This window comes from Salmo salar, chromosome 14 (assembly GCF_965601325.2).
Source record: "Salmo salar chromosome 14, fSalSal1, whole genome shotgun sequence".
NCBI lineage: Eukaryota > Metazoa > Chordata > Actinopteri > Salmoniformes > Salmonidae > Salmo > Salmo salar.
Genome location: NC_138304.1, coordinates 4,744,070 through 4,814,670, shown reverse-complemented (window position 1 = coordinate 4,814,670; position 70,601 = coordinate 4,744,070). Strand labels below are relative to the sequence as shown.

The 70,601-nt window shown below is 42.1% G+C and overlaps 2 protein-coding genes and 1 long non-coding RNA gene across 5 annotated transcripts; 1 reads left to right on the top strand and 2 right to left on the bottom strand.

Moving 5' to 3' along the window:
* Positions 1-9,941: 9,941 nt before the first annotated feature.
* On the bottom strand, positions 9,942-30,508 carry LOC106568637 (mammalian ependymin-related protein 1). 2 transcript variants are annotated; one of them, XR_006758705.2, is made up of 6 exons: positions 27,735-30,508; positions 26,896-27,104; positions 24,589-24,763; positions 23,968-24,029; positions 23,641-23,786; positions 13,853-23,269 (listed from the first exon to the last, which is right to left on the bottom strand). It is a non-coding gene; the product is annotated as a mammalian ependymin-related protein 1 (long non-coding RNA). The 2 variants fall into 2 exon arrangements; XR_006758704.2 differs by lacking the exons at positions 13,853-23,269; positions 23,641-23,786; positions 23,968-24,029; positions 24,589-24,763 and adding an exon at positions 9,942-13,842 and having other exon boundaries at positions 27,735-28,201.
* A 3,168-nt stretch (positions 30,509-33,676) lies between these two features.
* On the top strand, positions 33,677-42,251 carry nol7 (nucleolar protein 7). The gene is made up of 8 exons (XM_014139115.3): positions 33,677-33,903; positions 36,146-36,206; positions 39,105-39,160; positions 39,256-39,281; positions 39,427-39,520; positions 39,969-40,090; positions 41,383-41,460; positions 41,688-42,251. Exons 1-8 carry the CDS (start codon positions 33,719-33,721, stop codon positions 41,759-41,761), a joined length of 696 nt encoding a protein of 231 aa, XP_013994590.2. The 5' UTR covers positions 33,677-33,718; the 3' UTR covers positions 41,762-42,251.
* Positions 42,252-46,197: 3,946 nt separating this feature from the next.
* ranbp9 (RAN binding protein 9) lies at positions 46,198-69,435 on the bottom strand. 2 transcript variants are annotated; one of them, XM_014139090.3, is made up of 14 exons: positions 68,849-69,435; positions 59,752-59,863; positions 59,184-59,236; positions 57,496-57,663; positions 56,980-57,002; positions 53,453-53,637; positions 53,105-53,217; positions 52,664-52,772; positions 52,216-52,370; positions 50,678-50,834; positions 49,934-50,091; positions 49,411-49,562; positions 48,157-48,268; positions 46,198-47,329 (listed from the first exon to the last, which is right to left on the bottom strand). In XM_014139090.3, the coding sequence occupies exons 1-14, from the start codon at positions 69,063-69,065 to the stop codon at positions 47,199-47,201; spliced, it is 1,845 nt and encodes a 614-aa protein (XP_013994565.1). In that variant the 5' UTR covers positions 69,066-69,435; the 3' UTR covers positions 46,198-47,198.
* Positions 69,436-70,601: the final 1,166 nt, after the last annotated feature.

Sequence of the window (70,601 nt, the reverse complement as noted above, 5' to 3'; positions counted from 1 at the left end):
ATGACAAGTGCCTGGATTAGGACCTGCGCCGCTTCCTGTGTGAGGCAGGGTCGTACTCTGCGAATGTTGTAGAGCATGAACCTACAGGATCGGGTCACCGCCTTGATGTTAGTGGAGAACGACAGGGTGTTGTCCAGGGTCACGCCAAGGTTCTTAGCACTCTGGGAGGAAGACACAATGGAGTTGTCAACCGTGATGGCGAGATCATGGAACGGGCAGTCCTTCCCTGGGAGGAAAAGCAGCTCCGTCTTGCCGAGGTTCAGCTTGAGGTGGTGATCCGTCATCCACACTGATACGTCTGCCAGACATGCAGAGATGCGATTCACCACCTGGTTATCAGAAGGGGGAAAGGAGAAGATTACTTGTGTGTCGTCTGCATAGCAATGATAGGAGAGACCATGTGAGGATATGACAGAGCCAAGTGACTTGGTGTATAGCGAGAATAGGAGAGGGCCTAGAACAGAGCCCTGGGGGACACCAGTGGTAAGAGCACGTGGTGCGGAGACAGATTCTCGCCACGCCACCTGGTAGGAGCGACCTGTCAGGTAGGATGCAATCCAAGCGTGGGCCGCGCCGGAGATGCCCAACTCGGAGAGGGTGGAGAGGAGGATCTGGTGGTTCACAGTATCAAAGGCAGCAGATAGGTCTAGAAGGATGAGAGCAGAGGAGAGAGAGTTAGCTTTAGCAGTGCGGAGAGCCTCCGTGACACAGAGAAGAGCAGTCTCAGTTGAGTGACCAGTCTTGAAACCTGACTGATTTGGATCAAGAAGGTCATTCTGAGGGAGATAGCAAGAGAGCTGGCCAAGGACGGCACGCTCAAGAGTTTTGGAGAGGAAAGAAAGAAGGGATACTGGTCTGTAGTTGTTGACATCGGAGGGATCGAGTGTAGGTTTTTTCAGAAGGGGTGCAACTCTCGCTCTCTTGAAGACGGAAGGGACGTAGCCAGCGGTCAAGTATGAGTTGATGAGCGAGGTGAGGTAAGGGAGAAGGTCTCCGAAAATGGTCTGGAGAAGAGAGGAGGGGATAGGGTCAAGCGGGCAGGTTGTTGGGCGGCCGGCCGTCACAAGACGTGAGATTTCATCTGGAGAGAGGGGAGAAAGAGGTCAAAGCACAGGGTAGGGCAGTGTGAGCAGGACCAGCGGTGTCATTTGACTTTCTTTTCAAAATGGTTGACGAAGTCATCCGCAAAGAGAGGGAGGAGGGGGGGGGGGGGAGGAGGATTCAGGAGGGAGGAGAAGGTGGAAAAGAGCTTCCTAGGGTTAGAGGCAGATGCTTGGAATTTAGAGTGGTAGAAAGTGGCTTTAGCAGCAGAAACAGAAGAGGAAAATGTAGAGAGGAGGGAGTGAAAGGATGCCAGGTCCGCAGGGAGGCGAGTTTTCCTCCATTTCCGCTCGGCTGCCCGGAGCCCTGTTCTGTGAGCTCGCAATGAGTCGTCGAGCTACGGAGCAGGAGGGGAGGACCGAGCCGGCCTGGAGGATAGGGGACATAGAGAGTCAAAGGATGCAGAAAGGGAGGAGAGGAGGGTTGAGGAGGCAGAATCAGGAGATAGGTTGGAGAAGGTTTGAGCAGAGGGAAGAGATGATAGGATGGAAGAGGAGAGAGTAGCGGGAGAGAGAGAGCGAAGGTTGCGACGGCGCAATACCATCCGAGTAGGGGCAGAGTGAGAAGTGTTGGAGGAGAGCGAGAGGGAAAAGGATACAAGGTAGTGGTCGGAGACTTGGAGGGGAGTTGCAATGAGATTAGTGGAAGAACAGCATCTAGTAAAGATGAGGTCAAGCGTATTGCCTGCCTTGTGAGTAGGGGGGGGAAGGTGAGAGGGTGAGGTCAAAAGAGGAGAGGAGTGGAAAGAAGGAGGCAGAGAGGAATGAGTCAAAGGTAGACGTGGGGAGGTTAAAGTCACCCAGAACTGTGAGAGGTGAGCCATCCTCAGGGAAGGAACTTATCAAGGCGTCAAGCTCATTGATGAACTCTCCAAGGGAACCTGGAGGGCGATAAATGATAAGGATGTTAAGCTTGAAAGGGCTGGTAACTGTGACAGCATGGAATTCAAAGGAGGTGATAGACAGATGGGTCAGGGGAGAAAGAGAGAAAGTCCACTTGGGAGAGATGAGGATTCCAGTGCCACCACCCCGCTGGCCAGATGCTCTCGGGGTATGCGAGAACACGTGGGCAGACGAGGAGAGAGCAGTAGGAGTAGCAGTGTTATGTGGTAATCCATGTTTCCGTCAGCGCCAAGAAGTCGAGGGACTGGAGGGTAGCATAGGCTGAGATGAACTCTGCCTTGTTGGCCGCAGACCGGCAGTTCCAGAGGCTGCCGGAGACCTGGAACTCCACGTGGGTCGTGCGCGCTGGGACCACCAGGTTAGAGTGGCAGCGGCCACGCGGTGTGAAGCGTTTGTATGGCCTGTGCAGAGGGGAGAGAACAGGGATAGACAGACACATAGTTGACAGGCTACAGAAGAGGCTACGCTAATGCAAAGGAGATTGGAATGACAAGTGGACTACACGTCTCGAATGTTCAGAAAGTTAAGCTTACGTTGCAAAAACCTTAGACTAAAATGACTAAAATGATAGTACTGCTGGCTGGTGAAGTAGGCTAGCTAGCAGTGGCTGCGTTGTTGACTTTGTTTGAAAGTGTAGCTGGCTAGGTAACCTCGATAGTTTCAGTACTACAACTTTATCATGGTACAAAGGCAACTATGTAGCTAGCTAACATAACACTAATCAAGACGTTCCTTTGTAATGTATTTCGTTTCTACAATGCTGCTCGTCGGTAATAGTTGGCTAGGTTTGGAAAGTGGCGTCGCGGGGGACGAAAATAGCTGGCTAGCTAACCTAATCCAGTCCCCACCTGTGACTGAAAACAGGGGGAGAGATGCCAATTGAAAAGCTCCCTCTTACAAACGTAGCTAGCTATCCAGGAATATGACATGAAATGCTGTGTAAAATAGCTAAAAGGCTATAAAGTAACATTACAGTAATCTATCAGTCACTAGTGGAAACATTTAGAACTGCAATTAAGTTACGTTACTTTTTTAATGTATTGTAATGACCTGGCTAGATCATAAATGAACAAATGTCCAGACCGAGGGATTGAGTTTACGAATTCCTGGTTTATTAACCCAACACAACACAGGCTACTGTTTGGCTGTAGCCCATGCAAAATAAACCAAGGGTAACAGTATTAAACAACCGTCACCATCTCTTGTTAAGACAAAATGTAAGAGAGAGAACAATGGCTAAGCATGGTCTTAAACTTGCGGTGCTCCACCGTGTTTTAAAAAAAGAGAGCTTATCGTCAATCCAAATACCCAAATCAAATCAAATGTATTGGTCACATACACATGGTTAGCAGGTGTTAATGCAAGTGTAGCGAAATGCTTGTGCTTCTTGTTCCGACCATGCAGTAATATCTAACAAGTAATATAACCTAACAATTTCACAACAACCAGCTTATACACACAAGTGTAAAGGAATGAATACGAATATGTACATAAAAATATATAAATGAGTGATGGCCGAACGGCATAGGCAAGATGCAGTAGATGGTATAGAGTACAGTATATACATATGAGATGAGTAATGTAGGGTATGAAAACATACAAAGTGGCATTGTTTAAAGTGGCTAGTGATACATTATATCAAGATGGCAAGATGCAGTAGATGGTATAGAGTACAGTATATACATATGAGATGAGTAATGTAGGGTAAGTAAACATTATATAAAGTGGCATTGTTTAAAGTGGCTAGTGATACATTTAATTACATCAAGATGGCAAGATGCAGTAGATGGTATAGCGTACAGTATATACATATGAGATGAGTAATGTAGAGTAAGTAAACATTATATATATATATATAAAGTGGCTAGTGATAAATTGATTACATCAATTTTTCCATTATTAAAGTGGCTGTTGTTGAGTCAGTATGTTGGCAGCAACCACTCAATGTTAGTGATGGCTGTTTAACAGTCTGATGGCCTTGAGATAGAAGCTGTTTTTCAGTCTCTCAGTCCCCGCTTTGATGCACCTGTACTGACCTCGCCTTCTGGATGATAGCGGGGTGAACAGGCAGTGGCTCGGGTGGTTGTTGTCCTTGATGATCTTTTTGGCCTTCCTGTGACATCGGGTGGTGTAGGTGTCCTGGAGGGCAGGTAGTTTGCACCCGGTGATGCGTTGTGCAGACCTCACTACCCTCTGGAGAGCCTTCCGGTTATGGGTGGAGCAGCTGCCGTACCAGGCGGTGATACAGCCCGACAGGATGCTCTCGATTGTGCATCTGTAAAAGTTTGTGTGTTTTTGGTGACAAGCCGAATTTCTTCAGCGTCCTGAGATTGAAGAGGCGCTGCTGCGCCTTCTTCACCACGCTGTCTGTGTGGGTGGACCATTTCAGTTTGTCCGTGATGTGTACGCCGAGGAACTTAAAACTCTCCACCACTGTCCCGTCAATGTAGATAGGGGGCTGCTCCCTCTGCTGTTTCCTGAAGTCCACGATCATTTCCTTTGTTTTGTTGACATTGAGTGTGAGGTTATTTTCCTGATACCACACTCCGAGGGCCCTCACCTCCTCCCTGTAGGCCGTCTCGTCGTTGTTGGTTATCAAGCCTACCACTGTAGTGTCGTCTGCAAACTTGATGATTGAGTTGGTGACGTGCATGGCCACGCAGTCGTGGGTGAACAGGGAGTACAGGAGAGGGCTGAGAACGCATCCTTGTGGGGACCCAGTGTTGAGGATCAGCGGGGAGGAGATGTTGTTACCTACCCTCACCACCTGGGGGCGGCCCGTCAGGAAGTCCAGGACTCAGTTGCACAGGGCGGGGTCGAGACCCAGGGTCTCGAGCTTAATGACGAGTTTGGAGGGTACCATGGTGTTAAATGCTGAGCTGTAATTGATGAACAGCATTCTTACATAGGTATTCCTCTTGTCCAGATGGGTTAGGGCAGTGTGCAGTGTGATGGCGATTGCGTCGTCTATGGACCTATTGGGTCGGTAAGCAAATTGGAGTGGGTCTAGGGTGACGGGTAGGGTGAAGGGGATATGGTCCTTGACTAGTCTCTCAAAGCACTTCATGATGACGGAAGTGAGTGCTACAGGGCGGTAGTCATTTAGCTCAGTTACCTTAGCTTTCTTGGGAACAGGAACAATGGTGGCCCTCTTGAAGCATGTGGGGACAGCAGACTGGGATAAGGATTGATTGAATATGTCTGTAAACACACCAGCCAGCTGGTCTGCGCATGCTCTGAGGACGCGGCCGGGAATGCCGTCTGGGCCTGCAGCCTTGCGAGGGTTAACACGTTTAAATGTTTTACTCACGTTGGCTACAGTGAAGGAGAGCCCGCAGGTTTTGGTAGTGGGCTGTGTCAGTGGCCCTGTATTGTCCTCAAAGTGAGCAAAAAAGTTGTTTAGTCTGTCTGGGAGCAAGGCATCGTGATCTGCGATGTGGCTGGTTTTTCTTTTGTAGTCAGTGATTGACTGTAGACCCTGCCACATACCTCTCGTGTCTGAGCCGTTGAATTGCGACTCCACTTTGTCTCTGTACTGATGCTTAGCTTGTTTGATTGCCTTGCGGAGGGAATAGCTACACTGTTTGTATTCGGTCATGTTTCCGGTCACCTTGCCCTGATTAGAAGCAGTGGTTCGCGCATTCAGTTTTGTGCGAATTCTGCCATCAATTCACGGTTTCTGGTTTAGGAATGTTTTAATAGACGCTGTGGGTACGACATCGCCAATGCACTTGTTAATAAACTCGCACACTGAATCAGCGTTTTTGTCAATGTTGTTGTTCGCCGCAATGCGGAACATATCCCAGTCCACGTGATCGAAGCAATCTTGGAGCGTTGGTCGGACCAGCGTTGAACAGACCTGAGCGCGGGAGCTTCCTGTTTTAGTTTCTGTCTATAGGCTGGAAGCAACAAAATGGAGTCGTGGTCAGCTTTTCCAAAGGGAGGGCGGGGGAGGGCTTTATATGCGTCGCGGAAGTTAGAATAACAGTGGTCTAGGGTTTTGTCAGCCCTGGAAGCACAATCGATATGCTGATAGAATTTGGGGAGCCTTGTTTTCAGATTAGCCTTGTTAAAATCCCCGGCTACAATAAATACAGCCTCAGGATATGTGATTTCCAGTTTACATAGAGTCCAATGAAGTTCTTTCAGGGCCATCGATGTGTCTGCTTGGGGGGGAATATACACGACTGTGATTATGGTCGAAGAGAATTCTCTTGGTAGATAATGCGGTCGACATTTGATTGTGAGGAATTCTAAGTCAGGTGAACAAAAGGACTTGAGTTCCTGTATGTTGTTATGATCACACCACGTCTCGTTAATCATAAGGCATACACCCCCGCCCTTCTTCTTACCAGAGAGATGCTTGTTTCTGTCGGTGCGAGATAGTGTGTCTCGCGTGAGCCATGTTTCCGTGAAACAAAGAAAGTTACAGTCTCGGATGTCTCTCTGGAATGCTACCCTTGCTCGGATTTCGTCTACCTTGTTGTCAAAAGACTGGACATTCGACGATAAACGCGAATCCGACCATCACCAGACTTAAAATCAGTCAGCTTTAGCCCAAGCTAAATTTCTGTCCTTAAGTTTCTCTGATAATTAATGAGTTGGTTCAGTTATCATCTGAGTTAGATTTAGCTAAATGTATATATTTTTCAGCATATCAGAAGCTGCCATCAACCAATCAGGATTAAGATCACACAAAATTAATAATTCCGATTTAGCATAGTAAGATAGCAAGTCAGACATTTGGCTAAGAGCACATGTTGAGGGCGATAAATTCCCACTCGCGTCAATTGGACATTATTACCAAGGCCCAGGTTTAGGACTAGACATTCAAATTGCTACAGAAACATTTAACCTGTTGGGGCTAGGGGGCAGTATTTTCACGGCCGGATAAAAAACGTACCCGATTTAAACTAGTTACTGCTCTTGCCCAGAAACGAGAATATGCATATAATTAGTAGATTTGGATAGAAAACACTCTAAAGTTTCTAAAACTGTTTGAATGGTGTCTGTGAGTATAACAGAACTCATATGGCAGGCCAAAACCTGAGAAGATTCCATACAGGAAGTGCCCTGTATGACAATTTGTTGTCCTTCTGTTGCATCACTATCGAAAATACAGCATCTGTGCTGTAACGTGACACTTTCTAAGGCTTCCATTGGCTCTCTAAAGCCGCCAGAAAGTGGAATGGGGTGTCTGCTGTCTCTGGGCAAAGTACAACAGCAGAGTTTGTGAGTGATCAGCCTGGGGACAGTGGGACTGAGATGCGCGTTCACGAGACTTCTCCATTTTTTTTCTTTCAGCCTTTGAATTAATACAATGTTGCCCGGTTGGAATATTATCGCTATTTTACGAGAAAAATAGCATAGAAATTGATTTTAAACAGCGTTTGACATGCTTCTAAGTACGGTAATGGAATATTTTGAAATGTTTTGTCACGAAATGCGCTCACGCGTTACGCTTCGGATAGTGACCTGAACGCACAAACAAAACGGAGGTATTTGGATATAACTATGGATTATTTGGAACCAAAACAACATTTGTTGTTGAAGTAGAAGTCCTGGGAGTGCATTCTGACGAAGAACAGCAAAGGTAGTCCGATTTTTCTAATAGTAATACTGAATTTAGGTTGCCCAAAAACTGTACTCAGAATTTTGCAAAATGTGCTTTCGCCGAAAAGCTATTTTAAAATCTGACATAGCGTTTGCATAAAGGAGTTCTGTATCTATAATTCTTAAAATAATTGTTATGTATTTTGTGAACGTTAATCGTGAGTAATTTAGTAAATTCACCGGAAGTTTGCGGTGGGTATGCTAGTTCTGAACATCACATGCTAATGTAAAAAGCTGGTTTTTGATATAAATATGAACTTGATTGAACAAAACATGCATGTATTGTATAACATAATGTCCTAGGAGTGTCATCTGATGAAGATCATCAAAGGTTAGTGCTGCATTTGCTGTGGTTTTGGTTTTTGTGACATATATGCTTGCTTTGAAAATGGCTGTGTGATTATTTTTGGCAGGGTACTCTCCTGACATAATCTAATGTTTTGCTTTTGCTGTAAAGCCTTTTTGAAATTGGACAATGTGGTTAGATTAACGAGAGTCTTGTCTTTAAAATCGTGTAAAATAGTCATATGTTTGAGAAATTGAAGTTATAGCATTTTTTAGGTATTTGTATTTCGCGCCACACGATTCCACTGGCTGTTGACTAGGGTGGGACGTTTGCCCATAGAAGTTAAAATGTCATTTGTAAATATGGCGACACCTCCACCTCTGCCAACTCTGTCAGATCTATAAACATTATAACCAGTCAGAGATACATCAGTTTTCAGCACAGTCTTATTTAGCCAGATATTACAAGATGTCCATGTTGGTTTAAGAGGACAGAATTATAATAAAATCAATTTTCGATATCAAACTTCTGGCATTTACATGAATTAGTCCAATGCTGTGGGATTTCAGATCAGACAGTCTCTAATACAAGCATACCATGCTCAGTTGGTAACCCCTTATTTGAAAACACCATAAGGCTAGCTTGAATTGGTATAGATACAAGATTGTCTAGAATTGTACAATTGGGCCTTTGCTTTGAGTGAGGATGTGGATTAAAACAAGAGTCAATGAGGGTTACCTGTTGCGGGCCTGCAGTATGATGAGAATGCTGATCATTTATGGTTGGGATTACCTGCCCAAAACTTGGGTTATGGAAAAGTCACTGTCTCAGTGCAACCTTGAAATGTGAGGACAGGGTCCAGTACAGTAGACTCATAGCCAGTCATGTAATGCCAGCAACCTACTGAATCTTTCGCTGCCACGACTCAGTGATGGCACTGGGCCTGAAATAATTGGACGCTTTTTGGAGTGTTTCAGAGTTCCAATCAGTTCAATAAAATCCTGTTTCAGCCATTCTGAGCTAGCCACCCTAATGTCATTAGATGCCACATGGACAGCGACATCCCCCGTGTTCTGGCAAGAAACAGTAGGAAGCAGCCCAGTAATGTCCTGTACCCGAGCCCCAGGAGAGCACAAGGTTTTTGCCTGAAAACTGAGATGTTTGTCACCATAGAACTGCCGATGATAACGGTTGGTGAGATGGCAGAGGAGGTCCGGCAGTTTTTGTGCCTCTTGCTGGAAGGAAAAACCCATTGTAGCTGACGAAGGAGCCGGTGCGTCAGACACCCTCGATGTCCGGTGAGAGGAGGAGTGTAGCAGTTCCAAGTCCGGGGCAGAGTAGCCTAGCGGTTAAGAGCGTTGGGCCAGTAACCGAAAGGTTGCTGGTTCGAATCCCTGAGCTGACTAGGTGATACATCTGTCTATGTGCTTGAACAAGGCACTTAACCCTCCTGTAAGATGCTCTGGGGAAAAAAGCAGCTGCTAAATTATTTAAATGTCTCTCAGCTACATGGGTGGGGTCTTTTCAATATGGGGCCTGGGCACACAAATGCTCCTGGAGAGAAGCATGTATTGATGGCAGTTCTAAAGTCTCCATCAGAGGCCCAGGCTTATGGCAAAGCTCTCATTTTTGGACTGTACGATTGTGCCCCCCCACGGCACTGTTAGTAGGAAAGTTATTAATTTTAACCACATAAATATACTCACATTCATTAAAAATGTAGTATTTGAAACACAAACATTAATTTCCCAACTGCTTTTTCTATAATCCTACAGGCTCTTTATCATTCTCTGTACCTTATATTCCAAAGCATCCACATTATGCATGCCCACCATGGTATTTGGCAGATGCTATTTGAGAACTCATCTGGTTTACAAATCAAACTCTAGTTATCTTATTGCAGAGCACATTGTACAACTGTTTTTAGAAAAGATTGTATTACAAGGTATGCTTTATGTGTAGGCTATGCCATATGTATTGGCTAATATGCAGCTGTCGCTTTTAAACCCTCATTCTAGCATACATGACACACACACATCTTTCTATCTACATGCTTTTATTTGGGTTTCTATGCAAAGTATATGTTTCTTTAAGCCTGCAGCTAGTTACTTGAAATGAGACATACTGTATAATCATGCCAAAACATGATTCAACAATTTAATTAACTGACAGAGAGATGGCTAATGAAAAACAAGTTGACATTTACAGTAGGCTAGTCTGTGACATTGGCTAGCTTTCAATAAATTGGCTAAATTGTCTTCATATCATCAAGACAATTCTTATTGCATGCTACATATTTCAAGTGCACTCAAAAACAGATATTTATCTTTTTTCAGTCTGGGAGCTCGCTAGCTATGTATGTTCCTCTTCATCAGACAGCAGCTCACGTTTTCACAAGAGGCTGTTTACATCATAGACAGAAGCATAGCCTTCATCACGAGGGGTATGTACGGGAGTTCTGATTGGTTTTAAGTTTAGTAGTTAAGCACATTTTCTTAGCGGCTGAGTGTTGGCATATATGTTTTATGAGAAAATGTGTAAGAATTGAAGGGGCCAACAAATTTGTGTCACAAGAATGTTTTACTGTCATATACAAAAAAATATGTTCCTCCCTTAAGGCTTCGGCCAACCACCTATCTGTCCTCCACCTCAACACACTTATGGACCCTTCCCAAATTAATTCGAAGGCAGCAGCTATTCTTCCTGGGGTCCAGCACAATTAAGGCAGTTATACAGTTTTAAAAACATTACAATACATTTCACAACACATTATGTGTGTGCCCTCAGTCCACTACTTTACTACCATATATCTACGACATAAAATGCACACGTGTACATGTGTGTATAGTGTGCGTATGTTATCATGTGTGAGTGTATCTATATGTCTGTGCCTGTGTGTGTCTTCACATATAAGGTGTATTTTATCTGGTTTTTTAAAATCTAATTTTACTGCTTGCATGAGTAACTTCATGTGGAATAGAGTTCCATGTAGCCATGGCTCTATGTAGTACTGTGCACCTCCCATAATTTGTTCTGGATTTGGGGACTGTGAAGAGACCAAATAATTATTATTTTTACTGTGAAATAGCATTGTATCTGGTCAAACACCATTTTTTTCAAAAAGTTTACTTTGGGTTGGTAACAGGCTGATTGGTTGGCTGTTTGAACCAGTAAAGGGTGCTTTAGTATTCTTAGGTAGCGGAATGACTTTTGCTTCCATCTAGGCCTCAGGGCACACACTTTCCTTTAGGCTTAGATTGAAGAGATGGCAAATAGGAGTGGCAATATCGTCCGCTATCACCCTAAGTAATTTTCCGTCCAAGTTGTCAGACGCAGGTGGCTTGTCATTGTTGATAGACAACAATTTTTTCACCTCTTCCACATTCAAGTTACGGAATTCAAAATTACATTGCTTGTCTTTCATAATTTAGTCAGTTATGCATGGATGTGTAGGTTCAGAATTTGATGTTGGCCTGTCATGCCTAAGTTTGCTATCCTTGTCAATGAACAAATCATTGAAGTAGTTGCCAATATCAGTGGGTTTTGTGATGAATGAGCCGTCTGATTCAATGAATGATGGAGCCAAGGTTGCCTTTTTGCCCCAAATTTCATTTAAGGTGCTCCAAATCTTTTCATTATCATTCTTTATATTATTTATCTTTGTTTCAAAGTACAGTTTCTTCTTATTTTGTTCAGTTTAGTCACATGATTTCTTAATGTACAGTATGTTTGCGAATAGGCTGTGCAGCCGGACTTATTGGCCATTCTTTTTTCCTCATCCCTCTCAACCATAATATTTTTCAGTTCCTCATCAAGCCACAGAGAACAGTTTTTACAGTCATTTTCTTAATGGGTGCATGCTTATTAGTAACTGGAACAAGCAAATTAATAAATATGTCAAATTCAGCATCTGGTTGCTCCTCATTACACACCAGAGGAGCAAATATTCTTTACATTTTCAACATAAGAATCACTACAAAACATCTGTTTACATGTTATAGGCTGATATTATTATGGTATTATATGCTTACACGTTTCATTAGTAGTTATATGTCAGGATTACTTCTGTCTGCAATCCCATGTAACATAAAACAAGTTATCTACCCACTTGGCATAGTTCTGGCTACAGTACAGTATCCAGGTCATGATGAGTAATCCCTTCATTGTTGTTATGGAACCCAAGATGGCTACCAGTTAGTCCTTCTAGTTACTCACCTAAAATGGCCTACCGGTGACGTCATAACATCCGGTCGCTTCCTCATACGAATCGTAGCCTCTACCAAGATGTCCATTGTTAGCCAAATCGCATGCTAACTACTAACCCTAATGCAAACTCATCCCTACTGTACATAATGCTGTACCTATAGCCTACTAGCCTAGTGTGCTAGCCTACACTGTATATACTGTGTGCTACTACCCACAGCCTGTGGCCTGCTAACCTAGCATGCTAGCTTTTCTTGTATATCTTATATATGCTAGCCACTAATTGTATACTATGCTAGCCCACCTGTATATACTGTCATGTGTACTACATTTGTTGGCTGCTACAAGCTTCTCTTTGTAAGCCATACTGTTAGCCTAGCTGCTAATACAATACATGCTAGTAGCTCTGTCCATAGTGTACTATTGTGTCCTACTGTGTACCACATTAGCCTATGCTAATACCTGACCATTATAGTACACGTGTCATTCTCATTGCTATTACATAGTCATTAGGCTGTAATGCCATTATGTAATACATGCTCTTCTCTTGTAGACAACCACTACAACACTTAAACTACAAATAGTCTCCTCTTCCCGTTTGCCATGTGTGTGTGTTTGGTAATAAAGTGTGCCTTGTCTCCCTGTCTCCTGCTGGTCATTCTACATCCTCTAACCGGGATGCCGGGACAGTTGGACCTACACCTAAACTGGCACAAGTTGGTAGCACTCTTTTTCAATGGCTTTTATAAACCATGTTCAAGACATGTTATTAGTCAAGATACTTCGTCAATGGAAATGGAAATTGTGCTGATTTGGTGCCGATATGGTGGTCTTCCAGGACCATGTTGGACCTGCTCCTGTAACTGCTACATCTAAATTGGCTCTACCATCACCATGTAGCTTAATGCTGAGAGAACAGGGGTGTATTTCAATAGTCCAAAGGGGCTTCTTCTCCTCAGCTCTTCTCCTTCATTTCTTGCATTGGTCTAAAAAGACAAGATGGGTGTAAATTAAGGAAAAGAGTCAAGGAGACCACAAATCAAAATTGGATATGTAGCTAAATCTGGTGCAACATTTGTTGTGCATGGTCCCTGACAAATGAATTAATAAAATTAGGCAAGGAGAGGAAGCCATTTTAGACAATGGACATTCCCGTTAGATGATGTAGTCCTCCGGGGTGACGTTCCCCTGAGTACAGATCTAGGATCAGCTTCTCCTCCCCCATTTATGGCTCCCGAGTGGCACAGCAGTCTAAAGCACTGCATCTCACTGCTAGAGGCTTCACTACACACCCTGGTTCAATCCCGGGCTGTATCACAACCGGCCGTGATCGGGAGTGCCATAGGTCGGTGCACAAATGGCCCAGCGGCATCCGGGTTAGAGGTGGGTTTGGCCGGGGTAGGCCATCATTGTAAAATAAGAATTAGTTCTGAACTGACTTGCCTAGTTAAATAAAGGTTCAATAAAAAAATGTAAAGTGGGGGAAATGTGAAAACTGAGAGCATGGGGTCAAAGAGCATGGGGTCAAAGGGGAAAGGTGAAGGCCTCAGCAATCGGAGCCCATCCTCTCTGGGCGGGCCGACTGGCAGCTGCTGGGCGGTGTGAAGACTTCCGGGTCGCTGATGCCCAGCTGGAGGTCAAAGAAGCGGGTAGAGGTAGTGATGCTGCTGTTCCTGGCGTAGGTCTCCTGGACAGGGTAGCAGTCCTTCACTGTGTAGACACCCACCCACGCCTCATCTGGTGTAGCAGGAAGGGGTAGGATTAGGATTTACTTTATTGTCCCCGAGGGGAAATTTGTACATTAAAATGTGCTGTTGTGTCTACATAGAATACCATAGGTTCAAAACATGAGCTTCCCCTCCCCATACACACACACACACACACACACACACACACACACACACACACACACACACACGTGAATCAGTCCATGGCAAGGCTGTGACTCGGTGGTCAGTTCTACATGATTTAAGAAGTCAAACAGTCACAAAGTGGCCTAGTTGGTCTTGCAGTACTGGCGCAGCATTTGACACATATCTACAGTGTCTGCATATGTTTGAATCTGGCCAACTGCCCTTTGACAACCTCCATGACTTTATTTTCAATAAAATCTGAAAATCCCTTAAAATGTATACTTGAAAAAACACTATGCACATGGATATTTTCCACAATAATGCACAATTGTGAGTTAGACATCACAACATACAAATAGGAAACTTTGCAAGGGTCTGTATTCTCAGAGTGGTGAAAACGATCCCATTTCACCAAGAGCCAATTTGCAGCAAGACAACTAGGAAATCGCCACCAGGGGTCAAGTGGACAAAATCTGTGTTGACCATTGTGACTCACATGATGCCGTTGACCTTTTGAAATAAGTTGCTTGTCATCTTCTGACAAGCACTTTGCACTGAACACCCTTAATAAAGGGGATTTTCACCCTGGGGGAATCTGGGCTTGTTTTCATCATGCCATTGTGTGTGTAGATATGGTTGTCCTTGTTCAGTAGAGCTATTGGATGTCTTTCAGTGATGTTCCTATGTTCAGCGGACTCATTGCTAAATATACAAGCTGACAAAATAACTTTCATTTATCTACTGAAACCCATATTGTGTGTTGCTAGCTAACACTGTGTTACAGTGGGGGGGAAATTAAATCATTTTTATGTTTGCTGACTTAGGTAGGTACCCAGCTAATCTAAACTCAGCAATAAAAGAAAGGTCCTCTCACTGTCAACTGCGTTTATTTTTCAGCAAACTTAACATGTCTAAATATTTGTATGAACATAACAAGATTCAACAACTGAGACATAAACTGAACAAGTTCCACAGACATGTGACTAACAGAAATGGAACAATGTGTCCCTGAACAAAGGGGGGGATCAAAAGTAACAATCAGTATCTGGTGTGGCCACCAGCTGCATTAAGAGCTACAGTGCATCTCCTCCTCATGGACTGCACCAGATTTGACAGTTCTTGCTGTGAGATGTTACCCACTCTTCCACCAAGGCACCTGCAAGTTCCCGGACATTTCAGGGGGGAATGGCCCTAGCCCTCACCCTCCGATCCAACAGGTCCCAGACGTGCTCAATGGGATTGAGATCTGGGCTCTTCGCTGGCGATGGCAGAACACTGACATTCCTGTCTTGCAGGAATCACCCACAGAACGAGCAGTATGGCTGGTGGCATTGTCATGCTGGAGGGTCATATCAGGATGAGCCTGCAGGAAGGGTACCACATGAGGGAGGAGGATGTCTTCCCTGTAACACACAGCATTGAGATTGCCTGCAATGACAACAAGCTCAGTCCTATGATGCTGTGACACACCACCCCAGACCATGACGGACCCTCCACCTCCAAATCGATCCTGCTCCAGAGTACAGGCCTCGGTGTAACGCTCATTCCTTCGTCGATAAACACAAATCCGACCATCACCCCATGTAAGACAAAACCGCGACTCGTCAGTGAAGAGCACTTTTTGCCAGTCCTGTCTGGTCCAGCAACGGTGGGGTTGTGCCCATAGGCGACGTCGTTGCCGGTGATGTCTGGTGAGGACCTGCCTTACAACAGGCCTACAAGCCCTCAGTCCAGCCTCTCTCAGTCTATTGCGGACAGTTTGAGCACTGATGGACAGATTGTGCATTCCTGGTGTAACTCAGGCAGTTGCTAGCTGAAGTATATGTTCATTAAAAGTAGTTAAACCTACGCCCCGGTTTGTCATTATACAAGGAACAAACATAACATTGTGTCAGATTGGTAGTCGCTATGACGAGACAGAGAAAATAAAGAAGTAACTCGGCAAATTTCTGCAACGAAAATTGAACATTCTACCACAAGTCAAGTGTCATGAGTAGTCGAAGATGCTAGCTTGCAAGAGCGAGGGCAACGAGCCGCAGCAGCGAGAGTGACAGCAGCGAGAGCGAGGCTGCATTGGAATCTGTTGACAAGCAACATACTGAAATAAGAGAAATTGACACCCTTCCTGTTCTCCGTCATGGATAGACTTAGTTCTCCTACTCCTATGCAGTTAACAGGCAATCTAGCTGACAATTGGAAACGCTTCAAGCAGAGATTCAATATCTACCTAGCAGCCAGTGGAGCAGGGGGAGATGACAAATTGAAAGCTTCCATTTTTCTGCATGTTATTGGAGAGGATGCATTGGACATTTACAATAACTTTCAGCAAGATGATGCAAACTTGACATGGACTCTGCTAATGGCTAAATTTGAGGTTGGTACTTTTGGTTGATACTTTGTACCAAGCCAGAACGTCACGCTTGAGAGATGCAAGTTTCTCTCATGATCAGAATCTGGGAGTCAGTTTTTACCAGTATTTGGTTGAGCTGAACACACTGAGCAAAACGTGTGAATTTGAAAATCTGAAAGACTCACTAGTGAAAGACAGGATAGTCTGTGGCATACTTGATAATGGACTCAAGGAGAGATTGCTGCATGAGCAAGATTTAACTTTGGATAAAGCAGTGAATATGTGTCGAGCAGCTGAAACCACCAGAGCACAAGCTAAAGAGCTGTGCAGGGATGAGACGTCAGTGCATGCAATAAAGAGAGGAGCACCACACACGCACACACACACACACACACACACACAACGCCTTACAAAACAAAAACAAGCAAAAGAGAGAAATCAAAACACTACATGTGGAAAATGTGGATTTATCCCACAAGCCAAAAAATTGCCCTCCATATGGAAAATCATGTAACAACTGTGGGAAAAATAATAATTTCTCAAAATGCTACAAAGCTGAGGTTACAAAGTAAAAGGTTCACACAGTCAAGGAGGAGATTGAAGAATTATTTGTTGATTCTGTGGAAATATGCAATGCAGTAAAAGCTGAATGGATTGTGCCATTGACTGTGAATGAAACTATAATACCATTCAAGCTTGATATTGGAGCACAGGTAAACCTGTTGTCGCTGGATGACTACAAAACACTGAAGGTGAAGAGCAAAATACACCCGGTGAAATTGAACGTTACTGGTTATACTGGGGAGAACGTACCAGTCAAATGAAGCTGCATAGTAACTTTACAGCACAAAGGAAAACAGTTCAGAGCACAGCTGCTGATCGTACAAAAAAGTGTACAGCCTATTCTAGGAATAAATTTCATGTGAAAAGCTCAATTTGTTGAAAAGAGTGTATGTAGTGACATCACAGACTGAAAATGACCAAGAATCATTACTGGTTGAGTATGAGGATGTGTTTGAGGGTCTTGGATGTTTACCAGGAGAACACAAAATATGTACTGATGACAAAATTACTCCAGTTGTGTATGCATGCAGAAAAGTTCCATACGCACTGAGGATAAAGCTCAAGGAGGAACTCGGACGCATGGAAAAGATGGACGTCATCACAAAAATGGATGAACCTACAGACTGGGTAAGCTCACTGGTTATTGTGGTGAAAAAGAAGGGCGATCTCAGGATGTCTGGACCCGAGAGATCTCAACAAAGCAATCAAGAGAGAGCATTTCAAGTTGCCAACCAGAGAAGAGATAATGTTGCAGTTTGCTGGAGCAAAGTGGTTCAGTAAGCTTGATGCCTCATCAGGATTCTGGCAAATGAAGCTAGACGATGCAAGCTCAAGGCTAAGCACATTCAACACACCTGAGGGCAGGTACAGATTTCTTTGTCTACCATATGGGATTCTCTCAGTGCCAAAGGTCTACCACAAGACAATCCACATGATCTTCGAGCACATTTCTGGAGTGGAGACCATGATGGATGACATCATCGTCTGTGGGTCCACAAAAGAAGAACACGACACGAGAGTGAGACAAGTGCTGGACCTGACACGGAAAGTCAACCTAAAACTAAACAAGGACAAATGCGAGTTTGGTGTGAAAACACTTACCTTCGTGGGAAACATACTTTCAGAGGATGGAGTAAAACCAGACCCGAGGAACACATCAGCCATCAACAACATGGAGCGCCCGAAAGACAAGGACGACATGAGACGCTTCATGGGCATGATCACCTACCTTGCAAAGTTCATACCTCAACTGTCAGCACAGTCCGCTCCACTCAGATGTCTTCTGGAACAGAAAAATTTATGGGAATGGTCCCATGAACAGGAAAACTGCTTCAAAAACCTAAAAAAGACAATCATAGAAGAGACAGTGCTCAGGTTCTATGATCCAGAGAAAACCCCAAGGATTTCTGCAGATGTGTCACAGTTTGGCCTGGGAGCAGTTCTTCTGCAACAGCATGACAACACATGGCAACCCGTCGCTTATGCGTCCAGAGCCTTGACTAGCGCAGAGACAAGGTATGCACAAATAGAGAAAGAACTACTGGTAAGCACATACGCTTGCTAAAGCTTTCACCAATACGTCTACGGACGAGACTTCAAAGTAGAAACCGACCACAGACCATTGGTGTCAATCATGTCTAAGCCACTGAATGATTGTCCAATGAGAATCCAGAGAATGTTGATCCGACTGCAAAAGTATGATGTGAAGATGATCTATACCCCGGGAAAGTTCATGTTCGCCACCGACACTCTTTCTCGAGCAGTCGACAAGAAAGAGCTTCGACAAAGAAAAACACTGAGATTCAGGCCTATGTTGACATGATCGTAGCATCACTTCCTGTGTCTTCTGAGAGAATGGAGCAGATCAAAAGAGAGACTGCAGCTGACCAAACAATGACAGAGTTGAAAGAAACACTGATAGGTTGGCCCGCACAGAAAAACAACTGTCCAAGGAGAATACATGATTACTGGATGTGCAGAGCAGAGCTCACCGTTGTGGATGACATAGTGTTCAAAGGCAACAAGCTTGTCATTCCCATGACACTACGCAAAGAAATGCTACAGAAAATACACGACGGCCACTTGGGTGAGGAAAAATGCAAACGACGAGCACGAGAAGTAATGTACTGGCCAAGATTGAACCAGGAAATCAGCCAGACCACTGCTTAATGTGAACTGTGTTTGACCTACAGGCCAAAGCAGCAAGCAGAGCCGCTAATGCCTCATCCAGTACCCAACAGACCCTACTACAAAGTTGGAGTTGACCTTTTTGACTGCAATGGCAAAAGTCACATTGTTGTTACCGACTACTACTCAAACTACCCTGAAGTAGCAACACTGCCAACTACCTCCAGCAAAGCTATAATCACCTACCTGAAATCAGTCTTTGCAAGACATTGGGTTGCGTCTGAACTGTACTCGGACAATGGCCCGCAGTTCTCAAGTTCCGAATTCCGATCATTTGCTAACAACTGGGGATTTCGACACAACACCTCCAGCCGCAACTACCCAAGGTCTAACGGCTTAGCAGAGAGTTCAGTCAAAATTGTCAAAGGTCTGATGAAAAAGGCACACAATGGAAAGAAGGATTTCCTTAAAAATCTGATGATCTACCACAGCGCACTGCTGCAGAACGGACTTTCACCTGCACAAATGTTGATGGGACGTCGCATCAGAACCAACCTACCCATCCATGAGGACTTGCTAACACCCACAAATGTTGATAGGACGTCGCATCAGTACCAACCTACCCATCCATGAGGACTTGCTAACACCCAGAGGTGCTCACAAAGTCAAACTCGCGAAGGAAAAACAGAAAGACAAACAAAAACAGCGACACGACGAAAGTGCAAGACACTTACCTGAACTGAAACCTGGAGATCATGTACGACTCCGAGACATCACTACAGGAACCTGGATGCAGCAAGGGTGTGTGCAGAGAGAAGTTGCACCGCGATCCTATGAGATCCAAACGGAGCATGGATCACAACTGAGACGAAACAGAGTGGATCTAAGGCTTCAGCCATTCACTCAAGGGACTCAGGAGGATACTGCTGAAGCGTCAAATGCATTTAGCAATGGACAATTCAGTCAGAACACCCTGACTGACAACACTGTCCAACTGTTTCAGGAAGCACTTCAGCAGAATGACCAAAAAGGACCGTCAGAGCCCCTGAAAGGCTTAATGAGAATTGCTAAAAAAAAATTAAAAGGGGCACCTGGACTGAATGTTTTGTTTATGTGAAAAGAAATAGAGCCACAATAGAGTATTGTTGGACAGACTATATTTAGTTGAAAAAAATAATACATCAGAATATGTTTATTGCCCCTTAAGTGATGAGAGCAATGTAAAAATAAAAATGTTTTTATAATATTTGGGGGAAAGAAATTGTGTGTTATGCACACTACTGAGCCTCATTTTTACTTGTTTTAAGGACATTACATCAAAGGTGGATCAGCCTGTAGTGTGGTTTTCCACTTTAATTTTGAGTGTGACTCCAAATCCAGACCTCCATGGGTTGATAAATTGGATTTCTATTGATTATTTGTGTGTGATTTTGTTGTCAGCACATTCAACTATGTAAAGAAAAAAGTATTTAATAAGATTATTTAATTCATTCAGATCTAGGATGTGTTATTTTAGTGTTCCCTTTATTATTTTGAGCAGTGTAGTTTTCTTTTAAAGGAAGGAAGATGTGTTGTTATGTGTTAATAACATTTAGGCTACATTACCCAGCAGGCCATGGGGGGGCAGGTGGTTTAAGAATGCCTTGCATGGCTAAACTAGGAGTTTTCTAGCTCAAGTATATGTTCATTAAAAGTAGTTAAACCTATGCCCCGGTTTGTCATTATACAAGGAACAAACATAACAGTGACCTTAATTGCCTGTTAGTGTCTTAACGACCGTTCCACAGGTGCATGTTAATTAATTGTTTATGGTTCACTGAACAAGCATGGGAAACAGTGTTTAAACCCTTTACAATGAAGATCTGTGAAGTTATTTGGATTTTTACGAATTATCTATGAAAGACAGGGTCTTGAAAAAGGGACGTTTCTTTTTTTGCTGGGTTTAGATGACAAAATTTGCTAAACAACTACAGGTAGCCATATCTATGACTATAAATAGAAGAGGCATTAAAGTCGGAGCTCTATTGTATCTCCATTGTAAAAGCTCTTCTCTTTTTAGTCGTAGATATGGCTACTAAACAGCAAGCTATAACATTACAACCAGCCACCTAAAGCTAGGTTTACCAGCAAACGTTAGTACATGACTGGAGTTTGCTAGCTAGTTAGCCTGGCACCTGCTAACTTGTTACTATGCACCAGGCCTCCCATTTGTAACTTTTTAGCAAACGTGTAACATCAGCAACTTTAAATAGTTTTACTAGCTAGCTATGTAACATAATTGATGAGGGTTGACATTGGTTATGATTATCACCGTGGATGCATTTCAAAATCACAAATTTATAGGCATGATGCAAGATAGGATTCCAAACAGATGTAAATAACAATTATTAGCTATCCAGCAACTAAGCTAGTTAGGTTTACTAGCTAGCTAACAGTGAGGAGAAACAATAATACATAATAATAATAAATATAATTTAACAGTTGTAAATCTCAAAAACTGATTTTCCTAAGCATGCCTGTTAGACATGACTGTAGCTTGATACTGTCAGCCTACCTACTTCGGTACAGTTGTTTGATCTGGTCACTGTGCAAAGGTTGAGGGTCACGCCATATTTATTTCTATTAGGCTAGATATTGTTCTAAATGTAATCTCTGTGCCTATGCACATGTATGCATGTTCAACTAGTCTACCCAAATGTTGTTATGCTGGCACAGTTCAACTGTCGTTCAAATTGTGCAATGTCTAATTTATAATATATTTTTTGTCTTACAGACCATACCGTGTGGTGCCTGGGATTCTTCTTGGAGTGGATTTTTGGAGAGAAACATAATTAATTTGCCTGCGTGTGTCATTGTAGCAGAACTGTATCCTGTAAAATATATCCCTCTTGATGGATTGGACATTATGTCAGATTTCAAGCAGAAGATGACTCAAGAGGAGCTGAATGGCAGTTTGATCATGACAACACTCCACCTACAAGTGTTCCCTGAACTTACTGTATGTTTCTTTGGAATGGCAATTCCATCATGACCACCTCTCCCATCATCTGCTGATCACCAGTTCTCTTAGCTACAGATTGTTCCACCAGATAATGTGATTTAACCAAAACATTTTGGTATCCCTTAGTGCGAGTTACAGAATAGGTACTGTTTGGTGTAGCACAGAATTTTCTACCAACCTTGCGGTCTTCGTTCTCAATTCGTGGAAACACAAGTCTCATAAAATATCCATGTCCATTCGCAGGGGGTCAGTTTGAATTCAGAAAATGCTCAGTTATTAAAGTAAATACTGATTTTGCTCCATCAAGTAATCCAACCATGTGTACGTCGCCATCTTGTCTATTTAAATTATTCTCTTATTGATCGAGACTGGTGTATGTCATCATGACATGCAGTACTTTAGGGTGGACACGCACCTGTCTCGATCAATTGTTATCTGCTATTATTTTATTACTATTTTATTTAGCAAATGTTTCTGGATTGTGGGTTATGGGCTTATAAGCATTTCACGATAAGGCCTACACTTGTTGTATTCGGCGCATGTGACAAATACAATTTGAAAAGTATTGATTTTAATAACGAAGCATTTTCTAACAGAACAGACATTTTGAGGCTTCTGTTCCCACAAATCGAGGACGAAAACAGCATTGCCAAGCTAAGGTTGGTCGAACATTTCCCAAGCTACACCAAACAGTACCCATCCTGTAAATCCCAGTAATGCACACCAAAAATCTTTGGTTAAATAACATCTGTTGTAACAATCTGTAGCTACAGTTCTCTGCACTTTACTACACCTGAGACACACTGAACTGTACTACACTGTATTTTGGGGGGTATGTTACCAAAAACATTCTTGTTGAATACCGAGTCCTCTTTTTTAGATGCCATTAAATATTGTACATTCCCCTGTATATTAGATTGACAAATAAACATTATTTGGATATATCTGAATGTCTAACATCTGTTTAATGCTATATAGCCCTGTACTGCTTATTTAAATATATTCTGTGAATCCATAAAGGCAGACAAATTTCAAGGATTGATAGAAAATATCTATTTTTATTTTATGGTCCTTTATCCAACTTCGGTACACTGGCAATAGTGTTTGGCATGGTGGGCTGTGGAAGTAGAGCGCTTGTTGCGAATGGTCTTGCCCCGTCTGTAGTGTACAGCCAGCTGGATAAGACTGCCCGAAGTGTGTAGGGCTTGTAGACCTTAACCACCAACTTTTTGGGCTTCTTGCAGAAGGTTTGCTGGTATTGCACATCTCCTGGAAAGAAATGGTTGTGGTGTTACCATTTTACACTTTTTGTGGAAGGGACGTAGAGCAATGCCTTTGTCGGTAAAGGTCTCAACCGATTGAAACGTTTAGAGAGACTAGTGTAGGGATAATGAGGGACATTGGGAGCTGCTTTTCAGAGGAACGATCAGTCAACAAAGTGAATGGGCTGGGGGCCTGAAGAAGGTGTGAAAAGTCTTAGGAGGGAAGTTCTTACACAGTATGTATTGATGAGAATGGGAGATTGAGGATCATTCTTGTAAATAATAGCAGGGGATTTTTGTAGACGTGTCTTTGTATTGTCTTTTGATTATCTGCAGAGAGAAGAATGTGGTGGTTATGTCATTATCTTAATTTTATACCTTTAAGTGTCCCTTGCTCATTTTTGTCCCACAATCTTGTTGTGCTTCACAACCGCAAGGTGTGTCCCCTCCCTCATGCTCGTGTACCCAAAATTCTGCCACTTTGGGGTATTTTTCAGCAGGGCCCGTGGAAGGATTCCAGATAACTTGAGTTGTACAAAAAGAAAAGAGGTAGACTAAATTTATTACATGGTCTGGAAGGTACTCTGTGGTCCTCAGGCTACATCTAACCACCTGTAACCCCATACAAACAATACCCAATTAATGTTTATGCCATGCTTACTGTAAATTAAGCTATCTGCTTGTAAATATTTTTTGACAACTTACCTTCACCTTGTGCAGAGCTAGGGTTTGGAAACACAGGATGGTGGAATCATATTATGTACCACCTACAACAAAACACAAAACAATACACAATTTAACCACCCCACTAATTTCATTGATCTCTATTAGACTGGCTAGCTTAGCACACCTAACATGGACAATATTGTGAGCTTGCTGTTAGCTAGTTAGCGTGACTAAATTGGCAGCAAGATTGCTCACAAGCTGAAAACCAACTAACCAACCATACACAATTTATACACATTCATCATTATTACCAACACACATACAGTGAGTTAGCTATATTGACAATTCTATTTTTAGTAATGGAGTTTTTTCCAGATGGGTGAAATTGTTGACTATCAGATTGAGTTACTCTTATTTGCTAACGTTAGCTAGTTTACGTTAGCTAACGTTAGTCAAAGATAGAATGAACAAACAAACATGTTTACTCTCCTGAAGGTAGCTACCAGTCTAGTAGTGACTACCATGGCATAGGCGAAATTGAATGACAGTGTGTATCCAAAAGATAGCTAGCTATATGATTTAGCTGATGGCTTTCAGTGTTCAATACAGGACTGTAACGTTAGCTAGCTAATTTACCTAGTCCAGTTAACGTTACGTTACCTCTAATCGAGAATCTTCTGTTTTATTGTGAAGGGAGAATACGATGGTTTCTTCTCAGCTGTCGTCTAAAATGGATTCCCCATCCGTTCAGCCTGAAAATCCCTCTGATAATCTTTGGTCACCGTAAGCATCATTCTTGATAGCCGCAAACCACTGGCAGCATCGGGATAAATCTCTGGCAGGTAGAATGGTGAAAGATATCAAATTTCCGCACTTGTTTGTAATTAGCACAGGCAGCCAGAACAGCATACGGCATGATGACAAACTTATTTTTTTTATTACCTAGAGAAGTTCTGAGATTATTGTGTGTTGGTCGATCAAAGTAAATAACGGCATGAAGCAAGTTTGTGGGCATGCCCCATCTACTTAACGGGGTGGTATCTGCATTCGCTATGAATGCTGGACTTTGCGGTTCACTATGAGCAGACGAATACACAGGAAGTCAAAACTTTCCGATTCTAGCAGTGAAATTAAAATGTACTTCTTCTAGCTTGTGGTTTGGAAAATGTAGATGTTTTTGACAAAAAAGTAATGTTGTTAATATAGTAATGACTATGTCGTGGCAGAGCCAAGGGGAAATTCCTCTTTAACGGACTACCCCAGAGGAAGTTGCCGCCACTATTGCATTGCAATTTCCTGTCCTAGAGAGGAAATACATGTTTAGGTTCAACCGAAGAATGATGAAGGCTACTTATACATATTCACAAATTGGGTATGAGAATTTTCACATCGAGTTGATAAACATTAACAAATAGGGAACTGAAAGCTGTCAGTGAAGCTAGCTTGAATGCTAACCTTATCTAGCTATCTATCTTGCTAACATTATCTAGCTAGCTAATGTTATCGGTTGTTGCTTTTTTTTTTACTACACCGAATTCAAAATATTAGCTAACTGGCTCTATGGCTGGTTCTGGAGCTGGATATGTCATAAGCATTGATTTAGGGAATACTTTGCCACACTGGCCTATTGTTATATCCAAAGTTTTTGCATCTTCTATAAATTGCAATGGAGCACATAGTGAAACAAAACTTTAATGATCAAAACCATTCATCTTGGGGCTATGGGGGAGCATATCACACATTTATAAAGTTGTTTATTTTTTTATTTTATTTTAAACAGACTAGCTAAGAAATAAGTGAACAGTTATAAATTATCCAATGGATTATGATAATGTTCTGGTTAAAAAAAATGGTGCAAAAACATACGTTTGCACCCCCTATTTTAAATTTGCTCCATTGCTCAGGTGGCCAAGTGAAACACAAGGCTGTTTGGTTCATCTGAGTCGATAAGAAGAATAACTTTACAGGTGTTTCTGATTAATAATAATCGGGGCGGCAGGTAGCCTAGTGGTTAGAGCGTTGGTCCAGTAACCGAAAGGTTTCTAGATCGAATCCCCGAGCTGACAAGGTAAAAAAAAATGGCCTTCTGCCCCTGAACACGGCAGTTAAACCACTGTTCCTAGGCCATCATTGTAAATAAGAATTTGTTCTTAACTGACTTGCCTAGTTAAATAAAGGTAAAATAAAAAATGCCATGCTGGTGGGTGGTAACATTCAAATAAAACCCAGCCCTGAAACGAAATGTAGGCGGAAAATGATTTGTATATCATAGGAAAAGACACCACATTCACACAGATTTGCAGTTTGGATTTGTCACTCAAGCCCAAATATATCATACTTTGACTTAAATTGTTGTCGTTGACTTAAATCGTTGTGCAACATTATGGGTAAGCTCTGGCCATTGTCTTTCATCTCGAAAAAGTTGATTTCTACTGGTGTGGGCATTTAACATTGCTCTGTATATGAACATTAGAAAATAAAAGTAAACAAGGAGGCATTTCCTGTTTCTTCTAACTAAGATGGCGTTTGCCAGCCCACTGGTGAGCTTGATGCTTCCAAACATTTATAAACCAACTTTTTGGTCTTCAATGGACCTTCATCAGGGACCTTCACTTCCTTCTAAGTATACAGTTTTTCTACAAGCACCTGGTAACACAATGGAGTGAGTGTAGGAACACCTCCCTAATCTTGAGTTGCACCCCCTTTTGCCCTCAGAACAGCCTCAATTCGACGGGACATGGACTCTACAAGGCGTCGAATGCGTTCTACAGGGATACTGGCCCATGTTGACTCCAATGCTTCCCACAGTTGTGTCAAGTTGGCTGGATGTCCTTTGGGTGGTGGACCATTTTTGATTCACACGGGAAACTGTTGAGTGTGAAAAATACAGCAACATTGCAGTTCTTGACGCACAAACCGGTGCGCCTGTAACCTACTACCATACCCTGTTTAAAGGCACGTACTTACTTTTGCGGGATGGTTTCCTATCTGACCACTCCTGCACCTCGATCATGTCTCCAGGTCCACCGATAAAGTACTGGTCCTCATAGGTGGAGTTCATAGGGATGTCAAAGGGGTCCCAGGCCTGGGTCAAGGGGATCTTAGAACACTGCTTCGTCTTCTGCTCGATCTGGAACAGCAGGCCACTGTTGTACAGGTAGATAAACTCAAAGTATCTGGAGAGTGAGTGCAAAACAAAGGAAATATTAAAATGTCAAGTTTGTAATAATAGGAGAAAATGCATGTGATTTGAATCAATCATACTGTAGCTAGGTAAATAGTAGCTATTCAACATAAGAACCGCAGGGTTGGTCCTTTAACATTAGGCCTATTATATTGCCTTTTGCATTACGGCATTATCATTGATAATAATCAAGTAAATAGATTATTGTTCAAGGTCTATCTATGCTGTGAGAAAAACACTTTTCCTCTTTTGGCTCTGGCTGTTGTCATTTGTTTTACTTTGGCCTATTAGGGGTACGGAGAGCTTATCCAAAAACAGGGCACTGGATCAGCTACTTTCACGAAGGTCAGCAACAATGCTGACTCATAGGTCTGAACATAAATCAGTTCTAGTTCATAAAGAACACATATGCTTATTATTTAAAATATGAATATAAAAACATTTATAGTCTTATTATCTTGGTAAAGGTTCAATATCACACAAAATGTATTTTGTGTGATATAGCGGCCATCATCGGTATATCATCAGTATCCACAATACCTAAGCTTTGTTTACTTGACCTCAGCAGTTGGACAAACGCTATTCATGAATAAAAACGAATGTTTCAAAGTAGCCTGCTTACTTCTGGCATGGTGTATGTTTTTTATTCTGTTGAAGAAGCCTTATTCGGTGGTTCTGTGCATCATACGACACCGAGGCCCGTGTATTTCGCCCAGTGTCGTAGTTGTATTCGACGGATCTGCCCTCCCATTGCAAGGGCGCAAGACAGGGCTGAGCCGGTCGTGCGAAAGCTGTCTCCGGGTAGCTCAAAGCAGGTGCCACCGCTCCCAAGCAAAATGCAAACACGAGATGTACAAAATTAGTCATCCTGGAGATATGGAATTCATTCAAGTGAAGGTAAAAAATCATGAACTGTTGATTCCATTTGATATGTGGCAGCAGGTTGATAACACCAGAGTCTTTGATACCCTTACACTCAAATAAAAAGCCCTTTTGTTTTTTCATAGCAGCTCACGCAGTCGCAAATCCGTCCTATGATAATAAACATGTTTGTATAAAAATGATACGTTTAAGGTAATATTATGTTATATTAATTATTGTAAACATATATAGCATGATATGCAGTCGTACCTTAGAATTTAACAAGCACAGGAACATTTTGAAATGTACATGTTTAAAATGGATATTTGCCACTTATATTTATTTCTTTACAATGTATTTATATAAATGATATAAACATAAATAATAGCCAACAAATAATAGCCCATACATAGTATGGAACGCCGTTTGGGTCTTTAAGATACACTTCAAATAAAACTATTTGACACGTCAAATAAGCTTGTTGACCAATCAGGACCTGAATATGACTCCACGTCAAACAATAATTTAACACGTTCATCAATTTTGTACGTAGTTAGTACACATTGATTACACTCTCACTCGTATTTCATGTCACAACGATTCACCGATACCGATGCTATGCTGCTGGTAAAGTTGTCTCGCGCACCTGCCCTTCACCAAGCTCTGGACAGTGCTGATCGTAGAAAATCTAGCTAGCTGATGGACGCAAACAATGTTCTTCCCCAAAAACACAGCAAAACGACAATCTGTTTCAATAGCTATAGTTAGCTAGCTAAGGGGGACAGATCAAGTAGCTGCTAGGTGTCATCATCTAAAATTACCCTGATTTATAAGATAGTTCTTATTTGATTAATGGTGGTCGGACCCATCTATGTGACGCTAGCCATAATAAGGATTAGCCACAATAGTGGACTTTGCGGTTAGCCTTCAAAATAAAATGTAATTGACAGTAATACAAATTAATACAAATAGTAGAATTATGCCATAATTGAATAGATCGTGCTAAATGAGGTTGGAATGTTGTTATATAAAAACAAAATACAATAATTTCTTAATTTGACAAAAATCTGTTGAAATCACACTGGATGTATTATACTTTAGAATTGCATTGGGGGCATACTTATTTCACGGTACAACCTTACCTATGGATTGTGGATCAATGACATGAGGTATCAGTCTACTCCGTGACACCCAGAGAACATTAGCGTCGTAGCTCTTATTGCGGGACTCTGAAACAACTGTGAATTGAGCGACATTTATTGTACCAGTCAACCTACTATCTGTATTGAACACTGTTCCAGAGGAAAAATAATACAACGTGGATGTTTTGGAGCCTGATAACTCTTGAGGACTTTAGGGAAAAAGTACTTGGGTACTGAGTAGACTGATACCCCATTTCATTGATCCCCAATCGTTAGGTAAGGCTGTACAGTGCAATATGAATGTCAAAACGCACCATAGTCTGACTGGGGAGGTGATTTCCCACAGTCAAAGTCCTGCAATATGAGCTACGACGCTAATATTTCCGTAAACTCTTCACAGTTGTCTTCTCTGGGTGTCACCGAGTAGACTGACACCCCATTTCATAGCTCCACATTCCAACACTCCAACCATGTTTAACATTATCAAGTCTAAATATTAGTCTAAATATGGCATGATTTCACCAGTTAGCCACAAATTCCACTATTGTGGCTAACCCTTATTGTGGCTAGCTTCACAACACATATCCCGGTACGGTCAAGCCATACATAGTATAATAGTTAGATAAAGCTAGCTGGATGCTTCTAACGTTAGTTTTGGGCAACAGGGTTAAGTAGCAGGCTAGCTAGTTATTTCAATAGCAGAACAACAAGTGGGTACCTAGCTAATACTTACTCACATGGTTCCTAAATCATTGCTAAGAATATTGAAAATGACTGCAGTTTCTACTGTTCATTGTTTTCAGGCTGGTTGCATTGGTGCTAGCTAGGTACCAAGCTAAAGCTAGCTAGTTACCCCTTAAGTTGCTGATAACATCTGTATCAAAGATATTTGCAAACATTTTTGATCCTGATCTAATATCAAATGCTTACACAGACTTTTTCACATTCGGTCGAACAAATAATGCCTTATTACCAACGCGGTATTGTACAGCTTTGACAGTAATCTTAATGGTTGCGCTTATAGAATTGTGTTATTTGACGTGTATCTTTTACGCGCAAAGACCCAAACGGCGTTCCGTACAATAGTGCGTAGGCTAAATTACATTATGTTTTTATTTATATCTTACTGTTATCTAGATCTGTTCATGTGCATGTTTTTTTTTATCATACTTGTCACGAGAGGGCGGGCTTGTAAAAGTTTTGGTTCCATCTAGTTTCGCCAGAGATAAAACAATAGCACAATTTCTAAACCATACTGTACTGTCTTTGACAATAGAGCTCGCCAGCTTGTAGCCCTAAAACCCGGACATTAGTTAGCCTACCTCTGGTTTGTTCAGCCATTGCTATAGGGAAAGAATAGGTTATTGGCACATATAGCGAAAATAAGGTCTGAGATTAACACAGGTTTAGGAGATATTATCCGTTTTGTTCTATGAGATAATATCAGTCAGTTAACATTACCTTTATGATTGATGAAGTCTTTGTGTGCTTTATTTAATTACATAAAATGCTTAATAATTCACAAAAAGTGACGTTAATCTTAATTAGCTATCTAATTGAACAAAACGTATAAAATCTCCTAAACTTGTGTTTACCACATACCTTATTTTGGGCATTTATCCAAAAACCCTACAAAAACTATATTTCCCAGTAGGCTTAGTTCAACGAACCATTGCGGAGTTGGTGCCTACAAAAAGACGCCATTACCTATTGCCAGAGAGGAAGAGAGGCCCAACTCGGCGGAAAATCTGTCTCCCTCCAATAGGTGGCGTTTTTTTTGTTGCTTCGCCCACTAAGCAATGAGTTTTTGTATGGAGGTAAATGAGAGTGTCTAATTTGGTCAACAAAAACATGTATGGCTTCTTTGCTACATGAGGTTTATTGATCAAAGAGAAGTTTCGTAATGCTTAAGTTGTTACTAGTGTACTGATATAAGTACGACACGTGACATCCCAGCAACTTTGAGAAAACACGCTATATCGGAATTGTCTCAAGATTGCTATGCATATTCATAGTAGCATTGCGTCTCTCTCCATGGAATACAGGTGGTTGACGTCAACAACCCTCATGAAATATTCAAAATAATATTACTATAATGTGATGTATCCACCAATCAAAAGACATGATAGGCGGGAGCTAGACAGCCCGCTCGGCCACTTTGTGGACAACGACTCATATTGTTAGGGTGAAGAGACATGTATCTCGTTTCAATGTCACATGCACAGTACAGTGAAATACCTTTCTTGCAAACTCAAAACCCAACAATGCAATAATCAATAACAGTGTATTACTAGAAAAAAAAGACACGAGAAATAAGAATAGGAAATATGAAATACACAATAAAGTAAGTAAGCATACAGGAAATATTAAAAAAGTCAGTTCCAATACAATATGTACATGTGCAGGGATATTGGAGTGATGGAAGTAGATATGTATAGTGGTAAGGGGACTAGGCAACAGGGTATAAGATAAACAGAGTAGCAGTAGCTTGCATCTTGTCAGTATATCCATAATCTTTGTTATTGATCTCTATGAGGGAGGGTTAGGTTATAATGTTGCATTTAAAACAACTGGGAACTCGGAAATATGCCGACTTCCGAGTGTTCATGGCAGTGGAGGCTCCTCAGAGGAGGAAGGGGAGGACCATCCTCCTCAGTGAATTTCATACAAATTTAAATTGTAAAACCTTTAAAAAAAGTTATACATTTGGGTTAAACTATACTAAATATAATCACGTCACCAAATATGTGATTAAAACACTATTTTGCAAAGGTCTACAGTAGCCTCAACAGCACCATGGTGTAGCCGGAGGACAGCTAGCTTCCGTCCTCCTCTGGGTACATTGACTTCAATACAAAACCTAGGAGGCTCATGGTTCTCACCCCCTTCCATAGACTTACACAGTAATTATGACAACTTCCGGGGGACGTCCTCCAGTCTTTCAGAGCTCTTGCAGCTTGAACTGACATGTTGTCCACCCAATCAAAAGATCAGAGAAAGAATCTAGTACTGAAAGCATAAGCTACAGCTAACTAGCACTGCAATGTATAAAATGTGGCGAGTAGTTGACTCAAAGAGAGAGAAAGACAAAAGTTGAACAGTTTTGAACAAATTAATTTCTTCCCAAATTAAGGAGAAGCAAGAGAGAAATAGAGAGAGAGATTGTCATTCTTTTTCAGTTTCACTTACTTAGCTAGCAAATGCAGCTAGCTAGTTTAGCCTGCTGAAACACCCTGCTTAAACAGAGGGATGCTATGTTAGCTAGCTGGCTATGACGTTCCAACACAACACTGGAACTCTTCCAAGTCAAGGTAAACTTTTGGTATTACTAATTTATTGCCACTGGGGCCCGCCGGTGTAACTGCTTACTGACTGTACACTAACATTTCTGCATGATTGTAGTGGGTTTACTAACATGTTAGTTCTATTAGCTATGCTGACTATAATGTTACTTTAGCTAATATGGTGACTAATAGGGTAACAACGATGTAGGCTGTGTGCAGCGGTTTGACTTGAAAAGGTTTTTTCACCTGGTCACATACAGTTGATGTGTTGGGCATTGAAGTCCACAAGCGAAGGGAAGAGGTGAGAGGAGGAGAGCCATAGATGCGAGAAGGAATACAGCGTGGCTGCAATGAAAGTGAACTGTGTTTACGCGTGATCAGGGGTGTATTCATTCTGCCGAAAAACATTTCTTAAACGGAAGCAAACGGAACAAAAACGGGGATAAACTTACCTGAATTTGTCCAATAGAAACTGTTGTTTGCAACTGTTGAACTAATGATTACATCCTATATCAACTAGATGCAGGCAAGAGTGTGCAAGGCGTTATTGAATGTCACTATCTGTCCATGTGTCACTCTCTGTCACCTCAAATTTGTCTCTCGACCTGTGTGCACCTACGTTGTAAACTTTCATTCATAGTATAGGTTGTTGCAACCTCATGATGGGTAGCATTGGGGAAAGTAGTGGTATGTGTTAATTGTAGGGGTGCCCATGGGGCTGGGGATCAGAAATGTCAGGTGTGAGAGAGGCAGGTTGAGGTTTCCAGGGTTAGAGTAGTGCAGAAGTTGTCATATGCTGAGGCAGTGAAGAAAGTAGAGGAAGATGGGTTAAGGGGGAGGGATCCTGAGAGGAGGGGTGTGAGTAGTAGAGCTGTACCATTACAGAGTGATAAACCAACAAGTGATATATGTTTCAGTAAGATTGGATTTTTAGCATTTATAGCAATGGCTATCAACTGTACTACAGGGATTGAGGTTTTGGTGGCAGCTCCAGAGAGGTATTTGGGTGTGCGAGACTTGACATCAGAAGAGTTACAGGGTGTGTTAAGTGGTGGTGTCTCATCCTTTCAGGTTTTTGGCCTGAAACTAAATAGTTTTAAATAGTGGAGTAGGGTGGTGTTTTTGTTTATTATGTGAGATTTTGTGGGGTGAGTGTTGTGTTAGATGGCAGGGTATTTGTTTATTTATTATTTTTTTCAAGCAAAGTAGAATGGAGTTGTACTCCAGTCTAGTAGGTGGCGGTAATGCAAAAAATGTTGGTTGAAGAAGAAGTTAAACCTCATCGAAGAAGAAGTGGACTGATGACGTATTGACCTAAAATGGCGAAAAAACTGCTTAGGAAATCTCCTTCGTCCTCAAATAAATTCAATAGTGCAAACATGACGGATGATTTTCAATTACATCTGGACTCAAGCGACGACGATGCTCCAGAAGAGGTGACCTTCGAAGAGTCAAAGGCTTCTGCTCTACGGAGCATGAAAAATGCGTTAGAGACATCCAAAAGGTACAGCCTAGCTACCTGCTAATGCTAACTATCTCCTCATGGTACAGTAGTATTTTGTTAAGTTAGAGTAACAATGATGAGATCACTTTTTTAAAAAAATCGAAAACCATATGTTTTAGGCTTATTTCTAGTAAAACACATCAATTCTGGTCTTCATTTTTACTGTATATTGCAACGGTGATATTTTGGTCTTTCAGTAGTAAATCTAGATAATTTTGCCCACCTAGCGGTTCAACTCTACTCTTGATATCGTGATGTGGAGAGGTTGCCTCTAAATTAGGTTTCCCAATTTGGCCCCCATGTTTTCTGAGCAAAAAACATTGTTACATTTTTATTGTTGGGCATAAAATACTTCCAAATGTAAATCACTTGGAGTTGATTTCCTGCTGTTTTTACAATCGGTTCCCAAGTATTCCCACGCGTAAGAGACGTGATCGTATACAAATAATAATAATAATAGATTGGATTTATATTGCACTTTAATACCAACTGAGGTACTGAAAGCGCTTTACATAGTAGGGGGAAACTCACCGCATCCACCATCAATGAGCTGCACCCATCTCAGTGATGCACGGCAACCTTTTTTGTGCCAGAACTCAACACACATCAGCTGTCAGGAGGAGAGGTGAGGAGTTGTGCCAATTAGGAATGAGGGGGGTGATGAGGTGGCCAGGGTGGGAATTGAGCCATGACACCGGTGCGAACACCCCTAGTCTCACAATAAGCGCCATGGAATTTTAAATGACCAGAGTCAGGACACCCATTTTTACCTCACACCCGATAGACGGCACCCTACGCAGGACAATGTACCCAAATGTAATCAAGGTTTGAAATGATTGTTTGTCAAATATTATCTGTTTAGGCTTTTTGCGGTCAATTTGTAGTCTAACGATGTATTTTATTATGTTCTGGCACCCTGACCATCCACTCAAGAAAGAAAATTGTCTCGATGATCCCTGCTCTAAGTCATACTCATATCAGGGGAGGTGATAGGTATGAAATACACTTCCATCTATATGTGCTGAGTAGTACCACCTCATGGCTTGCTATAAAAGCAGGTGACCGCGTGCCTTATTTGGTAATGGTCTTGGTAAATGAGGTGTGCAAATATATTCTGCATGATGCTTCCTTGACTAGACCACTGACCTTACACAATTCAAAAGGCATTAAGGCACATTTCTGCCTATGACCAAATTCAATGTTTTTGCTTATCGTTTCATACTATGGAGGTTGAGGATTATATGTTTGTTTTCATATTTGTAGCTACATCCATCATAACAAGAAATTGATGTCAATGGTGGTCATGTCATAACGGTTTGGAAAAATATGATTGATTGGTCTGCTCAAACAGTTGGTTCATAGTTCAATGGTTGTGAGTTCTAATCCCACATGGGGAAGATCTTTTTACTATATCCCGTGCCCACACACTTCTAATTCTGAAAAGTAATCCAATACCTGTGAGAGGGGTCACCCTGGTAGTAGTAGGTTTTTACACAGTACCCAAGACCAATATGAGTTAATTTGACCATTGGAAAAAGAGCTAGTGCGTAAACACTGCAGTCTGGGTTGGATTGAATTGAGCCCTTCATTTAAGCTATGATTGCATTTTCTTCCCAACACGATACTGCGATAAATGTGAGTCCACATTTCAAAGATTTATTGCACCCCATGGGGGATTCGAATTTACACCACAAGTGGCAGTAGATGTCTAGGAACTCGGCACCTTACCACTGTGAGCTAACTGTCCAGAGCCATATTTCCTCACAATGCACATAATTGTATTATCAGAGCATGCTAGTGGACTTCCGGTAAGTATGCTTTAGTGAGAATGTATTGAGATATTTATGAGCAATTCCCCCCAACTTCTCACCTGAATTCATTTTTGGAAAATGTTAATGGGTTTGGGCAAAGGCTGAAATTGGGGTTGAGAGTTACCCTTCAATGGGCGGCAGGGTAGGCTAGTGGTTAGAGCGTTGGACTAGTAACCGAAAGGTTGCAAGATCGAATCCCCGAGCTGACAATGTACAAATCTGCTGTTCTGCCCCTGAACATGGCAGTGTTACTATTGCAACAACACATCATCAGTAGGGTAAAACTAACCTGTCTCACGACGTTCTAAACCCACCTCATTGTTCCGAGGCCGTCATTGAAAATAAGAATTTGTTCTTAACTGACTTGCCTAGTTAAATAAAGGTAAAATAAAAAATGCCTAGCCTGAGGTAACACATTCATTTGTTCACAGGGGAAAAGAGTTGCTCAAAGAAAAGCGAAGGAAGAGACAGGAGCTGTTTCAAGAACAGAAGGTAGGACTGTCTCAATGTTCTTAGCACAGTAACGTTGACGTTATGTCTGTCGCAATTTAATAACGGAAACCTTATCAAGGTTTCCGTTATGAAAATGTGGCCGCGGTCCGGCAGCATTTTAATTTACCGGACCCATATGCATTGGGTGTGTAACCTGATTAGGGAGTCCACCCACGGTGTTCAGAATGACAGAAATCACATGAGAAGGGGAGATGGTAATTCACCTCAACAGAACATGCAAGTGGAAGATGCGATGACGCGTGTCCTCACCGCACACTTTGAAGATGGAGAACTGTCCGAATGTACTTTTCCTCGGCCAACAAGACGAGTAACGAACAGCAGAATCACTAGCCTCTGCATAGTCGGCTCGTGTGTTTAGAGTTTGGGGAAGCACATTTCCACCAGCAAAATGGCACCTTTTCTAAAAGCATTCCATGGATCATTGGATTTGCAGACTTCTGTAATGCGATGAGCAGATTATATAGGCATCATTTAGGCTAATATAACTCAATCACTGTGCAAAAACAAAAAAAGTAAATGCATGGCTGAGCACGTATAGCGTAGAGGCCTGTGCTATAGGCTATATCAGAAGTTTTTCTCTGCACGGGAAAACACACATTTCATGCAATTCTACTACACTTTATATGACCGGAGACATTGGCAGAATCATTTTTAATACGACACGGTAGCCTACTCTGCTGACACTGGCTAACAGATCAATAGAAACGGTGTTGTCTATATAATATGCCTATGAGAAGGGGAGACGCATCAAATATGGAAAATGATTGTCCAAAAACAAAGGTAAGTGTCACTGACCTAACAATAATGAGTGAATGTGCTCACTCACCGTATTATACCGATTCTAGTCTTTACATTGTCTTCTCTTTACAGCAATAGCCATTTGCTTTCCAAACTATATTTTCCCACGATTATGTTTTGAAATATGGTGATATGCCTGGCTGGGCCTCTACTTTTTACTGACAGTCACAACTCAATCATCTATGTGGTATTAACCCAAATTGCACACGCTGCCTTTCCTTCTGACTGCAGGCAATGTAATTTAAAACAATCCATAACTTTATTTAAAAAAAATTAAGGCTAGGTGAAGCTAATGATTCTCTGTGGTCAAATTATGCTTTAGTAGCCTATTTTGATGTAATATATTTCTGTATAGGCTAATTAGGCTTTAGAATTGTGCCACTTACTTAAGAAAAGCTTCCCCTAGTCTTAGGCTCATAGGCGACATGTCCATATGGCAATCTACTATCCCCCATAGTAGAAAAGTTGACCTATTCTATTGGTCAGCTTGTTGAGAAAGAAATAGCCCAAACAGACTCTGGGACAGTTGTTGGACAATAGATCCCAAATTCATATAACCAGTAGGTCTAGTCTACATTTTCTTTTAAAAACAATGTTAAAAAGCAATGAATCAGAAATGGTGGCGACGCAGTGCATGATGCGTCACTACAGACCCAGGTTCAATCCCGGACTGTGTCGCAGCCGGCCTCAACCGGGAAACCCATGAGGCGGGGCACAATTGGCCCAGCATCGTTAGGGTTGTCCCATCGCGCACTAGCGACTCCTGTTGCAGGCTGGGCGCATGGTCGCCAGTTGTACGGTGTTTCCTCCAACACGTTGGTGTGGCTGGCTTCCGGGTTAAGCGAGCAGTGTGTCAAGAAGCAATGCGGCTTGGCAGGGTCATTGTTTCGGAGGACGCATGGCTCTCGACCTTCGCCTCTCCCGAGTCCGTACTGGAGTTGCAGCGATGGGACAAGAGTGTAACTGCCAATTGGAGAGAAAAAGGGTCAAAAAAAGAAATGAATCTGATGCAACATGCTTGCATTTTTTGACCTATTATTTCTTAACGTTAGCACAGCAATGCACACAAGACAGTAGTCTACGCGCCAATGTGCATTTGTCTACCGGACAATGAAAAGTTCAAAACCAATAGAACGTATGCGAAATAGACTACTTGTTTCAGTGGCACATGGCGGTCTTTATAAAGTAATTGCCTCCACGGATATGGTCGGATATTGCCTAGGCTACATTAAAGCAAGGTAAAGCATGCCACATACTGTATGTAGTAAAACGTTCAGGTTTCAAACAAGTAGACATGTTTTCAAAATGCATACTGCCTCCAGCTAATTGCAAAGTGTTGTGTGATGCATTAATGAAGCCGCCTGCCTTACGTTGCTTATGCATTTGAATGGGAAGTGTGCTTTAGTTACCAGTTGAGAAATAAAAATAGTATATTTTTAAATTGTGGCCAAAACTTATTGGGCTTAAAATAGCTGTCTGCCAGAAATAAACAAGATGCATAACAAATATACACACGTGCCAATTTAATTCCACTAAATTATACAAATTAACCTATAGAACGATGAGTATGACCGGTCAAATGTATTTACATCAACTGGTATTTCCATAAATGAATAGGCTAAAAAGCAGAATTTCGCAATGTTTTTTTTCTTCTCCTGGACAATTTTATTTAAAAATCGGCTTTTCTATTTTGTTACAGCCAAAAGCAGGCTATTATCCTGGTGCTTATATATGTCCTATTTCACACGTGTGAACTGGACATTTGGTTTTTTTGCATATCCCAACTCCCCCTGAGACCAGCCATTATCCACGGCAACCCTGGGGCAATTAGGGTTAAGTGCCTTGCTCAAGGACACAGATTTAACCTTGTTGGCTCTGGGATTCGAACAAGCGACCTTTCGGGTACTGGCCCAACGCTCTAACCGCTGGCACAATGTGTGTCGGAAGTAAGAGCAAATAAGTTAATTTGCATTAAGGCAGTGTTTTGAGATGTTCTATTTCTCTCAACTTTCAGTTGCCAAAGGCTCAAAGGGTTATAATTTTGATGAGGGAATTTCTCTTCCATGTTGTTCTGTACAGAAAAGAAGACTTCTCCCTGCACATATTCTAGAAGAAATTGACACAGCGCCATCAAAGTAAGTGCACATAAGCCTATATCCCAATATGCAACAATGATGATATACCTTTATATTGGCATATGAAACTAACTGTTCCTAACCCGTCTCTTTAGAAAACAGAAGCTACCTGGAGATCAAGGTAGATATGTTCATCACCTCAGATTATTTAAGTAGCCGTCTCGTTTCTTCCTTATTGAAATTATCATTTACCTTTCAACAAATTGCTAAATGGCTATTGCTTCAGTTTCTAAAACTAAATTGGCTTATTTTAACCTTAATCCCAGTTGACAGCAACAATGAAGAGGCAAGCTGTTCATGGGAGGAGGGGAGCGAAGGATCGAAAGAGACGAAGAAAGGATTCAAGGGAAATATCCGCAGGTAAAACTGAATTCTGGTACCATAGGCTGCATTTACACAGGCAGCCCAATTTTGATCTTTTGACAATAATTGGTCAAAATATCATATTTGGGCTGGCTGTGTAAATGCAGCCATAAAGGCATGTCTAACATGCTACACTGGATGTAACTTTTGCCCTGCGTGAGATGAGCCCATTTATTTAATTGAAACCTGGACATAAGCGTGGCTCCGTAAGGGGCTTGTGGTGGTTCTATTAAGAATGACACGTGGCTCACGCTCGATAAAGTGGCTCACACTCTGCAAAAGTTACTAATCCAGTGTAGAAGCGAAGAACCTACTGTTTTTCCACAACGCCCCAGTGTAGCTCCCCTGTAAAGGTTCGACTAGGCAAGCATCCTTTAGAAAAAAATCCATTCTAATGCTTCTCTACTAGGAACGGTCCATTAATGACACACGCCTCTTGTTTCAGTCTGAAGGGGAACTACAGCGTAATGAGGATGGCGGACCAATCTTCAACCAACTCCCAACAGCAGACAGCCATGGATTTCATACAGGCCAGACTGTATGGCCCGGGAAGTCGGAGGACGACAAGTATGAATACTCAGTTTCCGTTTGGAAAATGTGGCGCTGGACATTTGACCCAGAGCATTTTTTAATTTAACGGACATTTGAGAAATTTTACGGACCCATATGCATTGGGTGCGTAACCTGATTAGAGGGCCCACCCAGAGTACTCACAATGACAGATTATATTTCGATGTTGGGTATTCATCTCAACAGCTGATGCAAAAGATCAGAATGTTTAGCTTAAAAAATGGAATAACAATTCATGATAAGTTCTATAGGCAAATGCAATTAGCGGGAAAACCGTTGTCAAAAGCGCACCGCACATGCGACAGATGAAAAATATCTGAAATTTAGAGAGGGGAGATCTGGTTGACGAAAGAGTTGATTTGTGGGCCTCCCGAGTGGCGCAGTGGTCTAAGGCACTGCATCGCAGCGCTAGCTGTGCCTCTAGAGATCCTGGTTCGAGTCTAGGCTCTGTCGCAGCCGGCCGAGACCCATGGGGAAAATAATTCCAGTAATGTATGCACAAAAAGCTCTCGTGTGCAAATTTGTTTCATCCCTGTTAGTGAGCATTTCTCCTTTGCCAAGATAATCCATCCACCCGATTATCAAGAAGCACATCTGTGTGCTGGGGAGTATTTCTCTGTAATAAAGCCCTTTTGTGGGGGAAAAAAACTCATTCTGATTGGCCTGGCTCCCCAGTGGGTGGGCCTATGCCCTCCAAGGCCCACCCATGGCTGCACCCCTGCCCAGTCATGTGAAATCCATACACTGGGACCTAATGAATTCATTTCAATTGACTGATTTCCTTATATGAACTGTAACTCAGTAAAATCTTTGAAATTGTTGCGTTTATATTTTTGTAATGTTAATACCTATCACATTACACATTTAGTAATGACAGAATGCATTTGAAACGTCACACAGTAAAGCTTGACGTAATACAATTATTTTATTGATAGGAGTGGGGGAAAAGTGCTGGTGCACTTATAAAAGCCTATTTCACACCATAGCCTGCTGAATTTGCAATCGTTTTTTTCCCCATTTTGATTTCGGCACAAATGAAAATGTGGCACTGACTCGCCTATGGATTAAGGTTTCAGCATTGTCACAATGAAGAGTTCGGCATTCGACTAACCACCTGGTCTATCACGCGCAGTTACAAGCCTGCCACGGTTAGCGGCAGGCAGACGAGCAATATCCACTTTTGTAGTGAATGAAGCCTGAGCTGGCTAGCTTTAGAAAATCGTGAGTAGATCTAGCTTCCTTTGTAGTATACTCCTGTTCTAATATCAGCATTTGTCTCTCTGCTGCAGACAATGAACTTCTCTCCCTTCAAAATAAGAGAGGCCCAAATAAAAGTGCGGCCATGCAGTTTGTGAATAAGAAATGGGGTGAGTTTCCTACATCCTTCAACAAGCTGTGGTTGGCTCAGTTATTCCACAGTCAATACACAATTTCTACATAGCTGCCACGACTTAAAATGCATCAGTAGTAATGTGATTTATGGAATTGCATCTGGCTCTCTTTGGGTCACACTGCAACCTAGTTTACTAAATGGTTTTGTATAAAGTATGTTATCCGGGAAGGATTACTTACCCATGATGTCATATCCTTACAGGCACAGAGAAGAAAGCAAAGGCGGAGAAGTTGAAGAAGCAATGGATTCACAAACAGAAGGTTCCCTCAAGCTGAGCAAATGGGGAAATATGGGGTGGACACCAATCGGGTAATCGCCCTTTCACTCTGCCCTGATCTGAAAGCGCTGGATAGGTTGAATAATTATGGTTATAGATCAAACTAGCCTTCTGATTTGGGTCAAAGTGCTTTCACCTATCCAGGCCATTGAGGAGCTGGATCAAGCATCTCAGAGTAGGAGTGCTGATCATGTAAATTTGTCATTGTGATGTAAAAGGAAAACCGAACCTGAATCAGAACTCCTACTCTGATACAATTGATAAATATGACCGCCAATTTCAGTTAAGTAGACCAGCTTTAAAAAACATTAAAAAGTTGCACCTTATGTGGAATGATCTCAAAAACTCCTTGAAGTTGGAGCCTCTAGGGCAATTCATGCGGATGTTAGAGGGCCTTTTTACTGAAGAATGCAATTTTTCCCATATAATTGCTTTGCATTTCATGTAGTGTAATTGGTGTGTGACACTGAATAAAAATGTAAACACAGCATGTAAAGTGTTGGTCACATGTTTCATGAGCTGAAATAAAATATCCCAGAAATTCAAAGAGCTTCTCATTGTGTGCACATCCCTGTTAGTGAGCATATGACAGGTGTGGCATATCAAGAAGCTGATTAAACAGCAATGGGCTGTCCCAGACTAAAAAAATAAATTCTTGGTCGATCAAGAGTCCTGTTCTGTCAATGTTTAAATGTGTTGTTCCAGTCACACCCTATGTGTTTGAATAAAATAAACTACATATGCACTGAGCTGGGCTGATGCTTTAAGCACACTGTTTGATTAAATAAGACAAATGACGATGTGACCGGCGCATGCTGTCTCGCTATCTTCTCTACTGCAGCAAAAAGGCAACACAGCAAGTGTTTATTGCGCTGTCCATGCTGAAGCTACAATTTCAGCCATTTAGTTTTGTTTGACTGAAAAGTTCTGTTAACAAAAAACGTCCCTATTCCCTCAACTCTTGCTCACTTTACGTGAAACATGACAGCGTCGCATGCAACCAATAGGGCCTGACCTATCATAATCATATCAATAAATTGATTATTACTCAAATCTGCAAAATGGATGCAGAGGATGTGAAAATCGAAATGGGTGAATATTTACTGGTTGCTCAGGAGGGAAGTCAGATCTGTGGAAGACATTTGACTTAGTTGTGGAAACTACTGGATGTCCAGAAAAAGGAGGGTATAGGAGTAAGCGTTGCGTGGGTATTGTGTTCCAAACAGTTGCTGTTAGATTACAATATCTAAGATGTTTTTTTACAGCAAACTAAACAGTTGCATGCATTCATGAATTGTGGTTTGTTTAGGTTAATGTTAATTGTTTAATTTTAAAACAAAAAATGGTTGATTGCATTTCAAAGCGTGAATGTCTCGTATGCTGTGTGTTGCCATGAACGATCGATACAGCCGATATATTGAAATAGAAGCCTAAGTAAGTTACGGTATTAAGACTAAACAGGACACGCTCTTAGGCCTACAGCTCCATGGTGGTTATACAAGACTACAAATGATGACATTACTTTATAATATCAAGAAAAATGGGCTGTTACATTACAATATTGTTTTTCTGCCTGTTTGGAAAAGTGTAAAACACTACGTAATACCAGTCTGTTCTAAGGGGGAAAAATTGTACCGCCTTTTACAGCATAGCAAAGATTAAAAAACAGCCGAATCTGTGAAATCGCTTTATCCGACATTTTGCCATTGCATGAGGCTTGGTGCTCACGGAATCAGTAGGCTATTACACTCAAACAGGCAACAGAAGCTAGATCTGTCTTATGTCAGATATATGGATGATAAATGTGCCTGGCTTTAAGTTAGGATATTGATTATAGACTTCAACCTAATTAAGTTGGTTTCCTCTCTCTCCTCAATCTGTTTAGCCAGATTGGCTAAGGCAAGGGATGGTTCCTCATCTCTGCTGCTGCTCCCTCCACTGCGTTGTTCTCAATCTAGATATGCTGGTTAATTTTGCTATTACGCACATAGCAACATGGGGAAAGGCGGCAATTCTACAGCGAACTGAAGATGGTCCGCGGTTCTGAAACAGTGACCGTATCCAATGCGGGAGAAAGCGCATGTTTTAAAATGTGTTGCACCATTATTTTTACATAATATCACCATATCAATTCTCTGGCAATATCTGAAATTGTAATGTTTAGTTCTCTACCATAAGCCACCTGTCATTTTAGAGAATTTGTCTGAACAACCAACTGGCATCACAACCGCAAACCACGCCTGTAGGATCGTCTGAGACCAGCCACCCGGACAACTGATGAAACAGGAGTATTTGGTCTGTAATAAAGCCCTTTGTGGGGGAAAACTCATTCTGATTGGCTGGGCCTGCGCCGCTTCCCAGTCATGTGCAATCCATAGATTAGGGCCTAATTGACTGATTTCCTTATATGAACTGTTGCATGTTGTGTTTCTTTTTGTTCAGTATGGATATGTATAGTGCAATTGTTTGATGTTCACGCAGCGCTCCTCTGCAAAAGAGACTTGTGGTCCCAGTATGACTCCCTGGCAAAAAATAAATAAAAAAAGGCCAGGGAGAAATTTCAGATTTAATCAAAAGGATGTCATCTGTAACGGCAGCCTGCATTGGAAATTTGTCTTCAGCGGCAACCAGGCGAATCTGAATCAACTGAGACCAGACTGAAGCATGTGATGAAACTGCAGCCCAAGTGGATGTGTCAAAGCTGAGTCCCAGATATGGTTGTGCCATCTTGCCAACTACTATGCCATTGGTTCTGCACCAAATGGCACCCTAGTCCCCATTTAGTGCACTACTTTGACCTGGGCCCAGAGGGCTCTGGTCAAAAGTAGTGCACTATATAGGGGGGGGGGGGGGGGGGGGGGGGAGTACCACTTGGGACAGACTTAACTATGTAAGATTGATCTTCTGAAGATAATTGGGCCAAAGTTCCAAATGCAAAATGATTTCTAAACTGAAAGATAAAAGGTAAACCAAACTGTTTCAAAGTTAAAAAGGAAAGAATGATGTGATGGTCAGACACTGAGGGACGGTTTCCGAGACTGATTATAAATACCCAATGCGTTAGCATTTACTGTTAGCCATAATACATACAGCCTGAGAATGTTCAGTGGATTAGATTCCCCATATCCATGTAATATTATTCATTGTGATCTGAAAAGCGAAAACCGATCCTAAATCACAACTCCTACTGTGAGATGCTCCATATGGCCCCTGGTTGTGGTTTCTCTGCGGCTGCAAGCACTAAAACACAGTTGCAATGTTGCCTTCCTAGTTATGTTTTTTTATTTATTTTATTTTTTATTGTAAACGTGGTAACCACAGTGCAGTTGACAATACCATTTTATTTTCCATTTTGCTGTTGAGAGTACTAAAGGAGATCCAGTAAACAAAAACTAGGAAAGAGTAAAGGCTGGGATTCAAAGGCGCGTTGTAGACAAGCTCATTGCAAGGGAACAATTTGCCTGTTACAAGGCAATGTCCCAGACGCTGCAGATGTTGGCTCAAGTGCTATGCAGTTGCCTTTGATTCCCGGCCCAAGTCTTTCTGTTGGGTTGATGTTGTTGACAAGTGTTCTGACAAAAGCAGCCTATAAGGGCTTTTCACACCTGAAAATGTGCATGTTCGATATGCAGATTTTGCAGAGTATAGGAACATTATAGTAAATTGGGAAGGTTAAAACCATTCTCCAGGTATTATGAAGATCTCTGCAGAATCTTGACGCCATCTCAAACATGCCATTATCCCAACATTTGCTTCCCTGGGATGTGGTTAGCTAAGAAAAGGCTAATATGGGGGGGGGGGGCAAAGGTTAACCTTACACAAGCCTGTTCTGGACCAAGTTAGCCATCACAAGCTGAGCTATGGTAAGCCCTGGGCTAACATCAAGCTGCTATGGTTAGCCCCAAACCAGGACAATAACTATTCTGGGAGGCTAACATTCATCAAGAGAGCTTAGGCGCTAGCTCGCTACCGGTTCAACACAAGGCTAATCCGCTAAACGTTTTGAGGGATTTAAAAGTCTGAAAAGCCCTTCATTACAGACACACGTTCATTTAGAACTTATTAACTGAGACAATCTCAGCAGTCAAATCAAGAAAGGGCTTTTGGCTCATGAGTTCTTCGTGGCTAAAGGATATGCGATGCCATGAATGAATACATTAGGAAATAAAATATCAGACCTGCTGTGCAGTCGGGGGGGGGGGGGGAAGAGGGAAAAAAAAACAGGATCGGGTACTGGGGTAGCCATGGAAAGGGTTAATTAAAAACTTCAACCACAGTATAACAAAATTTCAGAGACTAACACCACAAAGGATTCTAACACTCAGTGTGAAGCTTTGAGGGTAGATATGTTTTCCTTTCTTTTGGTAGCTAAATATTTAATTATTGATATTTTATTAAAAGAAAATGTTAACATGTACACACGCTGACACTTGCCACTAGTAAGGAGTGGTGGGATTGGGACCTTTATTATTTGGTGGAATTCACTCTTGCCGGCGCGCAACAAATATACTGTGTATGCAAGTAAGAATATAATCAGCTAGAATAATAAATCACCATGCCTTGTAAACCTGGAAGTGTTAACAGAGCCTACCCACCCTCCCCCACCTACTGCCCCTCCCCAAAATAAACAAGATTTTTTTTTTTTTTAAAGAAAGACAAAAGTTAGGACTGTAGATTCTCTCACTGGCTTCTTCAGTCTTCAATCCACACGTGTCACCAGTCACTGATGCCATGGGGTTTGGGTGTGTCTTTTGCGCCACCAAGGAGTTGGTTTCTCGAGGTGGGATCGGCTAGCATACTCCAAACCCAGGTGCAAATGCACTAGAATGGGTCGGAATACTCACGTCTTCTGTGGGCCTGGCTTGCCTGGTTGGTATAGTTGGTCAGGGGTTTAAACGGACCACGTTTTGTGTTGGCAAATGGAGTGTCAACATATGTTGACTGAGTTGGTGTTATGCGGTCACTGGAAAGCCGTTCCTTGTTCTTCAGACCAGGGTGCTCCACCTTCGCACAGTAGTTTGGGCATATGAAAATCCTGCATGGTTTGCCACAGTCACACAGATCAGAGGGGTGAATTTACTAGCTGGCTAGTCTTTGCAATTTCCCCCTTCTCCCCATCAACCAAAATTACATGGGCAGACTTTCGTGACTGCATCAGGGTTCCTGTGAGACTTGGGCGACGTCCCGATTCTCCACCCTATCCCAAAGAGTGCACTCGTACACTCCCCCTCATGGATTTCAAAGGAATGGACTGCTGTGAGGAATATGGTGAAAACTCCTTCCAGGCATTCTTGCACCAATCCAATGCTTTTAAAATGCATGAGTGAACACTTCAGGAGGAGGTTGGAGAATCTGAAAGTAGCCTTGGCTAGCCCGGGGAGTGGAGGGATACAGATTGAGTTTGTGTGAAGGTGGGGGACCTGTGTGTGGGGGGGCTAGTGCAGGTAATCGTCCACAGCAGCGAAGGCGCAGGAGCCACTTCCAGAGTGTGCCATGATGGACAGGCACTGGGCGGCCTGTCCCACAGCCTGGGCCAGAGGGGGCTGCTTGGGCAGGTTATGAGTCTCTGTTGGGGGGGTAGAAAACAGCTATGTAAGGACTACATATCACTCCCATAGGCAATGCATAACACTCACAAAAAATAAATAAAATGGTAGCTAAGGACACTGCTGATTGAGTAACTGTAAGGGCCTTTGTGGGCACATCTTACTAAAATCAATAAAAGACTGATTCAACACCAATTTTTGAGATTCATACATTTCTATCATCATTGAGCAATGCATTACACATCATATCCATGACATGGGCCTAGTAACTAAGGACACTAAATAAGTCAAGTCAGTTCCACATAGCACACCCATAGGCAACGCATAACACTTCCACATACACAAAACAGTAGCCATGGACACCGCCAAATGACTAACTTGTTTACCATGGCTCAAATAAAAAAATGATAACTTTCCATTTATGACCACGTTGGTAATTAACCACTCCCTAATTCCTTAACATTTTCAAAGGAAAACGATAACGCCCCGGTCAACGCAAACCTATACAGAATTAGCATTAATCTAATCAAAATGCTACATTTACGGGGCCAGTTTCCCAGAGAGATTAAGCCAAGTTCTAGACTAAAAAGCATGTTCAATGGAGATTATCCATCGAAAGTGTGTCTTAGTCCAAGACTAGTCTTTTAAAAATCGGTGTCTGGGGAAAAAAATAAATAAAAATATATATAAATAAAAAATAAAATAAATAAAAATAAAAATAAAAATATAAATAAAATAAAAAATTCACCCAAGAGTGTATGCCCCAATGATGTACAACACTTGACTGCTGGCCCAGGAATTGGTTGAGGAGAGGCTCTGAAGTGACAACCAGAGGTGGTGTACCTACCTAGAATTGCACTGTTGAGTGTGGAACACACCGGTTCCCTCTGGATAGAGTCCAGCTGGTAGCCCACTGGGCTAGTCCACGGGTCTGAGTAGGCCAGCAGACTGAATGCATCCTACAGAGGGAGATGGGAAGAGATAAGGGACATACAAATAGAGGAAGAAGACAGCCAAGAAGAACAAGAATTTGGAAGAATGTAAAAATCAGTGCAGGGAAAGGCAGGGTTGGAGAAACAGCTGTTAATGGAGAGATGAAGCAGTGAGTCAAGGTACAGTAACCTCAAATTGTACACTAAGTTAAAAGTTGACAACAGATCATACACTGAACAAAAATGTAAATGCAACATGTAAAGTATTGGTCCTGTGTTTCATGAGCTAAAATTTTTTAAAATAAATAACATTTAAATAAAATATAATAATTGGTCCATATGCACACAAAGCTTATTTTGCTCAAATTTGTTTACACCCCTGTTCATGAGCATTTGTCTTTTGCCAAGATAAGCCATCCACTTGACAGACATATCAAGAAGCTAATTAAACCGCATGATCATTACACAGGTGCAATAAAAGGCCACTAAAATGTGTAGTTTTGTCACAGTTGTCTCAAGTTGAGGGAGTGTGCAATTGGCATGCCGACTGCAGGGAATGTCCACCAAAGCTGTTACCAGATAGAGAAATTAATATTAAACTATCATAAACTGCCTCCAACGTTGAGAATTTGCTGCAAGTCTAACCGGCCTCACACCACGTGTACCCACGCCAGCCCAGGACCTCCACATATGGCTTCTTCACCTGCGGGAGCATCTGAGGGTGGGGGGTGATGAGGAGTATTTGTCTGGAATAAAAGCCCTTTTGTGGGGAGTAACTCATTCTGATTGGCTGTAAAACCTTGGATGCAGCCATGGGTGGGCATAGCCCCACCCACTGGAGAGCCAGGCCCACCCATGGCTGCACCCTGCCCAGTCATGAAAGCCATCGATTAGGGCCTAATGAATTCATTTCAATTGAGTGACTTCCTTATAGGAACTATAATTTAGTAAAATCTATGAAATTGTTCAGTGTGGTAGTGTACTGCTAGAGAAATACTGTTTTGAGATATTGGAGGTAGTTATAGGCTAAGTGCAGTGCTACATTGTTAGACGTAATGTAGTGTGACGTACAGGCAAAACATTCACAGCAAAATTTACATCCAAGGTTTTACAGCCATCACATTGAGCCATTTATCTGAAGTTGTTTGAACATAATTGATGGAGAGTACCTTGAGCATCTTCTTGTTGGCCGAGTTCTTGCCGCATTCCCGGCGTAGGTGCTCGCTCATGCTCTGGAGCTCCCGGCCAAAGTGGATCATCCTCTCGATGGCTGCCTGGCTTCCCCCGCACAGCTGCCTCTTGGACTGGGCTGACTCCACCTCTGTGGACACAGAACCAATCAAACGTGCACGTCACACGAGGACATAGCATTCAGCCACTCAGAGGGTTGGTTTGAAAGACGCAGACACAAGAGTCAATCATGTCAGTTGTACAGCCTCTTTTTTTTTTTTTTTTTTTTAATACATCGGAATATAACAAAAGTGCAGTCTGGGAATCTATGCAATGATCATTTCAATTTTTGCTACATACCCATTGAATCTTGAATAATAAGTTATGCCTCATGAGTTTAGCACAACTGTCTTAACGTAAACCCCAAAAGATGATTTTCTCCATTGTTTACATTCGTTTGTAAACAATGTATAGCTTCAAAATGTTAAAACTATCATGTGGATGTCACGGCCTGTCACTCACCCATGTCTGCGTCACAGTCCTCTGTCTGGGCTCCGTGTTTGGAGGTGCCATTGAAGAAGCCATTGGAGGAGGACTCGGTCACTCCGTTGGTGAAGTGGTCAACCTCCATGTCCACATCAGTACTGGGGGGGTAAAACAGTAGGTGTGTTTGAGTGGATCTGTTTCAGAAAAGCGAGGCACAGTGACAGAATTTCTAATCTTTAAAAATATATTTGAAAGATTTTCTAATCTATTTTATTTGACAGACAAAACAATAGACGACTTAACATTCATACATTAATGACATCACACTTCCTCAGAACCACATTTCCAAGTCTCTGCTTCATAAGACTTTAGTTTGTCTTTAGCTCCGCCAAAAAATAATTTATATTTCAATAAAGCATTTAATTCTTCCATTCTTGTAACATTGGAGTATCATTTGAATTCTAGTACTTATAATATTGATAACAAATTAGTTATTAGGACTGCAAGCCGATTTGTAAATCCAGTTTTCCGCAGTCCCACTGCAATGTAGTCGATCTTAAACCTTGGTTTTTTGGTTGTGTGATACGTCGTGTCAATACCTTGTTTTGCAGGTAGAAGTTAAGCAGGCTGTGCAAGACTGTTGGTATTTACTGGTTTTTATTTTATCTAGTGTTGGATGCATGTTGAGGCGTTTACAAGCTACCTAGTATTGAGTAGGGTGTTCAGTTCATAGTCTTATGCTCATGTTCAGTACATTATAGCCTTGTGCATGTTCAGTACCTGGCGTTGGGCTGCTGCAGGCTGTGGCTGCCATTGAGGGAGCTGAGCTCAGCAGCGGGGGCAAGGAGGGCTGGGCCCAGGGGGCAGGGCTTGTGACTGTGGGGGGAGGGGTGGGCCTTACTGGACATCACCCCATTACAACAGCCGCCGTCAAATCCTGGGAAGCAACCAGGACAGTCAGATGAAAAACACCATACAAGACACAAAAAGGTGAATGGCAAGCTAAATAAAGTGCACCTTAAAGTATTTGACTAAATTAATTTGATCCAGGACTGGGTCATGGATAAGGTTTAGAAACATTTTGCAACAAAACAAGAAATGTAATCCTTTTGGACAAGTCCCTCCCTGTTTGTTAGTGTTCTTCCGTTTGGTACCTATTGAACACGCCCCAGGGTCATGGTTATAATGGCACACTGTAGCAAAACGTTGTGCAAAGAAAAATGTAAAACTGGACAATTTGAAAAGGTACCTTCCTGTTTCGGCCTGTTAAGTGCCTAATGAACGCAGCCAGATGTATGAATATACACTGAACAAAAACGTAAGATGCAACATGTAAAGTGTTCTTCCCATGTTTCATAAGCTGAATGTCCACCAGCGCTGTAGCCAGAATTTAATGTTCATTTCTCTCCCATAAACTGCCTCCAATGTTGTTTTGGGGAATTTGGCTGTATGTCCAACCGGCCTCAACCACACCAGCCCAGGACCTCCACATCCGGCTTCTTCACCTGTGGGATCGCCTGAGACCAGCTGATGAAACTCGGTTGCACAACCAAAGAATTTCTGCATAAGCCGTCCCAGGGAAGCTCATCTGCACGCTCGTCCTCACCAGGGTCTTGACCTGACTGCAGTTCGGCGTCGTAACCGACTTCAGTGAGTAAATGCTCACCTTCGATGGCCACTGGCACACTGGAGAAGTGTGCTCTTCATGGAGGATGAATCCCAGTTTCAACTGTACTGGGCAGATGACGACACCGTATGGGAGAGTGGTTTGCTGATGTTAACGTTGTGGAGAGTGCCTCATGGTGGCTGAGGGGTTATGGTGTGGGCAGGCATAAACACTACAGACAATGAACACCATTGAATTTTATCGATGACAGTTTGAACGCACAGCGATACCAGGACGAGGCACATTGTCACGCTAGTCATCCACCTCCATCACCTCATGATAATACATGGCCCCATATTGCAAGGATCTGTACACAAGTCGTAGAAGCTGAAGATGTCCCAGTTCATCCATGGCCTAAATACTCAAAATGTCACCAATTGAGCATGTTTGGGATGCTCTGGATCGAAGTGTACAACAGCGTGTTCCAGTTCCCACCAATATCCAGAAAGTTCGCACAGCCATTGAAGAGTGAGACAACATTCCACAGGCCACAATCAACAGCCTGATCAACTATGTGAAGGAGATGTCACGCAGCATGAGGCCAATGGTTATCACACCAGTTAAAGGCTTTTTTTTTTTTTTAAAGGTATCTGTGACTAACCAATGCATAGCTGTCATGGGAAATCCACAGATTGTTCAGTGTATCATATACCTGTGAGGTAGGCCTGGGAGCCACTGGCTTTGTGTCTGGGGCTGCTGAAGGGGCGGGGCGAGCCCGCGTAGCCGTCCTGGGACTTGGGGCTGCGGCCTCCCAGGCAGCGCACCTCGCTGTCTGTCCCATTCACCATCTCGATGAACTGTCTCACCCTGAGAGACAGTGGGAGGGTTACAAAGATTAGGCCTATCCAATACAACTGTCAAACCAGCAACCACCACATTAAAAATACAGCATCAATCAAGTACAGAAATACCAACAGACAACCAATTACACAAGGCTGCACATCAATGTACAGTCTTGCCATTAAAGGGTAAGTTCAGGAATTTATAACCACTTCCAGGGTGAGGAACCATCTAACAACAAGATGTAATATCCTGAGCTTCCCCTTACGAGGTACAGTTCCTAAATGTGGCAAAATTGCCCATCCCTCGCCGTTACTCACTTCAGCATAAATAAGAGGTTGGGGTTACTCTCCAGTAGGCTGGGGTACAGCTGTTGGGTGGTCTCAATGGCCTCTCCCATTCTGCCTGACAACACCAGCTTCTGGATCTCTGCAAGCACATCCCATTTAAGTTCATTCACATATTGGGAGGAGACAGTGTGGCATGGCATTTCCCCATTCATCTCCAAGGCTATGAGAGCATCAACATTTTAAAGTGTCATGGACAATCATTTATTCTATGCCAATTCCATTTTGGCCCCTAGCCTCTAGGCAGACGTGTCCCTAAGAAATATTCTAATGGCTCCACCTATGCCAACTACCCATCTAGTCCTTTTACATTTCGTGAATGTAGCATATAATTCTAATATACTCAAAGCAAATACACAAGTCAATGACAGGACACACCCTAAACCCATCTTTCACACAAGCATGACGACTCACTCTGTCGGTTTTTAATGGAGGCCAGTTCCTCATGCACAGCCTGGTCTGTGGATTTGGCAAAGGCTTCGGCTGTGGCACAGTAACTATGGTGGACCAGGTAGGATGCCACCATTCTGTGGAGACAAAGAGGTGGGAAAAACATAACAGCTCAGAGAGAAAATACAGATAACAAATAATGATATGCTGCCTTCAAATGCTGTTGGGAATTTGGAAATACGAGGTTCAGACTCGGAAATAACCACTTAAAAACAAGTTGGAAAATTTGAGATTTAAAGAAGGTGGCAATAATACAAGTCAAACCAGTTGCAAAGGCAGATGATGTGTACAGCTACAAGGGAAGGTACTTACTTCTGGATCATGGACTGCCACTCTCCCTCCCTGTCCCCTATGGGGAACCTGTCGATCTGGGCCTGGATCTTAGTCCGCCACTCGCGCATGTAGTCCTCGATGTCGAACACAAATGGGTGCTGGCCAAAGTTGGCATCCACCACCTCCCCAGGGGTCTGCAGCCCCACTGTGGGGTACAGGTTGGGCTGGGGACACAGAAATATACTAAGATGATTTGTTAAATCACAAACAAATTCTCTTAAAATGTTGGATGTATGGTTCAAACATATCTTATTTTGTATTTATTTTCATCAAACCACTCGAGGGGAAAAGTTCCATATAGCCTCAACCACAAACTGGAGAGTGAGTGTATATAATATCATTTCACAAACAAGATAGGTTAAGGAGCCGAGTTGATACCAGGTGTGCATTCACTAGGAACCAAACTAAACTGGGAGGGACCTACCTGAATTTGTCCGCTTAAAAAACATTTTTTTGTTCTCCGTTGCAAAACATTTCACTACAATGTGCAATAATGAACACACTCCAGGACAGGTTGGTTTATAAGGAGCAGATAAACAAAAACATGGCAACATGGTTCAGGATCCTCATCTAACGGACTGATATATATATATATACATATACACACACACACACACATTGTACCTTAGTTTAGCTGGCAGAGTTGGAGTCAAAAGAGCTTTACATTGTCAGCTGTGTTTGAGCATTCAACAAACTCTTCAGACCAGGTAGCCTATTGCCCTTTCCAAAGCCAAGACAATGTACTGAGAGCAGAACTTGCCATCCATCAAGAAAGACTCAACCATTACTTGCATGGGGGGGGGGGGGGTGCAACTCAATATTAGGACTGTGTTCCTAATGTTATGTAGACTCAGTGTATATGGCAAGGTAAACGATCCCAGAATTTACAAAGAGGGAAAGACATAGGACTACCCGTACCAAACTTTAAGATGGGACAAAATGTGCCTGGAAATACAATTTTAAAAACTTCTCCATGGCTGAGTAGTGACAAATATGGTGTCTCATATTGGCCTGGAAGAGGTGGGGTTCACTGATATGACCCTTAAACGCTTTGGTGCTACTATTGCTCACAATTTCTATTTGCCGCAAAACTTAAAAAGCTAGCGATTTAAATTAAATAAAAAATATGGTCCACTTAACTAATTGAATATGAACCCCCACCCATTATTAACTGGAGCAGAATATGGAAAAATATGACCTCGACATGCCATAATCCGAACCACCAATTTATTAATTTTAGGTTTGTTCAGACTGTTTAACACCAAGGAATCATTTTACGATTAAATTTGCCCCCGGCGGAGGGGGCTTATGTACGCATTTATTTGATTGTTTTTGTACCTGTAACCCCCCTCTGAAAAATGACAACTGAATAAAAGGTTGGTCACAAAAAAAAAGCAGTAGAGGAAATTAAGTGGAAGTCATGGAATGTGAATTTTATATTGGCATATTCAATAAATAAAACAATCCCCATGACCACTTGGGTTGCATTCTCATTCGGCATACTCTGGTAGTTCCCGCCCCATTTCATGCCTGATGAACATAACCCTGGAGTTAGCAGCAGAGGGATTTCTCAAAGCCCGTTTCATGGTCTAACAGAGAAAGGTCAGCTCCAGTGGAGTTGACGCACATCACCGTAGAGCCCAGAGAAACATGAATGCTGGCTTGTGGCCAACAGCTTCTGCTCAATGGATTATTGTTTTGGCTAAAGCAGTCGTATTTTATCCCCAAACAAGTGGTCATTCTGCTGGTAGGGGGACAGCGCAGCCAGCACTCTTCCCCCCCACCTCAGTGCAGCAAAAAAAAAAATGCAGACATGTAAATTGCACATTTTTTGGGAACTTTAAAAATGGCATAGATTCCTCAGTCTTCACATTTTTTTTTTTTAATAGCAGATCCCCCAGGCAGCAAAAAACCATTCAAAATATGCATTGTTTACATTAAAGCTACAATCTGGGATTTGGGAAGCTGTACAATGTTCATTTAAAAATATTGATATTTACCCATTGATTCTTTAAGAATTTAATGTATAAAAGTCCAAATGAAATTAGCACAACTGTCTATCATAAGCCAAAATATCACGTTTTATTACTCCATCCATGTTTACTTTCTTGTTGGTTGTAAACAATGCTTATCTTCAAATAGGGTTCAAACTGGTAGGCCCAAGCAACAACCAGACAGCATATAGGGAGGAGGTCAGAGACCTGGCCGTGTGGTGCCAGGACAACCTCTCCCTCAACGTGATCAAGACTAAGATGATGTGGACTAGAGGAAAAGGAGAACCGAGCGTGTCCCCATTCTCATCAACGGGGCTCTAGTGGAGCATGTTGAGAGCTTCAAGTTCCTTGGAGTCCACATCACCAACAAACTAACATGGTCCAAACACACCAAGACAGTTGTGAAGAGGCCACGACAAAACCCAAGCTTCCAAACAGCTTCTACCCCCAAGCCATAAGACTACTGAACATCTAATCAAATGGGAACCAGACTACTTGCGGTGGTTAGAGCCAGTTTGCACTGTTCTGTGAAGGGAGTAGTACACAGCGTTGTACCAGATCTTCAGATTCTTGGCAATTTCTCGCATGGAATAAGCATTCATTTCTCAGAACAAGAACAGACTGACGAGTTTCAGAAGAAAGGTCTTCGTTTCTGGCCATTTTGAGCCAGTAATCGAACCCACAAATGCTGATGCTCCAGATACCTCAACTAGTCTAAAGGTGGTCAGTTGTAGTGCTTCTTTAATTAGCACAGTTTTCAGCTGTGCAAACAATTGCAAAAGGATTTTCTAATGAATTAGCCTTTTAAAATGATAAACTTGGATTGGAACGTGCCATTGGAACACAGGAGTGATGGTTTCTTATAAAAGTAGATATTCAATTTGTTTTCAAAAGCCGCCGTTTCCTGCTACAATAGTCATTTACAACATTGTCTACACTGTATTCTTGATCAATTTGATGTTATTTTAATGGACAGCATTTTTTTTATAGCTTGCGCAGGGAGTCTTGTGGTTGATGGGCCTAGAGTGGAATGCTACCTTGTAGTGTGTTCGTACGGTATAATAAACTTTGCTACACTGGAACCTTGTCGTTGTGTCATTTCGAGTAAACAGTGTATATGCATGCCTTCAATTACCTCAACTAACCAGTACCCCCTGCATATAGCCTCGCTATTGTCATTTTACTGCTGCCCTTTAATTACCTGTTACTTATTTTTGTAGGTATTTTTCTTAAAACTGCATTGTTGGTTAAGGGCTTGTAAGTGAGCATTTCACTGTAAGGTCTACACCTGTTGTATTCAGCGCATGTGACAAATAAAATGTGATACCATCTCTTGGAAGGTTAGTCCATGCAGCTAGAGTATGATCAATGAATGAGGGGGATTACATTGCCCTAACCCCATCCCTCAGCTCAGCTGTGGACCAAAACAAGTGGCAGGGGTGTCGTTTAGGTTTTTTAAATCCCAGAATGTAGCTTTTAAAAGACTAAAATGGCCAGTGGAATAATACTTACCGGTAGATCTGTAAAGGCTATTCCTAGAGTACAGGAGAGAAGATAAAAACATCAACATACACTTCTTCATCTCTGACTGAAGATCCTATGTTGGGTACAGGAATGCATGATGCAGCATATCAATTCAAACCATGATGTTCAATTGGACAAAATGTTGTCTCTAAAATATATTAAAGGGTGGGATGAAATGTGATATGCAAAGAAGAGTATAGAAATGTGCCTTTACGAGTCAAATTATTCAGACCAGGATGAGACGGAACAATATTGTGTGTCATGTGTTTGTTTACATGTGGCGTGTTGTTTGATAGTGATATGTTGTAAATAAAAGGGTGGGGCAGGCATTATGTGTTAGTTCAGAGTGTGTACATTTTCCGGTTCCAAACGCCACCAGAACTAGCCTAAGAGACCTTGGTCCAATTTAGGAAATCCCCCCCAATAACTCCACAAAAAGTTCAACTGAATGACACGGCATTAATTCAATTCATTTTTATGTTCTAGAGCAGGTATGTGCCATACCTAAGCTGTGGCCATTCTTTGTGTAGAAACAAGTGTTGTTGATGAGGTTAACGCAGCAGCCAATCACGTCGCCTGTAGTGAACGTGGGGCCGTAGGGCTGCCCCGTGCCGGAGGAGCAGAACGAGTGGCCGTCATCTCCGTGGTAACCATACGAGTGTTTGTCCCAACCTGAGAAAAACCACAGACATTGTCGTCACTCTGAAAGATGCCTCGACGTACATTTTTGATCAGTGTATATTGTTACCACAACATAGGATGTGTTGGCCCCATGTTTCATGAGCTGAGAAAACAAAGAAACATCCCCAAAATGTTCCATATCCACAAAAAGCATATTTCTCACCTGTGCTGGGAACAATAAAACACTACTTTAAAATGGGCATTTTTGTCAAAACATAACACCTCCAACGTCGTTTTAGAGAATTTGGCAGTATGTCCAACTGGCCTCAACCACAGACTACATATAACCACGCAGGGGGAGGAGGGGTTGCTGAGGAGTATTTCTGTCTGTAATAAAGCTCTTTTGTAGCAAAAAACATTCTAATTGGATGGGCCTATGCCCTCCCAGGCCCAGTTATGTCAAATCCATAGATTAGGGCCTAGTGAATTTATTTTTTAATAATTTACTGACTTCCTTATATGAACAGTAACTCAGTAAAGTCTCAAATTGTTGTGTTTATACATTTTCAGTATTAAGTACCACTTCTCTATAAGTTAGTACTTTATTAAACCCCAAAGAGGAAATGTGTTTGCATTAGCCGACACACACACACACTAGAAGCAACACTTCACCAATGCATCTTAAAAACTAAAAACGTTCAGATTAAAAAGCCTCACAGCAGAAGATGAGGATCCGTTTTACACCTGGGTAAAATATAGGCCTATCGATCTGCCATGGCATTGGTTAGATTAGAAGCTCACATTTATTTTAGTATAGGTTTTTAAAAGCTATGACCTAACAACAATTATGTGCATTGGTGTATTATGCTAATTAGGTATCTGTTATAAAAGTCAAAATAATTTAAGAATGTTCTCATTTGAAATCTCATGCCTGTATTAGGTTTCCTAAGAATTAGCTACATTACATTTGACACTGTTATGTGGGTCACAAAGCTACTAGCAGTTTTATTTAGCAAGTTAGCAACTAGCCATTACTTAGCCATGATCCGGCACTGCTCTGTCTGCTGTTTTATACGACTGTGCTGCATTGCTATGCCGTGGCTCTTTGCTGGGCCCGCCCTGTTACAGGATGCAGCTCAAATGGCACCCTATGTACTGCACAACTTTTGACCAGAGCATGTGGGGCACTATATAGGAAATGGTCTTCCATTTGGGATGCAGGCCAGTGTCAGAGAGAGACACCCTGCACTGCCAGATAACACCCCCCCCCCCCCCCCCCCAGCATGTGACCCTGTCCCAATGGTGTCATGTCAGGCCAGAGAATAAGCAGCCTGTCTGGCTTCTAAGGGCACACCCACATGAGTTTCAGACAATACATACTCAAAGAAAATAGACAATCCACTGAAACACACACACACAAGAGTATGTTCATCACCAGCACGTCTTCCAGACAACATTCACATAATGCCCCATCACAGACAATTCACAAACCAAACAGTCTTCCAACACACCCGAAGACCAAGGCAGAGTCAACATTGACACACAAGCTATAGCTTTCAGAGTCGCCTTACCAGGGAGTCTGTTCATGTTGACACCTTGAGCCGAGAGACCGATACCCATGTACCTGATAAACAGAAAGATAGCAGGGTCAAAATGTGTGATGATCCAGGCATGTTAACAGTTATAAAGTATTGGTTCCGCTGGCTACGGATATCTAAACCGCCTCAAGGGAATTTCATGAATCATACCAACATGACACCCTCACATAAAGGTCAATTCCTAACTGTCCAGAGATGTGATCAGCAATGGAAACCAGGGGTGTGTTCATTAGTGCACACCATAGCAAAAGTTGGATCGCAAATGAAAAAGTGTGTTTCTTAGACAAATTCAAGTTAGTCCCTTCTTGTTTTTGTTCCGTTTGGTTCCTAGTGAATACACCCTAGGACAGAGTTGATTAGTTGGGGGAGGGGGGGGGGGGGTGGATCTAATCTCAGAATCGTTAACTATTACAGGAAACTGATGAGATGACCTCGATTGAACAAAATGTTAACTGTAGACTATGATTAGTGAAGTCAAAAGGGGTTTGCGTGGGTAGAGCCCAATGTGTGCGTGGTGCCCAATTCTGTGCATCCATCTTACCCATCTCGGCCTTTACTGATGATTTTCACCTCAAAGTAGTAGACCCCGCAGGCTGCTGGGATGGGATGAGTGGCTCGTACGGATGCTGCATCTTTAGGGGTCTTTCCATGACCTGTGGGTGGATGGAAGCGATGCCATGAATGAAACAAGACACCCTGTAATCAATTCAACCCCTAGCTCTTACCCGTAGGCACCGCTTTAGATCTGAAACAATTGTATAGGCATAAGTAGTATGGCAGAAATTTCCTCTGGCCAATCAGACGGCAGCAATTAGAACTACCATATTGCTTGAACCTATTAGATCTACTAGAAAGCCGAGAGGTGTGAGCGGAGAAATTGGAATTCAGCATTAGGTGAACAGAAAAGCCTTTTCCCTAGTGCTGAGCGATTAGTTCCTTTTGAGGTCGATTATGTATTTTTAAATCACTTCAAGTCCTCCTTGAAACTGAGGCAAACTGATACAAATAGTGGAATAATGCCATATAGAGCATGCTAAACAAGGTTGGAATGTTATATAAATTCAATAAAGGCAGTAAGTAGTTAATTTGACAAACGTAAAAGAGCTGTTAAAAAAATAAATAAATCGCACTATGGATATTATAACTTTAGAATTACATTGTGGGCTGTAAAGCCTTACCTATGGATCTTGGGACCATGAAATGGGGAAAAAAATGTTAAAAAAAATAAATAATAATAAAAACAAATTACAAAAAAAATAAATAAATCAGTCCTAGCAGCAACAACATTGGGATATCCCCCCTCCCCAATAGGTAAGGCTGTACATGGCAATATGAATGTTCAGTACGTACAATAGGCTGAATAGAGGTGATTTTCCCACAAGAGCATTGAAGCTAATATTTGTGTGAACTCTTCAGAATTGCAATCTGTGAGTTTCACAGAGTAGGCTGATCGCACATTTCATGGTCCCAAGATCCATAGGTAATGCAGTACATTGCAATACGAATGTCAACATGGGGCTGGGCGAAATACCGTATTTTACTATACTGAACAAAAATAAGACGCAACATGTCAAGTGTTGGTTCCATGGTTCATGAGCTGAAATAAAAAGATCACTGAAATGTTCTGTACGCACAAAAAGCGTATTTCAAAAAGACCACGTGTAACCACACCAGCCCAGAACCCCCACATCTGGCTTTTTCACATGCAAACTGTCAGAAACTGTCTCAGTGAAGCGAATCTGCATGCTCGTCGTCCTCAGGGTCTTGACCGGACTGCAGTTTGGCATCATAACAGACTTCAGTGGGCAAATGCTCACCTTCAATGGCCACTGGCACACTGGAGAAGTTTGGGCCAACGGTTTGCTGACGTCAACGTTGTGAACAGAGTGCCCCATGGTGGCAGTGGGGTTAATGGTATGGGCAGGCATAAGCGACAGACAAGGAACACTATTGCATTTTATCTATGACAATTTTAAACGCGCAGAGATTCCAGTTCACACCAATATCCAGCAACATTGAAGAGTGGGATAACATTCCACAATCAACAGCCTGATCATCTCTATGTGAAGGAGATATGCAGCACAACACGAGGCAAATGGTGGTCACACTAGATACCGACTGGTTTTCTGATCCACACCCCTACGTTTTTTTTTTTAAGGCATCTGTGACCAACACACGCATATCTGTATTACCAGTCATGTGAAATCCATAGATTAGGGCCTAATGAATTTATTTCAATTGACTGATTTCCTTACATGAACTGTAATGCAGTAGAATCTTTGAAATTATTGCATGTATCATTAATAGTTTTGTTCAGTGTATACACACAGCTGCACGGACAGGTTTGGGTTTTTACTTCTACAAAAAAGGTAAGTCAATGTTTATTTTGTTAAATGTCCATTTTTATAGATAACCTAGTTTGCTAGTCGTCTCACTCCCTCTCCTTCCATAAATTCCCATGCGCTTCCCACACCAAGCCCTGCCCAGTCACTCGAGCTCTGTCTGCATGGTCAGATGCAACAAGATGTTGGTGACAACGATCCGAAATTTCCACTTTGCTTCTTAATACGAGTCCACAACCTAATATAAGTCTCCAACCCGGTTCCTGGAGAGCTACCGTCCTGTAGGTTCACTCTAACCCTAATCTACACCGATTCTAATAATTAGCTGCTTAATAAGCTGAATCAGGTTAGTTACAACTGGGGTTGTAGTGAAAACATTAATATTTGTGGAAACTTCAGTTGTGTTCTGTGGGTGACACGGAGTAGGCTGATACCCCATTTCATGGACCCAAGATGGGTAATCGCGTGCCTGGCTACCCAGACTCCGCGCTCCAGTCAAATGCAAACACATTCGGGCCGTCTGATTGTTCCAGAAGCCGATGGGTTGAGCCAGAGAGTACACACATGGGTAAAAAAAGAAAAAAAAGAATTATCATTGGCTTTGATACTCTGATTATAGACGATCCCATCGCTGATTACTTTTTGTACAACGCCCCTCGTGCCCTTTGTCACCACAAACGACTTCAATGATGGCAGTCTTAGACTCAAGTATCTAGCAAAAGACAGCGCAGTAGAAGAATTTAGTGTGAGTCGCCAAGGCACTTTACCCTAATTGCTTCTGTAAGTCGCTCTGGATCATTATTTAACTAGGCAAGTCAGTTAAGATCAAATTCTAATTTACAATGACGGCCTACCCCCGCCAAACCCTAACGATGCTGTACGCCGCCCTATGGGACTCCCAATCATGGCCGGTTGTGATACAGCCTGGAATCAAACCAGGATCTGTAATGACGCCTCTAGCACTGAGATGCAGTGCCTTAGAGCGCTGCGCCACTTGGGAGCCCCGCTAAATGTCTGCCAAAAAACCAAAACAAGTCAGTATCAATGGCAATACACACGAACGGGGATACCTAGTCAGTTGCACAACTGAAATCTTATTCCACATTTAACCCAACACCTCTGAGGCCTTTGTTATTGGTTTTATACATTTGCGCAATCTCCACCAATCTCAAAAAGGGGGTCATTGTTAGCGATTTTCAGCAGGGCCCTATAAAAATAAAAAAGTTACTTTGATAAATTCCATTAAAAAAAAATAAAAAAAAAATAAAAAAAATGGGGGTTATTCTAATCCACAACAATGCTTAGCCCACATTAGGAGACCACTATTGAGGTGTAGGAGAATATTATTATTATTATTTATATTTTTTTTGTGGGGAGGGAATTGGTGACCTTTAATTCAATTGTGAACCAAGCAAGAGGCCGTTGTGTAGCGGTGTTTCTATACTGTACAGTGTAGCCTACATGTGACGGCAGAGTTGATTAACACCACACCCGACTGATACTGTGCAACTCATGACATTCTGCCAGCTCGACCTACTTCGCATTCAACAACATTCCGTTGGGAAGGTTGTTTTGGGAAAGCCGTTAGAAGTGTTCATTCAAAACAGCACAAGATGACTGAATTACGCTTTGGAAAGATTTCAGACCAAAAAGTACATTTCTGGTTTAAATATTCATTGTTAACTTAGAATTTACTGGTAGATACACTACATGACCAAATGTATGTTGACACCTGCTTATCGAACATATCATTCCAAATCATGAGCATTAATATTGGGTTGGTCCCCCTTTGCTGCTATAATAGCCTCCACTCTTCTGGGAAGGCTATCCACTAGACGTTGGAACATTGCTGCGGGGACTTGCTTCCATTCAGCCACAAGAGCATTAGTGAGGTTGGGCACTGATGTTGGGCGATTAGGCCTGGCTCACAGTCGTTGCTCCAATTCATCCCAAAGGTGTACGATGGGGTTGAGGTCAGGCCCCTGCGCAGGCCAGTCAAGTTCTTCCACACTGATCGACAAATCATTTCTGTATGGACCTCGCTTTGTGCATTGTCATGCTGAAACAGGAAAGGTCCTTCACCAAACTGTTGCCACAAAGGTGGAAGCACAGAATCGTCTAGAATATCATTGTATGCTGTAGCGTTATGATTTCACTTAACAAACCATAAAAACAGCCCCAGACCATTATTCCTCCTCCACTAAACTTCAGTTGGCACTATGCATTGCGGCAGGTAGCGTTCTCCTGGCATTCACCAAACTCAGATTAAGTCTGTCAGACTGCCAGATGAAGTGTGATTAATCACTCCAGAGAACGCATTTCCACTGCTCCAGAGTCCAATGGCGGCGAGCTTTACACCACTCCAGCCGACGCTTGGCATTGCGATCTTAGGCTTGTGTGCGGCTGCTCGGACACGGAAACCCATTTCATGAAGCTCCTGACGAAGTTATTGTGCAGACGTTGCTTCCAGAGGTAGTTTCAAACTCTGTAGTGAGTGTTGCAACAGGACTTTTACGCACTACAGCACTTGGCAGTCCCGTTCTCTGAGCTTGTGTGGCCTACCACTTGGCGGCTGAGCCATTGTTGCACCTAGACATTTCACTTCACAATAACAGCACTTACAGTTGACCGGGGCAGCTCTAGTAGGGCAGGAATTTGACTTGTTGGAAAGGTGGCATCCTATGACGGTGACACGTTGAAAGTCACTGGGCTCTTCAGTAACGCCATTCTATTGCCAATGTTTGTCTATGAAGATTGCATGGCTGTGTGCTCGTTTTTTTCCTTCTCTATAAACTGTCTGCAATGGGTGTGGCTGAAATAGCCGAATCCACTAATTTGAAGGGGTGTCGACACAAAAAGTTATTTATATAATAAATCTTAAAGTCTTTCCTACCTACCCTAACGCAGTCGTTCTTCTGTGAGCTGCTCCACGAAACAACCACTTGAGAGCTGCGTGACAGTTTGTCCCGCTCAAAATAATCTACATAACCAATGTTCCCTCATTTTTTTGCTGAGCGAAAACTTGAACGTTGTGAAAACTGTGCAACTTCCGGCACATGTTTACTGTGAACAGGCTGTACCCGCTTTAAGTTCATTTTAACAGTGGTCAAGTAGGCTACTGTGGCTATTTGATCATAATGTAGGCTTACCAGAGTTGTCCATCATCAAATAATTTAGAAAATGCATCCCATAATATTTCTACATGTTCAGCCTACAGTAGGAGCAGCAAATGTCTGGTGTTCAATGTAGGACTACATTCCATAAGACTTTTGGGAAGAAAAAAATATATATATACACGCACGCAGTGATTGACAACCTGTTTATCCACTTGTCCTTCAGACAAAGTGACTGAAAATGTGTTTGACGCAAGAAGCCACTTTATAAAAACAATTATTCCATTATCATTATCACAGAGAATCAGACCATGTATGCTACCCTCTGCCTATTGGCTACTTAGCTTATGCAAAATACAACTGACCCTTTCAGACAAAAAAAAAAAGCTCTTTAAGGGTGGCAGGTAGCCTAGTGGTTAGATGTTGGACCAATAACCGAGAGGTTGCTAGATCGAATCCCCGAGCTGACAAGGTAAAAATCTGTCATACTGCCACTGACCAAGGCAGTTAACCCACTGTTCCTAGGCCATCATTGAAAATAAGATTTTGTTCTTAACTGACTTGCCTAGTTAAATAAATGTAAAAACATTTTTTTTTTTTACCCGACTCGCTTTTCAAAGACTGCTAGAAATACACACATTTTGTGCTCTTGTAGGAAGCAAATCACTCATTGCCGACTACAAATTATCTAGCACTGGGCTAATAACTCACTAACTAGCAAAGGATATGAACAAATGTGCACACTTGGCTACATGCAGCTCTCGCTTAATTCTCAAAACAAGCTCACCTACTCACGACCACTCATGCTTTAAACAGTTCAGTTCAAAGTGAATGGCACAGGGGCCATTGCCATATATGGACATCTGCCTATAGGCCTACTGTAGCTCTGATTGGTTATGGCGCATGGGCCTGTGTAGAGTACGAGCCTGAGTGGTGCCTGTCAATGCAATAGAATCCAACGCTGATGCGTTCTGCCTACTACAAAATCTCTCACAGTTTGTTTCGTTAGGTTGCATTGAAAGTGCCTAATATTGTGTTGAGTCGATCACAATTGCCACAGTAAAGGGAAACGTTGATAGTGTTAACGGGGGGGGGGATGTAGAAAGTCGAATGAGCTTCAATCTCTTGCTTCTCTGCGTGGGCTGATATTTCTTCTGCGCAGAAGTCCCAGTGGAGCTTTGCGCACGTGCGCAGCTTAGAGTTAACATTGTACATAAACTAACAGCTTTGGGAACAGACTTTTCTCATCAATTATATAGCCTAGATTGAAAATAGCATTATGGATGATCGACCTCCCCAGATGGCTTCCAAAACCTACCTGGGCCAGCACCCCATGTCAAGTCCTGCCAGATCCATACGTAAGGCTATACAGTGCATAGCCTACAGGTATTCCCGTAATGTAATTCTGAAGTCTAATACAGCCACAGTGCCATTTCGGATGTGTCAAATTAACTACATTGTCTTTTGTTGAATTTATATAACATGCCAACCTTACTTGGACTCGATGATGCGAAACATGGCATTATTCCACTATTTGTATCCGTCAGTTTCAATAGGGGAATTTAATTTTGAAGGCGTACCGCAAATTCCACTATTGTGGCTAACTGCACCAGAGGGGAAGAGGGCCAACTCTGCGAAAATCTCCCTCCAGCAGGTGGTGTTCTTGTTGTTTCGCCCACCAAGCATGGAGTTTTGTATGGAGGTCAATGAGAGCTGAATTTGGTCAACAACAAAGAAAGTATGGCTTATTTGCTACATGAGGTTTATTTGATCTAATAGAAGTTTCATATTGCTTAAGTGGTTACAAGTGTACTGCTAAGTAGGACACGTGACATCCCGGCAACTTTGAGAAAACTTTAAATCGGAGTTGTCTATTCATGGCATGAGGCTAGTAGTAGAGCATCCATCGCCATTGAATACAGGTGGTTGAAATCAACAACCCTCATTGAATATTAAAAAAAGGATTACAATAACGAGATGTATCCACCAATACAAAGAAAGGATAGGCGGGAACTAGACAGCCCGCCATGCCGCTTTGTGGTCAACGACTCCCATTGTTTGGGCAAAGAGACATGCATCTTGTCAGTATATCTATAATCTTTGGCCCACCCATCCCTGTGAACATAATGACATGTCCTAATGTGTCAGTCTCAAGTGACCAGTTGTTGTCAGCCAAGTGTGTTCGTTTAAGGTTTGCCCTATGCCTGCCTGGCTGATGCATCAAGGAGCCAGGGTTCCGGTATAGAAGCACAGTTCACTGCTCCTACAGTTTTGCACCGTGTACTGGCACAGAAAGACAATTTCCATAGAAGTCAGATTTGAAAATTCCTAATAAAAGACAGTCCTCACCTTTGTGCACAAAACATTCATTGAATTATTTCAAGTTGTCACAGAGGCTGATTTCCCCCGCCATTTCCCAGTTGTTAAAGTCTAATAATTAGCCTATTTTCAGTTTGTGACAAAACAAGCTAGTGTAGAGAATCATTGTACCATCTAAACCACTGAAATATATTTTCCATAACCAAAAATATTGTATTTTCAGCTGTTTGAAGCTGTTGTAAAAGATGCAAAAATTAAACTTAACATGAAGCATATAAATAGAGCACAGAACAGAGCTACAGCTTTTTAGAATTGCTTTCAATGAGAATGACAGATCTATAAGTCATTTCTATGTGAATTTAGTCAGGTGGCACCAAAAAAAATAAACATATTGCAGCTTTAACATTTTATATTCATCCAATGTCTGCCAATGTTTTTGGATGACATCGTGGCTGCTCCCTGTGCGCACCGAAATCAAGTGCGCATGTCAAGTTAGGCTGTGTAAACCGGATATAAAAAACGGTCCATGAATCGGCATATGCAAACTCGAATAGATTACTTTGAAAACAAAAGGTCAGGCATAGTCTAGTTCTTATACTATAACCTCAGTGGTCTGTATAACCACAAGAGGATGTGTAAAGCCATGATGTCCTCTAGACACATCGCATACTATGAAGAGATTGTTTAAAGTGTAAAATGCATGGCCTACACACCCAGAAAGTAAATACACTGTTACACCTTGATGTAGTAGGCCTACATCAAACACTGGGAAAAAACACACTTCAGATACCTTTAGTTGGTTGAGGTACAAAGCAAGAGCCTTGATTGTCACTCTAGCCATTGACTTAGTTGCTACTTCCTAAAAATCCACCATGACATAGCAACCGATTGAATAATAGTATTTGTCACCAATATTACCTAATATAGGGAATACAGATCCTAAATGGCTAATGCTGAAGAAGCATATCTAGGCTAGCCAGCTAACTATAGGCCTATAGCTAGACGACAGCCTACACAGGATAAGGGCTTTGCCTTTAGGTGTCGTTTTTTGTTTTGTCAGCTTGACAGAACTAGCTTGCTGATTTGTATGCCAATTTAACTAGTAGGTTAACTAGTAGATTAATTAATTTGTGAACCCTGGGCCCTTGATAAATAAAAGAGAAAACAAGCTAGCAGTGGGCCCTGCCATTATAAATCAGTTAGCCTAATCAGCTAGGGTTACGGGAGGTTTTGGCCGGGGTAGGCCGCCATTGTAAAATAAGAACTGGTTCGTAACAGACGTGCCTAATTAAATGAATGTTAAATAATATAAAAATTACAAATCAGCGGTTGTAACATGTTTATTTCCGGACCTGGTCGAGTCAATCTATGCTAAACAGCTGACAAACAAAGAAGCTAGCCAGTTAGGTAGCAAGGTACAACTGACATGTCAAATATGTTTAAAAAAAAAATCTAATTATCAACTTTTGCTAGCTTTGACAAACAGTTGTTAGCTAGGACTGCAGTTCGTCCAACTGGAAAGCTCGCTGGCGTAACGTTGCTACTTAACGTTCTTGTTTTGGCTGGGGATTTCGCCAGCTGGTTTACAAGATAGCGTATTGTTGTTGATCATTACCTAGTTACCAACCTAACTTAGTTAACAAAAGTCAAGCTAATGTTAGTGTTCAGCCAACTAGTGTTGTCAATTCGTTTTGAGAACGATAACTGCTAAGATTAACTGCGAACGTTGGCTAGCTAAGGTAACGTAGCTAGCTAAGAATACGGCTAGTTAGCCACTGACATGTAACCTTAGCAAAGTAAGCTGATGACGCTAGCTAACGTTAGCACTCACATTTAATTTCATTCACGCGTTATAGATAGTTACCTTTATAGTGCACTCGAAGATTGTTCTGAGAGAGGCCAATGTAACTGAACTTGTCCTTCGGGCTCCAGGATCGAGGAAGCGGGGTTTCAAGTTCGTTTACCGCTGGATAGAGCCGTCTGAGTTGCTGGTTGAGCTCATTTTCCTGCTCGTTCAGAGCCGAGTCTCCGTGAACAACAACAGACATAAGAAACCCACAGCCCGATGACTGTCCAGACATAGCGAACAAACGGTTTTATTTAAGTTAGAAAGGCGTGTCAGCCACCGATTCAAACAACGTAACTATAAGTCAAACGCCTCCACAAACTGTCAATTATTTTAAAAGCTAACGCTGCTAACTAATGCTAGCTACAAAACAAGCTAGCAAACTAAATACGCGTATTGCAAAAATGGCTCAATATCTGACATTCGCTAAACACATAAAACGACAAATTTAACGAAGAAAACCCATCTCGCTAAAGCGTTTCGAGGAAAAACTGAAAATATACGACACGATTTATCTCGCAGATATGATTAGAGCTGGTAGACATCGACAAAAGTATGGCTAACCTCGATCTTTTGTTTGTTGTCGGTGCTAATCCACACATTCGATTGGTTTAGAGGAGGTCCAGTCACATTTCCTTAAGGACTGGAAAGTACATGCTCAGACACATACCAATCAATGTTCTACCAGGGGTTCTATCACAAAGTTTGGTTCTATCCTCACAATGTTCTCAACAGTTTATTATCTTTAGGCTAATTGGTCTGCAGAAACCCCAACTCTATATGAAGTAGTTTTCTCTTGGAAAATTGTGAAGTAGTTAAATTGTCATTTCTTCATCAAATAGGGTAGCTAATGCAATGCCAGCAATGACTGTAGGAAGTGGGGTAAATTGAGGTCTAGTCCTACATTTCCATCACTGTGGAAAATGAAAAAGTTATATAAATGAATAAAGAATCGAACGAACATCATTCGTACATTTCTTTTTAACAATTAACACTGTGGTCACACAAAGGAAATAGAAATCGATATAATAATCACCTAATAAGTTGAACCTAGCTCACCTACTGCATTTATCAAATGCTGTCATCCGTAGGATGATTAGGCCAACTCTTCCTACACAACAGGGATACTTTCACAATTTGCAGCTCATTTAAAGTTTGTTTACAGTGAATCTGTTTGAAGCTAGTATTAACTGTGGCTTAATGTAGTCTAACTGTCCTGAGTCTGACTAAATGAAACCTGGATGCAGGGGCGTCATGCACCCATTATTTTAGAGGTAGTACACGAAGTACATGAGGATGGACGGAAGGGGGTCCGGACGACCCCCCCCCCCCCCCCCCCCAAACTCACTCAAATCAAATGTATTTATATAGCCCTTCTTACATCAGCTGATATATCAAAGTGCTGTACAGAAACCCAGCCTAAAACCCCAAACAGCAAGCAATGCAGGTGTAGAAGCACGGTGGCTAGGAAAACTCCCTAGGAAGAAACCTAGAGAGGAACCAGGCTATGAGGGGTGGCCAGTCCTCTTCTGGCTGTGCCGGGTGGAGATGATAACAGAACATGGCCAAGATGTTCAAATGTTCATAAATGACCAGCATGGTCAAATAATAATCACAGTAGTTGTCTCAGGTCAGCACCTCACGAGTAAATGTCAGTTGGCTTTTCATAGCCAATCATTGTAAGTATCTCTACCGCTCCTGCTGTCTCTAGAGAGTTGAAAACAGCAAGTCTGGGACAGGTAGCACGTCCGGTGAACAGGTCAGGGTTCCA

Bases quoted from the DNA above. Each gene is read 5' to 3' on its own strand.
- nol7 (XM_014139115.3), top strand. From the start codon at position 33,719: ATGGCGAAAAAACTGCTTAGGAAATCTCCTTCGTCCTCAAATAAATTC. The intron at 39,282-39,426 runs GTAGATATGTTC...CCTTAATCCCAG, and splicing joins GAAGCTACCTGGAGATCAAG to TTGACAGCAACAATGAAGAG. The intron at 41,461-41,687 runs GTGAGTTTCCTA...ATATCCTTACAG, and splicing joins GTTTGTGAATAAGAAATGGG to GCACAGAGAAGAAAGCAAAG.
- ranbp9 (XM_014139090.3), bottom strand. From the start codon at position 69,065: ATGTCTGGACAGTCATCGGGCTGTGGGTTTCTTATGTCTGTTGTTGTT. The intron at 59,237-59,751 runs GTAAGATGGATG...TCTGTTTATCAG, and splicing joins ATCAGTAAAGGCCGAGATGG to GTACATGGGTATCGGTCTCT. The intron at 52,371-52,663 runs GTGAGTAACGGC...ACTGTCTCTCAG, and splicing joins AACCTCTTATTTATGCTGAA to GGTGAGACAGTTCATCGAGA.